Here is a 72,089-nt window from a genome sequence, read left to right as displayed (position 1 = left end):
TTCGAACCCGTTCCCTGAATCTCTAGGCAGGTGCTCTATCAACTGAACTATGTAGCCATCGGCGATTGAACCCGTATGACCGCCACGTTCCTCCTTCCTTAAATGTCTTTAAACCTCGAAGACATCAACCCAGGATCTTCATCTCCTGTCGGGTATTTCTGTTACGGGGTTGCTAACCGGTTCTAATGACCACACAGACCATCCGTGACAGGTTATGAGTTTATTGAAGAAATAAATCTATTTCGGACATGTAAATAGCAGCTCTGAAACATAACAAAAAAATGAGGCTCTTTACCCATAATGCATTTAAATATAATAAATCTTATCATTAATGACATTTATGTAAACTAAATGGTAAAGTACACATCGAACACACACAGAAGAAATTGGCATAATCATGTTATTTGATTCGCAGATCTTTAATATACAGTTTATTCCGTCTACCCCACCATCCCCCACCACCACTCTACAAGGTTGTTTTAATTTATACTTATTTCACCTGTGCCATATGCAAATGTTTGAAAATTTACATATTCCTATAGTAATTTAACGGAATAAACCAAATTTAAAGAGTAAATAACTCTTACACTTTATCGCGAATCAAATAACATGATAATGCCAAGAAATTCTATGACAAATACAAGTTAGACATCACAGAAATACATACAAAACAATGATCTTACCAGATATATGGTACCAGAGCCAAAATATCAAAAATAGGAAGATAACTGATTTTCAAGGAACCTGTATAAAATAATGTAAACTTTTCTGGCCTAGTGATTTCTCAAAAGATTTTTAATGATTTTCTCTATACATTTGTACATGTATGTAAAATTTTGACCCCCTACTGTGGCCCCATCTTACCCCCGGGGACCATGATTTTTACAAACATGAATCTGCACTATGTCAGGAAGTTTTCGTGCAAATGTAAACTTCTTTGGCCCAATGGTTCTTAAGGAGAAGATTTTTAAAAGATTTGTTTCTATTTATTAGTTACGTACAATTTTGATCCCCTATTGTGGCCCTATCCAAGCCCCAGGGGTCATGAGTTTTACAAAATTGAATCTGCATTTGTCAGAAAGCTTTCATGTAAATCTCAGTTTTTCTGGCTCAGTGGTTCTTGGGAAGAAGATTTTTAAAGATTTTCCCTATATATTTGTATGTAAAACTTTGATTCCCTATTATCGCTTATTTTACCCCTGGAAGCCATGATTCTAACAAACTTGAATTTACACTATGTCATGAAGCTTTCATGTAAAATCCCACTTTCCTGGCCCAGTAGTTTTTGAGAAGAAGTTTTTATAAGATTTCCCCTATATATTTGTATGCACTGTCATGATCGTGTGCAGGATTGGACAAAACAAGATGGCAGACGGCACTTTTATCGTGGAAACGACCACAGTCCAATCCTGCACATTAGCAAATGTTCAAGTCAAGATATCTATCTAACCAAGGCAATTTAAGGGACAAATCGCATACACTGGTTTAAGTTTTCATCAAAAGATATGTGCAGAGTCTATTTTACCGAAAGTATCTTTCTTAAAATACATGAAAACATGATTAGAAACATCTTCGCCCGCTTCGAATTCTATCGAGGCAACATCGTGAACTTCGATCAATGAATTTAGAGTTGTACGTGTACATGAGTAAGAATTCCAAAAACCAATCAACTTAATGATGCCTCCCTGGCCAGACAGTGTTTTAAATTCATAAATTCGTCGTCTAATAAGTCGGTAAAATGAAGAGTTTTAAGAGCCTACCTTTGTTTGGAAATACCGTCTGCCATCTTGTTTTGTCCAATCCTGCACACGATCATGACAGTGGTATGTATACCTTTGATCCCCTATTGTGGTCTCATCCTATCCCCAAAGGCCATAATTTGAACAAACTTGAATCTGCATTATGTCAGGACATTTTCATGTAAATATCAGATTTTCTGGCTCAGTGGCTCTGTGAAGATTTTTAAATACCCTCATCCTATTTTTGCATTTTTTTGATTATCCCCCTATGGTCCTTCGTTTGAAGAAACCTGAAAGCCCTTCAACCAAGGATGCTTTTGGCCACGTTTGATTATAATTGGCCCAGTGATTCTGGAGAAGAAGTCGAAAATGTAAAAAGTTTACAGACAGACGGACAGACGAGGGACAACAGGCGATCAGAAAAGCTCACTTGAGCTTCCAGCTCAGGTGAACTAAACACTGGTAATCATATCACTGTATTTCGTTGTTTGTACCTTCTAATACGTTGACGGCACGATGTTACCGTGAGGGCGATCTCAGCTACGTACAATGTAGAGATGAGTGGACTCCAATTTCAATTACATTATTGTAGTCCATAGGCGCTCCCCAGCTTAATTGTTAAATATATATATATATATATATATATATAGTACAAACAAACAATTATAACACCCAACCTTATGTTTACCCCTAGGATCTAAACGATACATGTGAAAATCAATTAATTAATATATAGAGCACTAAATAATCACAACTAGGTACTGAAAATTTTCGACCCAGCCCAGGGTCGAACCAGCGACGTACGGCACCCACCGCCTAGTAAGATTGTCAAACCAGTGCGCAAGTCCACTCGGCCACAACGACTTCCCTAAAAAGGAAGCTTTGTTATGCTCCTAAAGCGCTACTAAAGTACCTAGTTGTGATTATTTAGTGCTTTATATGTATATATATATATATATATATATATACATATATATATATATATATATATATGTACTATACTATAAGCGTTATGTTTATAGTATATATATATATATATATATATATATATATATATATATATCATATATGGAGAAATTCTTACCATTTGGCTAATTTGCATGCCGCCATCTTGGAATTCGAACTATCAGTCATTACGTAAAGCAATTAATAGAGAAAAAATATGTAAAATCACGATTGTAAACTAACCTCTGTATAAACACACGTTTCCAGCATCATACCCCATTCTTCATGTTCGTATCTTTTCAGTGAAACAACTTTCAATGTAACTGATACAAAATTCGGAGTTCCATTTATAGTTAAACTTTTGAATCGAAGAGCCCCATTTGATCCATTATAAGCATTTCAAGAATCTTTGAAAATCACAAAATGTCCACTTTTTCACTTCAAAAAGCAACGGATACAAAATAACGATCACTAATTCCAGCATCGGAAACGATAAATTGACAGGTGTTTTTCCGGAATCTGTTCACAGATTTATTGAATTATTTTTCAAAAAAGTTCGTTTTTGAATCAAAACCACCATTTTCGGCATTTTTAGCATTTCGGCAAAGAGACATCTACGGGGAAAATCAAGTTTAGAAAATGCAGTCATTCCCATATATTCATTTGATGAATAGAAATGTCATGTTTTCTGTCCTTGACACTTGTACTGACCTCATGAGCCCTCTTAAGGGATAGGCCTACCTACAAAATGTTTAAATGATTTCGGAAACCAACATTTATGTAAATATGATGCTTCACTGAAACTTGATTCATTTTTGAAATATAGGAAACATTTATTAGTGAATATGTATTCGTAACTGCAGTTAAAATGAATATTAATACTTGAGATAGAATATTGCTTGGGGGCTATATTATAGACATTGATTTACCGTACAGGATCCTCTTTGTGTAATATGTGGACAAATATGTACGTGCCGGGGAGTATATTTTGTTTTTAAATTCAGCTCGTGTTTGAAATATTGTGTTGTCAAAACTTTTCAATTTTTAAAATTCATTTTTACACCACGAATTGCCATTAAATGTACGCGGTAAAATAACTTCTGATAAAGTTACGCACTTAATGAATATTCATAACCTTAAGATCACCTGATATCAAGCTCATGAATAAAGTGGTTAGAATTTCTCTCTCTCTCTCTCTCTCTCTCTCTCTCTCTCTCTCTCTCTCTCTCTCTCTCTCTCTATATATATATATATATATATATATATATTAACAATTAAGCTGGGGAGCGCCTATGCAATAAATATATAATATTACATTGTGACCATGAAATTGTCCCCCTCCCCTGATGTGCATTCATTTAGAATAAAGAAAGCCAATTAATCATGTGTACATATCAACTTGGCACTGGTGAAAGATGACGATATACTATTAATTAATTCGATCAAGGCATATTCCAACAGGTAACTAGCTGCAGATTCAGGATTTCGATAAGGAAGGTAGGATTTTTTGCCTCATTTAAATACGATTTGGCAGTGAATGTGCGAAATGCCCGATATTTGAGTCGAGATTATGGAAATTGCTTTATAAAGGGGGTGGGAGTCTTAGTGAAAAGTATGTGAATTTAGTTTTTTGTCAGATATTGAACTTTCTGATCTCACCCCAAAGGATATCAAGGATCTAATCTGCTGCTGAGAATAATCTTAAATCAGGGGCGGATCCAGGAATTGCGGTGGGGGGGGGGGGGGCTTAAATCCGCCACTGTCTTAAATTCATGCTGAATCATCTTTAAGTTAATGAGGTTTTAGCGATTCCGGTGAGCATTATGTCTAATGAGTCTCTTTATCTAGTGACAATTTGTTACATCACAGATGTTTATACCAGTACATTATCAATACTATTCAGGTGAGCATTATGTATCATGGGTCTCTTTACCTAGTGACGATTTGTTACATCACATGACCTGTAGCCTATAAAGAACATTAACTCTGAGTCAGAACAAGAACGCGTGTGATACAAGGCTACCTTTGTGTTTATATCTACGGGTAGTTACCCAGGTGTGTGTTTATACAGGTAAATTACCCACCAGGAAGTATAAATAACAAACCGAAAGTACTTCCCAGCCTGGTGAATATCGGGGTGGGGGCCATGGATTTCTTGTTCACATACAGTTGGAGATTAGAAGTATAAAAGGTAAATCATTGTACAACAATTTACTAGAGCTTAGTAAATGATAAGCATAAATTTTCTCCTATCATTATAATGTGACCTGGTTAGTAGGATTTGAGAAAATACACCCCGCCCATTGTTGTGTATGAAAGTTCTCTAAAGGGAAATAACTCGGCTGCATCTCGAACTCACATATTGCTCCCTGTATAAATACAAACTTTTAGCAGATATTAAATAGTAAACCTCACAGTTAATATCTGTAGGAATAGGAGGAGTCAAAACAAGGTCACCCTACAACTTTCCTTTATCACAATTTATAGAGGACCATCCACTCTATATAGTGTAACAGGAAGGGTGAAATTGCAACAGACCAGACCGGGATTCGAACCCAGGCCCCCTGAATCTCTAGTCAGGTGCTCTACCAACTGAGCTATATGGCCACCGGCGATCGGACCCGGTTGACCGCTACATTCCTCCCTCCCTAAATGTCTTCACACCTCAAGACATCAACCCAGGATCTTAATCCCCTGGCAGGCATTTTCACCTGTCAGTTCCAGGGGCTGGTCCCGGCACCAAATGTAACAGGAAGGGAGAAAATGCAACGGACCAGACTGGGATTCGAACCCGGGCCCCTTGAATTCTCTAATCAGGTGCTCTACCAACTGAGCTATCCAGACTGATATCCACGGTCCGTATAGCCCTAATTACTACATTCCTCCCTCCTTAATTTATAATTTTCTTCGCCCTCGAAGACACACACAACCCAGATTATTTTTGCCCCTGGCAGGACAACCTGCAGTGCAGGGGTGGTCAACGGCATCAAATGTAGTATATAGGAGAGAAGAGATAATCTTTGGCTGGACCAGACCGGGATTCGAACTCAGGCCCTCTGAATCTCTAGTCAGGTGCTCTACCAACTGAGCTATCTGGCCACCGGCGATCGAACCCGGCTGATCACAATAGCAAGCTTGTATTTAGAGTCACCATGGTAATCAATGTTTAGTATGCAAGTACGTGATTTCTCCATTAAATCACTGACCTTTCATCTCCTATCTTACCACCAGCAAATTTGTAATCTTAATTATCACTGGTTTACATCGATGACGTGAAGACCACATATATTTCATACATTGTCAGTGGTAGGCAATTAGTGTTCACACTTGGTTAATAGATGAGTTACTTCCCTTCCCATGTTTACTTTGGTTACAATGTGGCAGACTGCTCAGTAACACAGCTGAAAACCCCAGTCGAAGAAATTAATTTCCAATTGTTACAGTAAAACTGAATGAGGGCCATACCTAGAACACAAATACGTAAGCTACGGAGTTTCTCGCGTCACCTGTGTGTGGATGTCATTGTTGTTTCGGGTCACTGTGTATACCACATGTCATTCAATTTTGTTTCTCACACATTTATGAAATCTAAAAAAGGCAGTCAGTAAGATATAGTCACTCAGTAAGATATATTCACTGATGGTTTGTAGTTGACCTACGTTCTTAATATGGTACATGTATATACGTGGTCATTAAAAATGGGGCGAGAGGAAATTTACCGACTCAACAGCCGCCACTCTAAGGAAACTAATACGCAACATTTACAAAGCCACCCAGAGAAGTAGGCTATGGAGGCTTGGCCATGTTGAGCGCACAGTACAGGTGGGATATCACAGGTTTGTACATTCAATGTCACTGGATATCGAACTCCAGGTAGACCAAAGCTGACATGGGACGAATTAGTAAAACAAGACCTAGAATTACAGGACTGGATAGGATCAATCCACTGGAGTGCCAAGTATGGAAACACAAACTTTGAGCACAACAATTGACAAGCAGGCTTAATTTGGCTTGGATAATCAAAATGGATGATGATAATGATGGTATAAACCATATTAGGTCAACTACCAACCATGTAACTACGCAAGTATTTCCGCGCTGCTAATTTTCACTCTATATTCATTACAACTGACATTTTTAAAAACGTCACCACAATATTTGATAATTAATGTTATCATTATGAAATTTTCAGAATATATGTAGAATTCACTCAGGATTCATGACAAATCTGACTTTCAGTGTTTTTCTATATATTGTTTGAGGGTTGATTTAAGAATTACGAGGTAGACTTTTTAAATTGCTAATTGATATGAAATAAAAAATAAAGTTCTTACAACATGTTTATCCAAGTGAATAATAAAATCCGTAACATATATAGAAAAAATAACAATAACAGATCTAAATCTTGATTATGCATGATTTGTGAAATTTTCATAGTACTGTGATACATGTAGCTGTAGTAAAAATAGTTTTATCAGTGCATTCAATGAATTATATAAATGAAAATTAGCTGTGCGGAAATAGTACTTTTGACCCTTGGGTGTAATAATACATTTCAAAATCAACATAAGAAAGAAATACCTATGTTGTTTGTATCATACTGTTATTATCCCACTCTTCCATCATCTATACACAGGAACTCCAATAAGAGAAACAACCTGGACATTCACTCCTTAAATCTGACACCTGCCTGCCTACTGTACAAATTATTTCCTATTTTTTTTATCTACATGATAATTTTGATGCAAAACATAAAATCGGATGCTAAATTTTTAATATTGTAAACTATTTCCAAGGCAACATGCAGAAATTCTAATATGAAATATCTGATTTAATATAAAAGGATTTGTAAATTTTCGGCCACTCCTACAGCTGACAATGAATTCACAATCATGTCTTTATAAATGAAAATTATCCATCTAATTCCAGATTCTATTGGACTATGGCCACGCCCAACCCCCAGGCACAAGAACTCATCACCTGTGACCTTTGTGATAACTCCACCCAGCAGTTCTGTAACAACTGTCAACTCAGTTTGTGTGTGGACTGTGTTAGTAAACATGTGGACAAGCTCAAGTACCAACAACATGACATCGTTCATTTCAAAGACAGAAAGTTGGATTTTCCCGAGTGTGAATTTCACTCCAACCAGAGATGTGAGGCCCACTGCCAGCAATGTGATGTTCCAGTTTGCCTGAAATGCATATTTGGTCCCCATAATGGACATAAAGTCAAGGATATGCCAGGAATTTTTAATGACAAGAAAAAGAAACTTGAAAAGGAAACCAAAGAAATTGAATGCACCATTATTCCACAGTACAAGAAGAAAAATGAAGAAACAGAAAGCAAACTATCCAGTATAATGGCCGAATTTGATGAACTGGACAAAGAAAAAGAAAAGCACAGAAAATCCTGGCACCAAGAAGTAGACACCATTTTCAATAACCTCGGTTCTTTGATGAAGTCAATAAAAGAGAATCTCCTGGCTGCTCTAAACTCTCACCAATCCAAAATGAAAAATCAAATTCCAGACATGACCCAGACAGTTAAAAAAAACAAAAAAATTCTGAAGTCAAACAATGTGTCTGCAGTCACTAACTACAAATCCAAACTCGAGGAATACAGAAACATGCCTACTGATATTGATGTCAAACTGCCATCACTGAAAACCAACACAATCCAAGGGAGAGAACTCAGCCTGGAATTAGGAGAATACAAGGCTAGCTTGACACAGACAACACTGTCCAGTCTGACAGAGGAAGTCTCCTATTTATCTTTACAAAAGCTGTTAGAGCAAGCCAAATCAATTACAACCATTCCTACTGGAGTTAATACTCTATACTATGTTGTCTGTGTGGGAGTGGATGAAGCCTGGGTTAGTGGTGAAGATAAAACCATAAGACGTGTTGACATACACGGGTCTGTACGGGACACTGTTACCACCACGTGTAAATACTGGCCTAATGACATCACAGTGACCAGACAGGGAGAACTGGTATACAGTGATGGTCCCAATAGAACTGTGAACATTGTCAGACACGGGAGAACAGAGACACTGATAACCACACCACAGGGCTGGCATCCAGGCCAACTATGCTGTACTAAGTCGGGGGACATCCTGGTCAGTATGATTACTACTGATTTTAGCCAACATAAAATTGTCCGTTATCAGGGACACACAGTGAATCAGGAAATAGATAGAGATGAAGATGGAGAACCAATCTATAAAGGAGGGAAATACACACTGTGTGTGGTGGAGAACAACAATGGAGACATCGTGGCCTCTGATACTAATGCTGACACCGTGGTCGTGGTGAACAAGTCAGGAAGAGTCCGATTCCGATACGACGGTACACCAGCCAGGAGGAAGAAGTCATTTGATCCTAGACATATAGTGACAGACTCCATGAGTCACATCATTGTGACAGATTGGAACAATGACTGTCTACACATCCTGGATCAGAACGGACAGTTCCTGAGATGTGTGGACAATTGTGGACTAGATAATCCTAAAGGACTGAGTGTGGACAGTGAGGGGAGGTTGTGGGTAGGGTTATGTGATTCAGAAGAAGTGAAAGTGATTCAGTACATGAAATAAACACATTATATCACATACAGACATCAGATAATGACAGAGTTCACACAGTGCTCTTGATACATACATGTTTTAGTGATATTTACACAACAGTTTTCTAAATCTGTTGTATTTATTCAAAGTTTTGTCAAGATCAAACATTTCTATAGAGAACATAAAAGTGAGTCTGTTTTTTATCATCTCCATTACCGAACTCATTTTTCTTTTGATGACAAGATTCTACTGACCAGCAGTCCAGTGAAAAACACACGTAAAACCACAGCAGTGCATGTAACTGTACACAGACACGTAAAACCACAGCAGTGCATGTAACTACACAGACACTATAATGTTTTATTAGTTATCATCAGTCACAAAATATACCTTTTTTAAAACTGAAATTGCACAATTTATATTTTATAAAATACAGAATAATCCCATTTTCTGACCTGTTTTTTCAATAATCCCCAGTCTGATGAGGCATGAGATAAAACATGGACTTCGGCGGATTGTCGAAGTCCTGGAGACTGGACTCACCCATAGTAGCTCTCCTGTTTTCTGTGATCTGTAAATACGAAATACAGTTGAATCCTCTGTGATCTATAAATATAAAGTACAGTTGAATTGCAGCATGAGATTTGTATGACAGTGTGAGATTTGTATGACAGTGTGAAATTTGTATGACAGTGTGAGAGTTGTTTTAAACGACTCTAGTTTCACACTCATAAAATTTTTTTTTTACCGAGATTGGAACTTACAATGGTCAGTGAAAATATTGAAAAACAAAAGGAAATCAAATTAATAATTTGTCGAGTTATGTCAGATATTGTCGCATTAAATATCTGGTGGTATCACAAATATACTCTTATATCCATCTATATCACTATGTATTTGTTAGTTTTTGGATATTTGTATTTTTGTTTCATGCATTCTTCATTTTCATTATTTGAAGTTCGTAAATTTATATAGTTTGAAGTTCTTTTGCGCATCTTGATTGAGTTGATTTTCTATCTTTCATTTCACTGATTAATCTGGAATTTCCCATTAGTTTCAATTCACATTGATCTACCGTCAAAACTATGTAAAAGCTAAAATTAGAGGTTAACATCACAGGGGCTCGGTTGTCAGATATTGAAGTTTTGTATTATTTGTTCCCGAATAATAAATTGAAGTTTTGCATGATTTGTGTCCGAATAATAAATTATATAAATAAAATCCACCACCAAAATCCGCCTTTTTCGAGGTTTTAAAAAAGGTGTATCATGTGTACATTAAAAAAAGTAAACCTCGAAAAAAGCGGATTTTTTCCGAGCCCCTGTGGGCGAAGCCCCCGGAAGCTCCGGGATTTTACAGATTTATAGGGCTTGAAATATGCCCCCTATTCAGTCATTTGTACTCTTTTCTATAATTTTTTATAAGGTGAAATTAATAAAATGTTGCAATTTTAAGGGTTTTTGAAAAAAATTAAGTTTTCCCAATAAAGTAATTCAAGAAATCAAAAGATTTTGTCATTTATTTCTCCGGGAGTGGAAGAAATTATTGCTTCTTTTATCGTTTAGTACATTTTTCTAAACAAGATACCACAATTTATTTACCTTAAATTGAAAATTTTAGGGGGCTACGCCCCCCTCCCCTCCCCTCCCCAGCCTTAAATCCGCCACTGACTATCACAAATATGCATGATTCAGTCGTGCTTGAGCCGATAAAAATCATAAAATTTTACGGAAAACTTGATAATCTTTTACGGAAATGATCAACATAAAGTATGTGGTGATAAAGGACTTGCCAAAAGTTCAATAGATGGATAAAACATTTTAGTGACTGAGGGATTGATTGATTAAATATTGTTTAACGTCCCTCTCAAGAATCTTTCACTCATATGGAGACGTCACCATTGCCGGTGAAGGGCTGCAAAATGGCGCTTACGGCCTTTGGGCAGGGAGGGATCTTTATCGTGGCACACCTGCTGTGACACGGGACCTCGGCTTTTACGGTCTCATCCGAAGGACCGTTTTAGTGAGGGGAGGAAGACAAGGTGATGTTCGTTCTGGGTCGCCCAGTAAACGTTAGTACAGAAAGGATTGTGTCTCAGGTTGAACAGTTTGTAATGAAAGATCAACAAGTCACTATTAAAGAGATAGCTGATGATCTTCACATGTCTTATGGAACCGTTTAAGACATTTTGACCAGTGAGTTTGGAATCCGACGATTTTGTGCAAGGTAATAAGCATGCAGGTAAATGTCTGCCAGTTTTACCTCAACATATACGCAAAAAAAAAAAAATATCTGTTCATGAATAGAATGATAACATGTGACGTAACAACAAAGTTCAGTGTGGAAGCATCCATCCTCTCCATCGCCCTGTCCATCCTCTCCATCGCCCTGTCCATCCTCTCCATCACCCTGTCCATCCTCTCCATCGCCCTGTCCATTCTCTCCATCACCCTGTCCATCCTCTCCATCGCCCTGTCCATCCTCTCCATTGCCCTGTCCATCCTCTCCATCACCCTGTCCATCCTCTCCATTGCCCTGTCCATCCTCTCCATCACCCTGTCCATCCTCTCTATCCTCTCCATTGCCCTGTCCATCCTCTCCATCACCCTGTCCATTCTCTCCATCGCCCTGTCCATCCTCTCCATTGCCCTGTCCATTCTCTCCATCACCCTGTCCATTCTCTCCATCACCCTGTCCATCCTCTCCATCGCCCTCTCCATCCTCTCCATCACCCTGTCCATCCTCTCCATCACCCTGTCCATTCTCTCCATCGCCCTGTCCATCCTCTCCATCACCCTGTCCATCCTCTCCATCACCCTGTCCATCCTCTCCATCGCCCTCTCCATCCTCTCCATCACCCTGTCCATTCTCTCCATCGCCCTGTCCATCCTCTCCATCGCCCTGTCCATTCTCTCCATCACCCTGTCCATCCTCTCCATCGCCCAGTCCATCCTCTCCATCGCCCTGTCCATCCTCTCCATCACCCTGTCCATTCTCTCCATCGCCCTGTCCATCCTCTCCATCGCCCTTAAAAGCACGTGTAACGAAGTCTGCGGGGAAGGTTATGTTCATTGTCTGTGACATCAACGAAAATAGTCTTAATTAATCACATGGTTCCCCCTAAAATTCCAGTTACTGGAACTGTGTATGTTATCAAATCAAATCTGATAAGAACCGAAAAGAGAAATCACCCCATGCAGATTTGATGCAAACTGGATTCATTCTACGCACCTACCAACACAAGTCAGATTAAGATGGACACCATGGAAACACCGGGTATAGAATTCCTAAACCCCCACCCCCATTACAGCCCAGATATGGCAGTTTGTGACTATTGGCTATTTCCAGTTTTGAAAGATAACCTGCGGGGAGAGAAATATGAGACCCGGGAAGATCTTGGTACTGCTGTTTGGTACTGCTGTATATACAGTGCGCTACGGAGCATGTCATGTGATGGCTTCGATCACGTGTCTCAGGCATTGGTTAGATCGGTGACACTAGAAGTACATCTAAGCTGGAGGGGCCTACTTTGAAAAAGAAAAAAACTTAGAAACCCACTTTCGTTTGCATTACATGTATGTATAAGCTATTTTTCTAGTTCATGAACTTTTTATCGCCCCTGGAATTATATTCTTATATGTATGTAATAACCATACCTTTATATAATTAGACACACACACACACACACACACACACACACACACACACACACACACACAGAGAGAGAGAGAGAGAGAGAGGATGAGAGAGGGGACGAGAGAGAGAGAGAGAGGATGAGAGAGAGAGAGAGGATGAGAGAGACAGAGAGAGAGACAGAGAGAGAGACACACAGAAAGAGAGAGAGACAGGGAGAGAGAGAGAGAGAGAGACAGACAGAGAGAGAGACAGACAGAGAGAGAGAGAGGTGGTTCGAGTGTGTCCGTACAGTGGTTTTTCTTTAATCTGTCTGAAAGTTGAAAGATCACTTTGTTACAATTTTTTTTTTTATTTCCAACGTTTTTGCCTTTGAAATCATTACAAATTGTGATTACAGCCATTTCCTCGTGAATGTGCTGCAGTTGTAAACAATGAAAGTAAAAATAACACAATCCGTGTCCATCGGCATGAAGCATCAAAGTTCATACCCATATGTGTTTTCAAAATTGAAATTGATGTTTTATATGTTTTAACAATGGTAATTTATTGTTGAATATAAAACTTAGCATGAAGAATTGTACTATACTTATATAATTGTAATCAGTGCCTTCATATTTACTGTAATAAAAACTTGACATTTCATCTTGTTTCTTACTGCTCAGTAAGGTCAAAATTTATACTGCTTCACATGCAGCTCGTAACACTGGGGAAAAAAATTCTTCATTACGACAAAAAATTACTTCATACAATAAATCAAACCGCAGGAAAGATGTCAACAATAATAATAGTCAATATATAGTCAGACATTTTTTTTCTTTTTATAAAAGAACAATTGTCGTGTTCACTTTTCCACAAGGGGTGGTTCAATTGTCAAGTGAATTCTAATACTGATATCATCGGTGTAGTACTTTTGATACATTCTTTGTGGCCAAACGATGTGTACTGAAAGCGTTTTGGAATCTTGTCTTTTGAGTATAATTATTTCTAATAGAACACAGAATTGTTCGTAATTCTTTTCGACTACAAGATTGGGATAATGCTGTTATGTAAAATATAATGCAAAAGAAGCAATGGCGGTTCGAGGAAGCGGTTTCTCATGTGATGTTGTATTATGTGCGTTTGAAGTAACAAGTCTCAACCGTTAGTCGTAATTTCTCTGTAAAGATTTCTTTTAAGGTAACGTAGCTTACAAAATCATGGGCATACATACATGTACATTACTATTTTAAAATGCATTATCTATGTTAATAATGATATATCCTTCGATTCATTTATACACATTCATATACATCATTAACTGAACAAAATAGAATTTTATTTTAGTGAGAGTGTGTAATATAACAACAGACTGGTTGATAAACCTGTAAATGACAGTCATAAGGAAAATGTAGCTAGATTATCTGCCCGGCTGAAGAATCTAAGGTCGTTATCATACAGTGCAATTAGAATTAACAATTTGAAAATCTAAAATATATTTAATTTTCATATTCCCGATTTCTTAATTCACGGTAACGTAGATTTCATCATCAGTACGTAAATAACTACATATACCAGAAAGAATTTAACTGATGCATTGTACAAGAAATAAGAGATGTTAGGAGTGAAAATCTACTCTGTTCAAGACTGAAAGAGGAAATTAATGCATGTACATATCAACGCATATTATAGTAATCCGAACGCATTAGCCAATGCTTTGTTCAATAGAAACTTATTTCAAAGCTGATTTAACCCTCGTACATGTCTAGAAATAGCGAACAATTTTTTTTTCAAAGGTGAGTATATCATACATCTAAAATCAGACATTTTGTAACAAGAAACATTCAATAACAAAAAATTCAATTGATATATTGCATAGTAACGTGAATTACGTGACAAGAATACTTTGCAAAAAAATTGCAAACTGTAAGAACTTTAGGAAACATCTCTAACAGTCGAATAGCAAATCAATTTTGCAAATATTTAAAGAAATCTTGTGAATTACTGAATGTGGAAGAGTATTGCAATGCTCCTTTTCATTTTCTGATATCTCAAAACTCCTGTCACTGCGACCAACAGCATTCGTAGTCAGTCAGTATATATCGGTAACATTACCCTTGTTCTCGAAGAAAAATGACCCGTTGAAGGTCATTTGAAGAGAATCTGTTTTACTCTAACGGACGGTGTAATATACTAGAAGTATTAATGCATTTTAGTTGAAACTGAAAAAAAACAAACCCGGTAATTACGTAGATTACGTAACGTAGATTACAAACATTGGTATACACGATGGAATCAGCTGTCTGTTCCCTCTTATTGGTCCATGAACCTAATGTCTTTGTGATTATGGTGGTCAATACATTTTATAAAACCATAAGATAGAACACTGAGGGGAACGTATAGATTACATTACGATTAAAAATACTATTACACTGGCTGTGTTTACATAGGAAGTACTCTTCTCGGTTGACGATGGTTTTCTTGGGGGGAAAATTTTCAATGTTACCCTCAACTACAAATGTACATGTATGCAATATTTATATTAATGCCAAACGTTGAATTTTAACATGCCATTGAGCGACACGCTGATTTCAATAATTTTTAGGTGTATTCATCAATGTAAATCCAAAAAGTTTCATTTTTCAATCATCATTTTGTGTGTTTAAGCTGGCGCGATGGTCCTGACCGAAAATTCACTCAATTTCAAAATATTTTTACCTATAGTTGTGCAAATCGCTAGCGACAGCACTCAGACGTAAATAGACGCTTTAGTTAATGGGATAGGCAGAAACATGAAAGGGTACAGTTCACAGGGTATTGCTAAAACGCGGAACAGAATACAGAGTTTTGAATAAATAACAACTGTAATAAGTATGTATGAACAAGACAGTGTTGATCAAAAATACAAGAAGTCACTATCTGCCATTTTCTAAAATAATTCATTGAGTAAATGTTTTTTAACTGCAAATTTATTGTCAATACATTTTATTTGATCAGGGAAAGAATTCCAATCTTTGATGCCGTTAAAATAAAAGGTTTCTGATTCCATTTTCTCGACCCTTGGTAAAAAGCATCTGGATGAACAATTTCTTCTAAAATTATTTTTCAAATAATCTGGACATTTTTCATGAAAAATATTAAAGGCATGATTCACTCAGAGAAGCTTAAAACTCTAGGGGTTATTAAAACAACCAACAGCCCTTGAACTAAGTTATAGAAGGCTCCGAGAAGCCCCCTTCCCCCTCTATTTACATACGTCTTCCGGATATCTACGATATTGTTTCAAGCAGTTATATACAAGCGTCAAATCAACATTGATCAATAAGCGTCCGGCATGGCGGTGGAAATAGAATCTGCAGAGTAAGTCTTTATTTTGTGAACTATTTCAATGTAATATCGTTTTTAAAAGCTTCAAAGTAGAAATTCATGATAGATGAATATATCTTTTTATAAAATCAACCCCTAGATAATTTAAGCATTCGATTTTCTATGCTTTCTTTTAGGTCGTATCTCGGTCATAGGCCATGATCGGGACTTGGAACAAGTTGGGGCACTTCCCCATTTGCGAGATCTTATCCCTAAAACGCGATCACCCTTCTTTAGCGAGAGAGTAAACATTACCATAAACAGGTGGTTTTATTGAAAACACTTGCAAATTCCATGCAATGCTGAATAAGTGTGACACACACTCAACACGACGCGGATTGTCTCTATAAAATTGACAACACATTAAGTTACACAGTCAATAAATTTCATATCAACATTGGTGCGTAAGAGGGAAGGAGGTTAAAATCCAATTAACATCGTTAATGTTTTTGTATAAATTTACAAAAGTATCAGACATTTTAGCACTTTCTTCTTTACACAGTGTTACACATGAAACACGAAGAGATCGATGCATTCTACGGGCGTTTTTCTTGGTTGTACGGGATATATTTACTCTCTCGATAAAGAGGGATAATCGCATTTTCACAAAAAGATTTTGATGTAGGGGAAGTGTTCCCAACCTGCTGAATGAAAAATGATAAACCATTTACTTTATATAATACCCTGGGGTTTTTACTCTTTTTCGGGGTATCTTATCAAGTATTTAGGAATGGATTTATTAATTAGATAGTTTACCATTTCTGGTGTAAGTCCTTATGATCAAGATGGGCTGTGACGATTCAGGGTTGGCTCGATTCGGTTTGGTTTCGATTCAGAATAGCACGATTCTATTATTTTCGATTCGGTTCATGTTAGGTCCAATTTATCTAATAATAGCACCAAAATTAACAATTTTAATGAATAGCATATTTGATTTTATTTTATTCAAGTTACATAACTATATGTCGTCATTTGTAAACATCATATCTATTTATAATGGCATCGTATAACTTGCCAGAAAAAAGAAAACATTGACAGTCTTTTAAAATTTGTTATATTAATGTGCTGCATAAGTTTTGGATTATTAAACAAATCAATAGTGAATCTAAAATGTATATGATATTGTTTTCATAATGATATGCAAAAATTCAACAATTCTATCAATTGAGAGTCTCCTTTTACTTCTCTCATATTAACTGTAAAACCTATGTCATTACCTACGATGTTGATTTCACTCCACCACTGACAGAAATGTTATATATCATGTAAAGATAAACTGCAATGATCGTACGGACCATATTCTGTTGGTATCTGAGTGGTGAAAATGCTAACTCTCAACACAGTAGTGATTTAAATCCCTTTTGCATATAAAACACATGTTCTGCACCAATTGTAACTACTCGGCTATTTCCGTAACCGCAAATGAACCTTGTATGTGGATCGACGCCATCAGAGTTGGTTGCTACGTATACATAAATGTAACTATGACGTCACAGTCGTACGTTACAGGCATCTAAGATATTATACACATCTAAGGTATTGTACCACTATCAATTTCCACTTATATGTTTATGTATTAGAGTGAATAAGACGTTAATGATACCAAAACTGAATCTGTAGTGAAAATATAAATAACACATTATTCAGGGACTCGGTTTTGGCCTTTTAACCTCATCTGCGGTCGTGCTTCCAGCAAAAAAATGCATCGATTTGATGCAATTCTTGCGCTGATCCACGTCCAGGTCTTCTTACCAGTTACGGAAAAGGACGAGCGCGTGATCCGATTGGTTCTGCACATCACTCGGATGCCATATTTGTTGTTTTGGTGTATGTAAAATCTAAACCGAACCGAAATCCGGAATTTGTAATCGGTGCATTGAATTGAATGGTATGAATCGCAGTGCACCAAAATTTTCGGTGCACCGCACATCCCTAATCTTGATATAAATCAATCAAAGTTTGTGGGAAATTTTAGGGGGCACATGTTTTCTCACACTGCTGTACCCATAGTGGGGAAGAGTCGGCAATATCTCCTACTTGTAGCCCAAGGGCTAATAGCAGTAACAAAGTAATAATCTAAGATGGCCAGTTACTAGCCTATGAACTACTGACAGTAAATGAAATTATAACAAATGGAGTTGAAATACAATGTACAAACTATGATGAGTTTCATATCTTTTGAAATTGTTTGGTAGCTTCTGGTCTTATGGTGAATGATTCATCTTAATTACAATTATCTGGCTTTTCATACTTCCTACACATAATGTATTTAAGAAAATTATGTTTGCCCTGGAGCATTAGATTTCACAATATTTGGATGCATTTTATAGTACTTGTAATTCATGAGACTTTTCTCTTTACGAGTGTACCACAACAGTCATGTGCGACTACTGTTGTCCAGTAAATATTCTCTATATTCGTAAAATATGATCAGTCTCGTAAACCTATAGATAAGAGAAAACTGAGAGTAGGATAAACATGGATCCATAAAAACACCAGGTGCTTCTCGTGTTTGTCTTGATTTTAAAAATGAAACTTGTAATTCTTTATTTAATGCATGTATCAAATGAAATATTGGATGGAAAAGTTTTAAATTTGAATTATAAGTTTTATTTCTTATCATTTAATTATGTTTTTAAAATAGAAAAACAAATAGTTTCTCTCATCAAAAAGCTTGAATTAACATTTTTGAAATGGCATGTAGGAATACCTATACGTACGGTAACAATGAAAACAACAACAAAACTGGCTGTGTTCAGGTCAGGTAGAGTTACTGTGCAGAATTAAACGGATTATATGCCAATTTAAAAGTGCAACGGTTAAAAGCTGAATTAGATGTAAAGGAAGATAACAAGTGGTGACTGGATGTATGCTGCATTCTGTTTGAGGAGAGGTTGAACACTGGTTGTTTCGTAGGAACGGCGGAATGCGACTCGTCTCCATTTCAATATCAAACAAAATGCTCAGCACCTCTTCATCTAATTTGCCTTTGTTGATTGAGCCCCATATAACGCAGTTCATTTTCATTAATATCTCCCAGATCAAAAGTAGCTGCTTGCTCCGTCATGTTATCGAACTCATAAAGTAGAAGATACATACTGGGAACCCGTGTTAACAATCTGTCTACTTCTACCAGTCAGTGTCGTATGTCATCAAGTTCACTATTCTGCCACGTCATCACTAGGCCTATGTGTGTTTCTTTAAATTAATTTGTATTTTAATCATATCTTTGGTTGTGTTTATATTTTGTAGCATCAAACAAATACATTTTGTTTATAATACTTATGAAGTTGTGTGGAAAATCCCGTTCTATAAATAGCGCTAAAATTAGAAGGGGAAGATGCATTCCAGTGAAAAGTAGTCCCGTGTGCTTAGTGCAGATGAACTGCGGACAAAATTTTTTTACTAAGAAATCAAACAAATTTTTCATCCAGTCAGCATCATTGTTAAGTCATCACTTTAAAAGTCATTAAATGATTTGGGAATAAAATTAAATCATGTTTAAACTCAGTCAACATAATATTGGCATCTGTACAACAAATAATGTGTTTACTTTCATATTATATTTACTAGCTCAATGGCCTATTGTAGCTTTGATTTTTTGCTGGCTAATTTTTAGAATCGGTAGCCCCAGGCATCTGGTGACGATACTTGCACATCTCTGACTTTGGTCATAAAAATTAAAACTACAAGATAAAGACTTTAATAGGTTTTACTTTTTATATACTTGGTGGATTGGATTAGCAATTTGGTTGATAAAGTAAATGATTTGAATGTGGTCACGTTGTTGGACATAGTGTTTCATTCAACGCTTCTTTTTCAATATTTACATAGATGAAAATTTTATTTCATTTATTACAAATCTTCAATTTCAGTGTGGTTAGGCTGATAGAACAGTACCTGAAGGAGAATAACTTGCTGAGAACTCTGTCGATACTACAGGAAGAGACAGGAATCTCTTTGAACACTGTGGACTCTGTCGAAGGCTTTATCAGTGACATTAACAGCGGACACTGGGACACAGTCCTGCAGGCCATACAAACCCTGAAACTCCCAGACAATAAACTCATTGACTTGTATGAACAGGTATAGTCTTTTTACTAGGACACAGTCCTGCAGGCCATACAAACCCTGAAACTCCCAGACAATAAACTCATTGACTTGTATGAACAGGTATAGTCTTTTTACTGGGACACAGTCCTGCAGGCCATACAAACCCTGAAACTCCCAGACAATAAACTCATTGACTTGTATGAACGGGTATATTTTGTGGAATATAAATGTATTTACATTGTATTCTTTACATGATTAATAGATTTATTGTATTTACATTGTATTCTTTACATGATTAATAGATCTATTGTATACAAGCACTGGATATTCCAGGCCATAAAAGATTTGCTGATCAGTCAACAATGCCAGAAATTTATAGTTTTACTGAACATGGGTACTTAGTTTAATATGAAATTATGGTTGAAAGGTGTCAGAAATCATTAGTTTCATCCTGACATTATAATTGGTAGTATACATGGTATACAATGTGGCTTTTGAAAAATTCATCCAGTCTTCTGATTTTTTATTTTTTGTCAAAAAGGCAATCATTCTTATATAAATAATTATGACGTAATTCGCAAATGGCCATGTCTGAGGAATCATTGCGATTTATTATATCCACACCAAGGGGACACAAGGTCTACAATATAGGATTGATTGATTGATTTATTGATTGATTATTGTTTAACATCCCTCTCGAGGATATTTCACTCATATGGAGACGTCACCACTGTCGGTGAAGGGCTGCAAAATTTAGGCCTATGCTCGGCGCTTATGGCCAATGAGCAGGGAGGGATCTTTATCGTGCCACACCTGCTGTGACACGGGACCTCGGTTTTTGCTGCCACAATTAAGAAGTAAAATTTACTGTAAGATGTTATATTGCGAATATGTGCCACAATTCATTTTAATTATTTATGTTGTTCCCATTCCAGTGATTTGTTAAGACCCATTTCAGGTCCGAATATCGGCCCTTTCCCCTCCTTAAAATTACTAATTTTTTCCCAATTTAACCTGCACTTTTCCCAATAATAAAATCTGCCAAAAAATGTATTTGTTAAAAAGTAAGTTTAATGTGAATAGTTTATGTACGACATGACAAAGACGCATCAATTCTAGATGATTTAGAGAGAATAGTAGAAAATCTTAAGAGCTTAAAGAAAAGAAAGTTAAATACCTAAAATAAAAGAAGAATGACATCAATTTGTGTTTGATTTCTTGTTTGATATGATATATTTAGCACATTTACAACAATGACTAGGTTTTCCAAACTTGATCAAAATGTTGACAAGTTTTCCCAATTCGAAAGCCACAGGACCCTTTTGAAAAATGTTGAAAAATCACTGCATTCTCAAACACTTTATATTTGTTACCATGGTTACAGTACAAGTACACACTTACATAATGAATCTCTTTTTTGTATACACAGTTGATTGACCAAGAGATCTCCACAGATTAACTCATTTTAGATATAGTTTTATTTTGTGTGTTAATTCTGTTTACACCGATATTACAGATAGTGTTGGAGCTGATCGAGTTGCGTGAATTAGGAGCCGCCAGGTCACTTCTCAGACAGACTGATCCAATGATCATGTTAAAACACAACCAAAATGACAGATTCCTTCATTTAGAGAACATGTTAGCAAGATCCTACTTTGACCCAAGGGAGGTATGTGTAAATCTTTCGGCTTATCTTCTATTATGCATGATAGTAATGTACAAAAAAGACTACTCGTCAGTGAGTGCCAGGCATACATGTGTATTGTATATTCTCACCGATGATTTGGGGAAAATTCAGTGTGGATGTACTTTGTTGCCAACCTACTGCATGAATTGAGCCGGGATTTTAATATGATTTGATGTAATCACATACCTACTATATAATAGAATGTTATGATACATTTACATTTGACCAATTATACCAAATTTTGTACAGGCCTACCCTGAGGGTCAGACTAAGGAGAAGCGGAGAAACGCTATCGCTCAAGCCCTGGCTGGAGAAGTCAATGTTGTCCCACCCTCTCGTCTCCTGGCTCTGCTGGGGCAGTCCCTGAAGTGGCAGCAACACCAAGGACTCTTACCTCCAGGTCAGAGGTCAAATGATATTTTATAGTGATGCTTAGGTCAAGGAAGTGTATTTTTAAAAATATGGAATAATGCATCGGAAGGATGCATCACAGCTCTTTGTGAAAGTTTGTCTTCTTCCCACAAGACATTCAAAGAACTACGAATAGTTAATCATTCAACATTCAGATATATATTTACATGCTGCTTATGTGTGATGTTACATATCCTTGTAATGGTGCTTGTCATACTCTTTAACATTAATGTAGATTCCTTATTTTACATAAGTACATTATATCGGGAAATCGCTTGTAGACGGAAAATTGCGAGAACAATATTTCATAAAGTGAACTGTTGATCAATTACATTTATTACGGTGATATGAGAATGAAATTGAGCAATATTATTTCACAAGGGGTGCTTCTTTCTAAATTGCACAAAAATAAATTCCTCACGTATATTTAGGAATCTGCAGTATGTAAAAAACAGCTTTATTTGAATACGATTAGTTACTTTGACAACGTGATGTCGTGTTCATAGTCGTATGACTGCCTTTAGAATCTTGTTTTTCTGAAGAAATTCATTATGGGATGTGAATTTCAAGCACTGGTTGAAATAATTTAATGTTGATGTAAGTAATGAAAATCTTTTTCAGTAACAAGAAAAGAATTTACTTATGTCTCTCTCTCTCTCTCTCTCTCTCTCTCTCTCTCTCTCTCTCTCTCTCTCTCTCATAGGGTGTTTATGAAATATTGATAAATATCTCACATATATATTTTGTTGTCAAATGAATTAATTCTAATTATTATTTTGTGATTATTTAGTGTCTTCACTTTCACATAGGTACGACTATTGATGTGTTCAGAGGTAAAGCTGCTGTCAAAGAACAAGAGGAGGAAAAATATCCTACACAGCTTAGTAAAACAATCAAGGTAGATATTCAATATCTCACACAGTAAAACAATCAAGGTAGATATTCAATACCTCACACAGTAAAACAATCAAGGTACATACACTAACAGTAAACAGGCACTTGTTACTTGTATTGTGTAATCAAACTTAAATTTATATACAAAGTGTATGAACACATTGATAGTAATTTATACACCCGTTTCCTTTGATTAAACATTTGAACCTTCTTAAATCTTATTAATGATGCCATACATGAATACAAATTCATTAATTCACTACAAGTCTGTGTATTATATGCAGATACTGTACAGCCACTTGTACATATAATTACCGTGAAATGCCTAGATATTGTGTACTGCCACTTGTACATATAATTACCGTGAAATGTCTAGATATTGTGTACAGGCACTTGTACATATAATTACCGTGAAATGTCTAGATATTGTGTACAGCCACTTGTACATATAATTACCGTGAAATACCTAGATATTGTGTACAGGCACTTGTACATATAATTACCGTGAAATGTCTAGATATTGTGTACAGGCACTTGTACATATAATTACCGTGAAATGTCTAGATATTGTGTACAGGCACTTGTACATATAATTACCGTGAAATGCCTAGATATTGTGTACAGGCACTTGTACGTATAATTACCGTGAAATGTCTAGATATTGTGTACAGCCACTTGTACGTATAATTACCGTGAAATGCCTAGATATTGTGTACAGCCACTTGTACGTATAATTACCGTGAAATGTCTAGATATTGTGTACAGGCACTTGTACATATAATTACCGTGAAATGCCTAGATATTGTGTACAGCCACTTGTACAAATAATTACCGTGAGATTGTACTTATAATTACCGTGGAATGCCTAGATATTGTGTACAGCCACTTGTACAAATAATTACCGTGAAATGCCTAGATATTGTGTACAGCCACTTGTACATACAATTACCGTGAAATGCCTAGATATTGTGTGCAGCCACTTGTACAAATAATTACCGTGAGATTGTACTTATAATTACTGTGAAATGCCTAGATATTGTGTACAGTCACTTGTACATATAATTACCGTGAAATGCCTAGATATTGTGTACAGCCACTTGTACATACAATTACCATGAAATGCCTAGATATTGTGTACAGCCACTTGTACGTATAATTACCGTGAAATTGTACATATAATTACTGTGAAATGTCTAGATATTGTGTACAGCCACTTGTACGTATAATTACCGTGAAATTGTACATATAATTACCGTGAAATGCCTAGATATTGTGTACAGCCACTTGTACATATAATTACCGTGAAATGCCTAGATACTGATTGTTTATTGTCTATTTCAGTTTGGACAGAAAGCCCACATTGAATGTGCCCGTTTTTCACCAGATGGTCAGTTTCTGGTCACTGGTTCAGTGGACGGGTTTGTAGAAGTCTGGAATTTTACCACTGGAAAAATCAGAAAAGATCTGCGGTATCAAGCACAGGTAAACTATCTTTAAAAATAAATCATATGAAGTTCATGCGTATTAGTTTAATCTTTTTACGTAATGATAGGAGGGGGTATTTGATAATAGAAGGGGCTATGTATTTTAACAGTCTTTCTGGTCCCCTGTAAACTCAATATTTGAAAGATTTGAAGGAATACTAATTTTTATTTCCTAAAGAAGATCATGCCTTGACCAGTTTCACATGAATTGTCTCTGATATTTACTCTCATTTGGTTTACATAGCATATTATCAAATTTAATGCACAATTTTGTGAACATTTTTCTTTCATAAAGCTTTGGACAAACAAAATTTTTCTATCATATTTGTATACTTGAAAGTTAAATGTTTGAATAAAAAGTTTGTCCAAGCTTGTGCTTGATGTTTTATAAAAGAAATACTGCATGAAAAATAGCTATTCCCAAATATCAAAAATAGTTACAAAATGTGGTGTTTGTGATGTCAAAATTCTGTTGGTAAGTCATTTTAATAAAAATTAAGAATAACCAAGGAGATGTATTGTGATTCTTGCACATAATACAGATGTCGATTTTAGTGGCCAAATAGAGTCCTTATCGTAGATAGTCCTTTGTTCATAGATACAGTACATGTAGTTGCAGTGTATATGTACTGTATTTGGCAGTTGTTAAAAATATTCTAAAAGGAGTAAAACTAATGTTTTAGAACTTGTGTCTTAATCATTTGATATTTTGTATTTTTGTTCATTTCGATAGTCGTGATTACTGCAATCTCTCCTTTTTCAGGACAACTTCATGATGATGGATGATGCTGTTTTGTGTATGTGCTTCAGTAAGGATTCAGAAATGTTGGCTACAGGAGCACAGGATGGCAAAATCAAAGTAAACATTCAGCCTTAGTAATACCCGGATAATGATTTTTAGATATAAACAAAGTTCATTTGTATCACTGAGTGACAGTTTGAATAAATTACATGTACCCAACTTCTGAACTGAGGTTTTTAAAGCGATAATTTCAAATAACCTGAAAATTATTTATTTTATTCTCTGTAGGTTTGGAAAATTCTAACAGGCCAGTGTTTGAGGAAGTTTGACAAAGCTCATAACAAAGGAATCACGTGTGTCAATTTCTCCAAAGACAACAGCCAGCTGCTCAGTGCATCCTTCGACCAAACAATTCGGTATGTGCTACTCTGTATCATGGCATGCCTTATCTTAATGTATAGTAGATATAGCTATACATATTTAATGTGTGTTGAGATAGATTGTTCAGATCTTTGAATTTATCATAATAGAATGCATGGATTGAAATCCGGGAAAACGCTGAAGGAATTTCGAGGCCATACATCTTTTGTCAATGATGCAGTTTTCACACAAGACGGACATCACATATTAAGGTTCGATGTGATTTGATATCTTATTTTGTTTGGTTAGTATTTGCGTGCCATGTCATTTGATAAAATTTTCTGTTTAGTTAATGTAAATTACCTTCAACAAGGAGAAAACCCCATGGACTAGAAAATGAAATGGTGTGAAATATGACAAATAGAAACAATGATCTAAAAGCATAATAATTACACATTACTACATATTTAGAATACGAGAGCAACTATAAACAGCAACATCCATAGTCAGTACTTATTATATGACAACAAACAGCAACATCCATAGTCAGTGCTTATTATATGACAACAAACAGCAACATCCATAGTCAGTGCTTATTATATGACAAGTTCTTCATATAAAAAAGGGTTTAACAACCCGAGTAGCATTTATTGTTACATGTGTATTCATCTTTTATACTTACAAAGTGCTCAGAATACTGACAACTTGCTCCTGGAATACTGACATCAGTCAGAAGGGGTAAACGGGTCTGTAATTAATATAACCTCCAACAATAACAAAATATTTCTGTTGCTTACAGTGCCAGTTCAGACGGAACTGTTAAGGTGTGGAACTTGAAGACGACGGAATGTCAGAACACGTTTAAATCTCTGGGAGGTACATCCGGCATCGACATCACTGTCCACAGTGTCCACCCCCTGCCCCGGCAGACCGAGCAGTTCATCGTGTGTAACAGGTCCAACACCATTGTCATCATGAACATGCAGGGTCAGGTAAGCTGTCTAAAGCTATGTGTGTGTCTATGCTGGAGATCGTCACAATCGAAGATAGGGGGAATATTGTTTCATCTTGGTCGTAACTTATGATGTATTCATGTTGAACCAAGAGTACAAGGAAAGTACTACACAAGGTCATGTATTCAAATTAAATTTGTATAGTTGAACTTGGCCTTGGTGGTGGTGGTGGTGGTGGTGGTGGTGGTACCACGGTGGTGGGGGGGGGGGGGTAATACAAACACAGCTATATTACAGGAATGAATATCTTGATTGTTTGTATTATGCAGAATGACCCCATAAATCCATATCCTTCATAATACTAATGACCTGTTTATTTATTCCTTATATTCATATCCTTCATAATACTAATGACCTATTTATTTATTCCTTATATTCATATCCTTCATAATACTAATGACCTATTTATTTATTTATATATTCATATCCTTCATAATACTAATGACCTATTTATTTATTCCTTATATTCATATTTTGAAATCTATCTAAACCTTTGTAAATATAAGGTGATATGACTGATTTTCAGCATGTACATTATTTCTATAAAAAAGGCCTTTATATTGCTTGTTTTGCTATTCAATTTGATATCTGTCTCACATATTTTGTACATGGCATTTTATCATGAGGTAGTATTTGTTAAGAGTGTTTAGGCAGGGGACCAGAAAGCACATTGGGTTTAAGCCGAGGTGTGCATATGCTATTTTTACATACACAGGTGAGTAAACAAGCGTAGTATACTGGTCAACTTATATGTACATGTACCTGATTTTTGTTAGCTATCTTTATCCAGAGACACAAACCAATAAAAATGTTTAAAGCTTTAATCATATCATTTTCACCAAACTACTGAGAAACTTTGAGTGGGGACTCAATTGTTTTCAATCAGATTTACGATGTACATGTACTACAATGTGAGTCACACACCATATAAAGATGTATAATGATGTTGTGATTGTGAGGAGTTTTACAGATGTAACTATGATGTTGTAGATTGTGAGGAGTTTCTCCAGTGGTAAGAGAGAGGGTGGAGACTTTGTGTGTGCCGTTCTGTCCCCGCGGGGGGAGTGGATCTACTGCGTGGGAGAGGATCTGGTGCTGTACTGTTTCAGTGTCACCACCGGCAAACTAGAAAGAACCCTCACGGTAAAAAAATACGTATTATCTATTAATTTGATATTTTAAGTGCTTGGCATAGTGAAAACTGCCTATTTGGACACCTGTGCAATCCGTTTTATTGAACCTTTTGACCCTTATTTTTATTCTCAATATCATATTTTCATTGTTGTTTTTACACTGTTTATTCCAACACATTGTGTATTCCAAAAAAATAATTGTCTCCCAGTGCTTGTCGGATTAGACAGATTTTACTGTATTTATTTTATTATTCATTGTGTAACAATATTGTGAATGATACTGTGCGTTTTAGGTTCATGAGAAAGATGTGATAGGAATCACTCATCACCCTCATCAGAACTTGATATCCACCTACTCAGAGGACGGATTGCTCAGGATCTGGAAACCCTAATTCAACGACACACTCGGATTAATACAGACTTCATGCCGTTAGTGATTACGTCAAACTCATGCAATCAAGTTGCAAGCCAGTCTTGTGGGCGTGTTCCTTTATTCTGTCAGATTGGGACAGCTGGTCTACAGAAATGAAAATCATGGCATCAGTAGACTTCAATTTGCAATTTTTTTCTATAAAAACGTTTGATTATATTGTCAAATTAGATTTGATGTTTGATGTACATTAAATAAAGTCTTACCTGTCTTTGTGATAGGAACACTGAACAGTTTATGAGATAGTTTGCTGCAATGCAGAGGTCACCATCGTGTGAAGGGGGTGTGTCTGTCTTAAAAGGGTGTGACTGTCGCAAGAGGGTGTATCTATCTTTAAAGGGTGTGACTGTCACAAGGGGGTGTGTCTGTCACCTGAGTCAGGGGCATTTTTCTATTATTTTTTTTCTTTATCTTCAAAATTACTATACCAGTTTTTCAATCAAACCAGGCTCATAGAATCCATGGATGAACATTATTAAATTGTCCAGTGACCTTCAACTTGTTTTGCATTATATGCACAAGGTCATCACTAGGAAATACTAGTAAACAAAATAGAATGGGGTCATGTACATGTACAATAGTATTCACACCAGACAAAGAGGCAGGAATGACAAAACCTGTACTAGTATACAACTGTATAAAGCACCCTTATATCATGCAGATTCGTGTTCACATGAGAGTCTTTTGGCCAAGAGAAGCGTTGTCATGATGTTGTCAGTATACAATTGATATTGATGGTCACTATACAAACTGGTTTATTGATATCAACACACAATGTGTCGCTTTTCTGTTATTTGCACATAAAGTGATATTTTCCAAAGGGTTGACAACAACTTTACCCATTCCTGCTGTTTATACATGTATATTCTATCGCCAAATGGAATCAAATGCTATCGGTTTTATGTGGAGCAAATGGTGTCATTATTGATTCTGTATAAGAATTCATTGTACACATGAATGCGCCATGTATCAGCTGGTCTCGATTATTTACATGTATATTGATTCCATGTTGACATCCACTGCACATCACTAACAAATCAATATTACTGCACATCACTAACAAATCAATATCACTGCACATCACTAACAAATCAATATTACTGCACATCACTAACAAATCAATATTACTGCACATCACTAACAAATCAATATCACTGCACATCACTAACAAATCAATATTACTGCACATTCGCCATGTATCATCTGGTCTCGATTATTTACATGTATATTGACATCCACTGCACATCACTAACAAATCAATATCGCCCTGACTCAATCCTAACTGAAAACACAGAAGAGAAAAAAACCATTACAAATATAAAAATAATCTACATATATTATTCACTTGCACAGAGGGGGTATGTTTTGAGATAACTTTATACCACCCATGATTGCCTTGCTGATGACTAGTGCAATACATTCACTGAAAGTAGTTTTAGATGTGTTGCTAAGGCCACAACTCCAACCCTACAGTTTATGAATAAGTCCCTCATCCATGGATTATCACAACATTTCAGTGTCTGCTAAGATGCTGTTGCTATCCATCAGGTGTTTTTGCTAGTCTCCCACAAGCCTTGTAAAATAAAAAATAATTCATAGGGGCATCTCCAGTATGCAACATGTACTAGTATCTCATGGCTTCTGTCTGATGGGTGTTCACTTCATTGTCACTTATCGTGTTATACCCTTGCAGCTTTATACACACAGACACCTCGTGATTGCAATCAGGAAGACTACTAAGGGTCCCAATTTCTGAATGATTGTAGATTTCTTTAATAGGTGTACTCCTTACAGGGACACCTTAGAATCTAACCCAAGGCATCCTACTAACCCTAACCCTGACTTACACCTTACAGGGACACCTTAGAATCTAACCCAAGGCATCCTACAAACCCTAACCCTGACTTACACCTTACAGGGACACCTTAGAATCTAACCCAAGGTGTCCTACTGACCCTAACCCTGACTTACACCTTACAGGGACACCTTAGAATCTAACCCAAGGTGTCCTACTAACCCTAACCCTGACTTGCACCTTACTGGTGCATCTTAAAATTTAACCCAAGGAATATAATTCTTAATCAACTAATCTTACTCCCGACTTGCACCTTACTAGGACCAACTAATTCAGACCCTATCTTTAACCTCGAGTCCTACCAAAACATTTTAGAACATAACTCAAGACATAAGTCTAAACTTAATCCAAACATTAACCCTAGCCTTTATGGCTTACTCTAGAATATACCCCAAGAGAAAAATCTCGACATTTAGATATATCAACCACGTTTTCATTCATATGTCGATTTGATATATCCCAGTGAACTTTAAATAAAAAACACCAGAGACTCTTCCACATCTGCTTCATACTTAAATATTTTATTGACCATAGATGTCGACGGCAAACGAACAACACAGCTTTATGACAAATAAGATGACTTCAGCTTCTCTATCGTCATCTTATTTGTGTATCGGTTTATAATGATCTAGTTTGCAAATACGTGTACAGGGAACCACTGGGTTGAATGCTGTCTGACGTGTTCATACCGATTGTTAGGCCGTTCTTTACATCCTGATTTTGACTACTGGTTACACTGTTTACCTGATCAAGATAAAGGGGTCATGGCGGGTGTGACCGGTCATCAGGGAATGCTTACTTCTCCTAGGCACCTGGTCCCGCCTCTGTCTGTCTGTGACCGGTCATCAGGGAATGCTTACTTCTCCTAGGCACCTGATCCCACTTCTGGTATGTCCAGGGGTCCATATTTGCCTTTATCAATTTTGTGCTTTTAAGAGATTAATCGCTGTTTGTTGTCTTCACTTGTTCTAAACAAATTCTGACACTGGCCTTACGTCTTAACGGGATACACAAGAATCTAAATCAAGATAAATCTAAGCTTAAACCAAGCATTAACTCTCACCTAAGACCTTTATGGGGAACCTTCTTCGATAGTTTCACAAAAAGGACAGTTTTTCAGCATGATCGCAACTGCTCTGATGTCCAGATCTTTATCAGCATCTTTGTCAGTAGCTCTGGCGTGAGGTATTCTTTTGCCATTAGTAGCTCTGCATTAACAACTATTTACAAACAAGTTGATGTTGCAGGGGTTTTAACAGTCTCCTTTAAATTCTACGGTCGCTATAACGATGTAGTTCGCCATTACAACCTATCATTGGGTCAAATGCTGTATGACGTGTTTCATACGGATTGTTAGGCCGTTCTTAGCGCACTGATTTTGACTACGGATAACTCTGTTTACCTGATCGGGATATAGGGCTCACAGCGGGTGTGACCGGTCGACAGGGGATGGTTACTCCTCCTAGGCACCTGATCCCGCCTCTGGTGTGTCCAGGGATCCGTGTTTGCCCAACTCTCTATTTGTATTGCTTATGCGTAGATGGTATGAGATTGATCACTTCGTTATCTTCACCTTTCATTAATCTGATCCATTACAGGTGTGAGCCATTCTTCTGCTTTTAGTAGCTCTGCATTAATCTTACCCATTACAGGTGCTTTTCCAGTTTAAGACTTGTGATTTTTTGTTATACTTCATTCGGTGTTGGTGGTTCATAACTAATTAGTAAGGTGTTTTCTGCTGCTGCAATGACTGCCCTATACAAAGGATCATCCATGTTAAGAACTCCTTCAAAGGGCTTCCTTTATTTATAGACAATTGGTTCCCTTACTTGTCTTTGACTAGATGATCAGATGCTTGGATGTTTGTTTCCAGCTTTTGTAACTCGGTATAAGGTCTTCATATCTCGTCTTCAATCTGCTCTTTCTGTGTCATCTGCTAGATTTTCTGAATTCTTTTTCTTGTCTGATCGTGCACCTCTTTTGACTTCTCTGCCTACCTGTCTGTATTTTCCTTTGAGTTTTTCGCGAAGTCTCAGTTTCCGTCATGTATTTTCTGATATTCGTCCCTCCCTTTTCCTTTTCCAGTGTCCAAGTAACTGCTGCCTGTCCCTAGGAGGACTATTAATCACTCTTTTTGTACTTCATCATTTTCCACAAGCAAATCTGATTCTGGTCTCTGTGGATTTTAAGCCCCTTCAATATATCTAAAGGAGCAGAATTTGGGTTTTTCTTCTTTTCCTTGTGACGTTTGAGTTTTACTTTAGAGAACACTAGAGAGTGATCACCTCCTATGTATGTTCCATGTTTTGCATCAACATCCATGAGACTGCCTCTCCATCTCTTGTCGATAATTATATGGCCAATTTGATTTTTGATGTGATCATCAGGAGCGCTCCACGTAGCTTGTGTATATTTATGTGTATGAATATGGTGCCACTAATCACAAGACTGTTTTCTTGGCAAAGCGTAATAATGTCTTTCCCTATTTATTTATTCTCCTAGCCCGTGTTAACCCTTTCCTTGCCTACATTGGTTGATCCGTTTTTGGTCATCCATAATGAGTAAAGCAGATGTCTTGGAGTTACATCAACTGTCTTTTGCTGTTTGTCATAAAACGGGTCACCTCTGCATCCTCTGTTGTGGCATAGCAAACAATGATGGTAAGTTTGGTATACACCGAGTGGTATCTTGTCTTGATTAATCTTTCGTTTATGAGTTTCCATTCCAATAAAGTAGAGTACTAGATAATTTTCTTTATGTTAAAATGACAACTCCCATTCTATGATGGTCAATTGATCTTCCTGAATTCCTGAATAGAGGATGCTATGCGGGCCCAGATGATAAATGCACGGTACCACTACCTGCCCATTTAGTCTCACTGACTCCAAGGAAGCTCCGTGTTATGGTACTCCATTTCGCAAACCACTTCTGTCATTTTCTAGTCTGGTAGAGGGTCCGCACATTCCAGCAGCCCACTCTGCATATTGATTTAGGATGGAGGATGTCCGCTATCGAGTTGTTAGTCTCCCGATAGGTTTGACTGTCAACCGTTATTCTTCCAGTTTCCTGGTATGCAGATATCCTTCCTCCAACATCTGATTAAGGTTTTAAATAACAGGAGTGTTGGCGCCCTTCGCACAACCCCTTGGATTCTAAGGACCAGTGGGTTTTTCCCTAGTCACGCCTCGGCTTTTATATTTCAGAACAACATATCTCGACCCTCGTAGGTTATCCGTTGCACGAAAACGCGAACTTTCCTACACAGAATTTCGTTTTTGTTGCATTTGCCCTGCATTTATGGTCAGTAATACGCCAAAGGCGATTTAGGTGGAATAATCTAACTGCATCTCTGAACAGGACCTCGCCACACTTACCTGGTAGAATGGCTCCCATATACATGTTCCCACAATGTCGCAGAAACACCCAAAACGATTTTGATATCACTAAAGAATGAAGGCGTAAATTTAAAGTTAAATTTGAATACGTACATACAACTAACCACATAGACAGTTCACAAACCCTTAGCATATAAAAAATCATGAAATATTACTTGTACTCCAAATGCCCTTTCAAATCCTGAAATTCTACAAAATCATGCTTCAGATTTAAACATTTAATACCCCAGTCAAAGGGACGAATGGATGTGAGTTACCGTACCTATACTGAACTTCACAAAAACCTTTACAGACATAGATACATTACTGGATCCAGTAAATGTTCTACCAAGCCCCTATTTTTGCTCCTCACAAAAAGAAGAAACTTCAAACGTCTTGTGCCACAACATATATACCAGAAGTGGTGTTAATCAAATGTGGATTCTAAACAATTCCAAAGAACTTTCAGTAAATTTGAAATCACAAAACTTTTCTCAAATCAACAATATAAAAACGTATGACTCTTCAACACTTTACAAGACCATTCCTCACAATAAATTAAAGACTAGACTTTTTGACATCATAGACTGTTACTTCTTCAACAAAAACGGGAAAAGGATATGTACATTTTTACTAATCATTCAGTCAATATTACTTTGTGAAAACCATTCTGATTCTACGCACAAGTACATGTGGAGTTCATATTTAAAAAAAAAAAAAAAGACGCTGGAGCTCCTCATTGACAATATCTTCGGAGTCTTTGGTATGCCTTCCAACACTCTGTTTGAATTCCCATGGGCACGAATTGTACTCCTTTATCATATGACCTGTTTTTATATTCTTATGAGGCAGAATTTATCCAAAAAACTTCTACATGAGAAGAAAAAAAAAATCTCTTGCTGTGGCCTTCAGCTCGAGATTTAGATATATTGACATTTTATCTATTTACAATAATCATTTTCCTTCATACGTCGATTCGATATATCACCGTTAGACACCACGGAGTCTTCCACATCTGTTTCGTACTTGTATAGTACTGAACATAGGTGTTAACGGCAAACTCAACTTAATGACAAACGGGATGACTTCAGCTAGTTCATCGTCAACTTCCCATATTTATGGGGCTCACGGCAGGTGTGGTCGTTGGACAGGGGATGCATATTCCGCCTAGCCACCTGATCCCACCTCTATTTGATTATTTATTTGATAATGGGGATGCTTACTCCTTCTAGGCACCTGACCCCACCTCTGGTGTGTGCTGGGGTCCGTGTTTGCCCAACTCTTCCTTCTAGGGAGTTATGAGATTGATCACTGTTCGTTATATTCACTTTTCCATGTAGTTATCACTGTGATTCCTAGCATATAGATGAATACAAATAACAAATTAAGACACGTGGTCAGTTGCTGAAGAAATTCAGATTAAACCCTTCATGGTTGAGCGAGATGTCTGTAGCTGAAAGGGAAGGTGGATGGTTCCAGGTGAAAGGTATTGTAGATTTGTAAGAAAGGCAGACATAGTTTTTGATTGTGCGCAGTGTCTAAATCCCCTCGCAAGGTATTCTGATGGAATTTAGGTGGTGCGGATTTAGCTCAAATGAGAGAAAAGCAAAGCAAGAAAAGGGTACCTGCTCAGAACATGTTTTAATTGTGCATTAGCACCAGTATTTATGGATTACATTTAATTTCATGATTTATTAACTACACCAATTTTAAATACAAATAAAGGAAATATGATTTTTCATTAGACTGTCATGTGACCTGACTTTGGTATATATACCTCCTTCCCGCGTGCTTCAGGGGCGCGTTTTACAAAAGAACTTGCGAATTATGACCAATTAACTTTCCGTGCTTATTGTAAGATTATTCACTCCAATGTAAAAATAGTTATAAAAAACACCCAAACAAACATAAGGATTAAACATCAGAAAAAAGTTTTAATTCATCTATAGTTATTACTGGTCAATGTTTCAAGTAACCACGAACATATTGTATTGACGAAAGCCGACCTTCTTTTGCAGTCGGAAATTGGAGAGATACCCAGTAATGTGTCGGTTATTCTAAATAGAGGTGAGTCACATTTTATTATCATTTCTATAACAGCATTACACTCTTCTCGATCGAGCGTGCAAATGTCCCATAGGTTTCAATGAAACTGGTTTTATTTTTGTTTTCAATGCCAGTGACCAATCACATTTAACGAATGGCATAGCGTGGTCATCGAAATATGACCATACAGCCAACGAGTGAGTGAAATTTGCACGCTCGATGAAGTGAAGTTACACCTATTGCGAGAATTTCTCGACTTGACGGAAAAGGCCGAGCGATATATTCCGATCGCATCGACCTCGTCTGCCTATTGATAACCTAACTGTACAGGAAATGATAATTATACACGATGAACGAAGAAATCTACATACGAACGGCTACACAAGATGATTCAGACATTCTTTATAACTTACTCAAGGTACGGTTATCTAGTTTAACGAGATGTACAGTGTTTAAATCTCTAGGGTGCATACCTTTTCATGCATACACTACAATATATAATGTCAGCCTGACCTACTCGTTTGTACCATTAACTAGGTTAATAGGAAATGTAGGGGTGGATCCAGCGATTAACAACACTACGTATGTAATATTCATACAGTATTGAGAGTTAGTACCAAATGCCAGGATATCTAAAACAGAGGCTGTTAACCCAACATAAAGAAAAGGTACAAATGTCTAGGTATTACGTGATTTGACAAAATCGAAAATGAAAGTATTTCGAATTGAAAGAAATGTTATGATATGTGTTATGAATTCGAATTAATTGTCGGAATGAGAAATTATGGTGCAGGGGACAGTTTTTTTGGTTCTGAAATATGTGGGTAGAGGGTGTACATCAAAGTCAGATTATGACACACTAATGAAAAATCATATTTCCCTTTTATGTCAATACTAGTATTTCATATTGGTGTAGTTAATAAATTATGACCCTAAATTACATGAAATCTATACATACTGGTGCTGGTGTACAAAACATGCTCTGAGCAGATGCCCCTTTCTCGCCTTGATTTTCTCAAGTTTCATTTGGGCTAATTCACACCATCCACACACCATCACAACCCGTGCGAAGAGATTTAGACACTGCGCACAATCAAGAACTTTATCTGCTCTTCTTTCATATGGGGGTCATCCACCTTCCGTCTCAACTACAGACCTTTTGCTGGACCATCTATATTTCCATCTGGATTTCTTCAGCAATTGACCAACTGTCTTAGTTTCGTATTTGCACCCATCTTTTTATGCTACATGTAGGAATAATGGTGACACCTACATGTTGCATATCAACTTTTTTTTTATTAAGCGTCAATTACACTTGACATGTACCCTAAAATTATTCCATCCATTTTTACACATGAAAAATCACTTCAAATATGATCAGGTATTTCCATTTTTTAAGAAAGTTGACCGGACCCTTCGGGCTTTTATTGTGAAACTGTGCCTTGTTACCGATTGGATAAAAACTCGAGAAATAGCAGAGGAAATTATTGTGACAGCAGCGGATCGTTGTATCTTATAAACCTTTACTGTAAAAGCAATGATCCTACATATTTTTGTGGTTTAAAAAAATAATCTGCGCATGTGCGAGGTTAGGGATCAAATTTCAAAAACAAAAGGCAGCTAATAAGAGCGATATTTTAATCCTTTTTTTTTTTATTAATCAGCACTTGGAATGAACTTTTAGATATCGATGAATATTAATCTCTGATTACTGAACTAAAATATTCATAGGAATACTACAAAGTCTGTGGGAACTGATGGGAGCGGTGCCATTTTCCAAAAGCTGAGTTCGTAAGCTCGCATAATAACCCCTCCCCCATTCTCCGAATTTCGGTATCTAGCTGAGTTCGTAAGCTCGCATAATAACCCCTCCCCATTCTCCGGATTTCAGTATTTATTTTTTTCTGAAAGTAGATCAGAACTTCCCGTAAATTAAAATTACATGTAAATGGTGTGTATGCAGGTTGTGAGATGGGACAGATTGAAGTAACTCGACATCCTCAGAATTTACTGGAACTTGTTTACGGGTATCAAGGGCATTAGCATGCTAATTCATTTGGATCAACTGTGTAGCTCCTAGTTATCAAAGAAGTCACTCTTATCTAATCCAAAGTTCTTCTTTTAGAGTTATTTCCCTTGGTATTCTCCTTTTAATAGTTTCTTCTTTTACAGTTCATCCCCTTGACAAGCACCTGTTAAAACGTGCTCAACAGTTTCTTCTTTTAGATACTTACTGGGAAGTATTTTCTTCTTTTATAGGTATCCCACTTGACAAACTCACGTTAATACCTTCAATAAAAGTTAACAGTTTCTTCTTTAGAGTTACTCCCCTTGACAAACATCTATTATATTATTTACATACTAGAGTTACTCCCCTTGACAAACATCTATTATATTATTTACATACTAGAGTTACTCCCCTTGACAAACATCTATTATATTATTTACTAGTGACCCAATATTAGTAACTGATCCACTACTCGATTTCGTAAGTAAAATCCTAAGCACAAATAAAATAACAGGAAATAAAACTGCTATAACATGTATATATGAAAACTCCTATGTATTAAATGAAGAGTCTCTCGAGATGACTTACTTTGTCAATGACGTAAACTCTTCCTTCAACAGGAAATGCGAGATGGGGAGGGGCGTCTGGACGCGTTTGTTGTTACTCCTGAAGGTAAGAGTTGTTACTCCTGAAGGTAAGAGTTGTTACTCCTGAAGGTAAGAGTTGTTACTCCTGAAGGTAAGAGCTGTTACTTCTGAAGGTAAGCATTGTTACTTCTGAAGGTAAGCCTTGTTACTCCTGAAGGTAAGCATTGTTACTTCTGAAGGTAAGCATTGTTACTTCTGAAGGTAAGAGTTGTTACTCCTGAAGGTAAGAGTTGTTACTTCTGAAGGTAAGAGTTGTTACTCCTGGGGGTAAGAGTTGTTACTCCTGAAGGTAAGCATTGTTACTTCTGAAGGTAAGAGTTGTTACTTCTGAAGGTAAGAGTTGTTACTTTTGAAGGTAAGCATTGTTACTCCTGAAGGTAAGCATTGTTACTTCTGAAGGTAAGCATTGTTACTTCTGAAGGTAAGCATTGTTACTCCTGAAGGTAAGAGTTGTTACTCCTGAAGGTAAAAGTTGTTACTCCTGAAGGTAAGAGTTGTTACTCCTGAAGGTAAGCATTGTTACTCCTGAAGGTAAGAGTTGTTACTCCTGGGGGTAAGAGTTGTTACTCTTGAAGGTAAGCATTGTTACTTCTGAAGGTAAGAGTTGTTACTTCTGAAGGTAAGCATTGTTACTTCTGAAGGTAAGAGTTGTTACTTCTGAAGGTAAGAGTTGTTACTCCTGAAGGTAAGAGTTGTTACTCCTGAAGGTAAGAGTTGTTACTCCTGAAGGTAAGCATTGTTACTTCTGAAGGTAAGAGTTGTTACTTCTGAAGGTAAGCATTGTTACTTCTGAAGGTAAGAGTTGTTACTCCTGAAGGTAAGAGTTGTTACTCCTGAAGGTAAGAGTTGTTACTCCTGAAGGTAAGCATTGTTACTCCTGAAGGTAAGAGTTGTTACTCCTGAAGGTAAGAGTTGTTACTCCTGAAGGTAAGAGCTGTTACTCCTGAAGGTAAGAGTTGTTACTCCTGAAGGTAAGCATTGTTACTTCTGAAGGTAAGAGTTGTTAGTTCTGAAGGTAAGAGTTGTTACTCCTGAAGGTAAGAGTTGTTACTCCTGAAGGTAAGAGTTGTTACTCCTGAGGGTAAGAGTTGTTACTTCTGAAGGTAAGAGTTGTTAGTTCTGAAGGTAAGAGTTGTTACTTCTGAAGGTAAGAGTTGTTACTCCTGAAGGTAAGAGTTGTTACTCCTGAAGGTAAGCATTGTTACTTCTGAAGGTAAGCATTGTTACTTCTGAAGGTAAGCATTGTTACTTCTGAAGGTAAGAGTTGTTACTCCTGAAGGTAAGAGTTGTTACTCCTGAAGGTAAGCATTGTTACTTCTGAAGGTAAGCATTGTTACTCCTGAAGGTAAGAGTTGTTACTCCTGGGGGTAAGAGTTGTTACTCCTGAAGGTAAGAGTTGTTACTCCTGAAGGTAAGAGTTGTTACTTCTGAAGGTAAGAGTTGTTACTTCTGAAGGTAAGAGTTGTTACTTCTGAAGGTAAGCATTGTTACTTCTGAAGGTAAGCATTGTTACTCCTGAAGGTAAGAGTTGTTACTTCTGAAGGTAAGAGTTGTTACTCCTGAAGGTAAGAGTTGTTACTTCTGAAGGTAAGAGTTGTTACTCCTGAAGGTAAGCATTGTTACTTCTGAAGGTAAGCGTTGTTACTTTTGAAGGTAAGAGTTGTTACTCCTGGGGGTAAGAGTTGTTACTCCTGAAGGTAAGAGTTGTTACTCCTGAAGGTAAGAGTTGTTACTTCTGAAGGTAAGAGTTGTTACTTCTGAAGGTAAGAGTTGTTACTTCTGAAGGTAAGCATTGTTACTTCTGAAGGTAAGCATTGTTAGTCCTGAAGGTAAGAGTTGTTACTTCTGAAGGTAAGAGTTGTTACTCCTGAAGGTAAGAGTTGTTACTTCTGAAGGTAAGAGTTGTTACTCCTGAAGGTAAGCATTGTTACTTCTGAAGGTAAGAGTTGTTACTTCTGAAGGTAAGCATTGTTACTCCTGAAGGTAAGAGTTGTTACTTCTGAAGGTAAGAGTTGTTACTCCTGAAGGTAAGAGTTGTTACTTCTGAAGGTAAGAGTTGTTACTTCTGAAGGTAAGCATTGTTACTTCTGAAGGTAAGCATTGTTACTTCTGAAGGTAAGAGTTGTTACTCCTGAAGGTAAGAGTTGTTACTTCTGAAGGTAAGAGTTGTTACTTCTGAAGGTAAGCATTGTTACTCCTGAAGGTAAGAGCTGTTACTTCTGAAGGTAAGCATTGTTACTCCTGAAGGTAAGAGCTGTTACTTCTGAAGGTAAGAGTTGTTAGTTCTGAAGGTAAGCATTGTTACTTCTGAAGGTAAGCATTGTTACTTCTGAAGGTAAGAGTTGTTACTTCTGAAGGTAAGCATTGTTACTTCTGAAGGTAAGAGTTGTTACTCCTGAAGGTAAGAGTTGTTACTCTTGAAGGTAAGAGTTGTTAGTTCTGAAGGTAAGAGTTGTTACTTCTGAAGGTAAGAGTTGTTACTTCTGAAGGTAAGCATTGTTACTTCTGAAGGTAAGAGTTGTTACTTCTGAGGGTAAGCATTGTTACTTCTGAAGGTAAGCATTGTTACTTCTGAAGGTAAGAGTTGTTACTCCTGAAGGTAAGAGCTGTTACTTCTGAAGGTAAGAGTTGTTAGTTCTGAAGGTAAGAGTTGTTACTTCTGAAGGTAATCATTGTTACTCCTGAAGGTAAGAGTTGTTACTTTTGAAGGTAAGAGTTGTTACTTTTGAAGGTAAGAGTTGTTACTTCTGAGGGTAAGCATTGTTACTTCTGAAGGTAAGCATTGTTACTTCTGAAGGTAAGCATTGTTACTCCTGAAGGTAAGAGTTGTTACTTCTGAAGGTAAGAGTTGTTACTCCTGAAGGTAAGAGTTGTTACTTCTGAAGGTAAGAGTTGTTACTCCTGAAGGTAAGCATTGTTACTTCTGAAGGTAAGCGTTGTTACTTTTGAAGGTAAGAGTTGTTACTCCTGGGGGTAAGAGTTGTTACTCCTGAAGGTAAGAGTTGTTACTCCTGAAGGTAAGAGTTGTTACTTCTGAAGGTAAGAGTTGTTACTTCTGAAGGTAAGAGTTGTTACTTCTGAAGGTAAGCATTGTTACTTCTGAAGGTAAGCATTGTTAGTCCTGAAGGTAAGAGTTGTTACTTCTGAAGGTAAGAGTTGTTACTCCTGAAGGTAAGAGTTGTTACTTCTGAAGGTAAGAGTTGTTACTCCTGAAGGTAAGCATTGTTACTTCTGAAGGTAAGAGTTGTTACTTCTGAAGGTAAGCATTGTTACTCCTGAAGGTAAGAGTTGTTACTTCTGAAGGTAAGAGTTGTTACTCCTGAAGGTAAGAGTTGTTACTTCTGAAGGTAAGAGTTGTTACTTCTGAAGGTAAGCATTGTTACTTCTGAAGGTAAGCATTGTTACTTCTGAAGGTAAGAGTTGTTACTCCTGAAGGTAAGAGTTGTTACTTCTGAAGGTAAGAGTTGTTACTTCTGAAGGTAAGCATTGTTACTCCTGAAGGTAAGAGCTGTTACTTCTGAAGGTAAGAGTTGTTAGTTCTGAAGGTAAGCATTGTTACTTCTGAAGGTAAGCATTGTTACTTCTGAAGGTAAGAGTTGTTACTTCTGAAGGTAAGCATTGTTACTTCTGAAGGTAAGAGTTGTTACTCCTGAAGGTAAGAGTTGTTACTCTTGAAGGTAAGAGTTGTTAGTTCTGAAGGTAAGAGTTGTTACTTCTGAAGGTAAGAGTTGTTACTTCTGAAGGTAAGCATTGTTACTTCTGAAGGTAAGAGTTGTTACTTCTGAGGGTAAGCATTGTTACTTCTGAAGGTAAGCATTGTTACTTCTGAAGGTAAGAGTTGTTACTCCTGAAGGTAAGAGCTGTTACTTCTGAAGGTAAGAGTTGTTAGTTCTGAAGGTAAGAGTTGTTACTTCTGAAGGTAATCATTGTTACTCCTGAATGTAAGAGTTGTTACTCTCGAAGGTAAGAGTTGTTACTCCTGAAGGTAAGAGCATGATAAAGAATGAAAAATCAGATGATATTCTTGTAAAACATCAACATCGTAGTTGAATTATTATTTATTTTTTGTAATTTCAGAATTCAAAAGGGATGGATTTGGAGAAAATAGATGTTTTGAGGCTTGTGTAGTGGAGCATAAAGACAGTTAAGTATATAGGATTGAACAGTTCAAATTTCTCTGAAACGTTTCCACCATGACAAAATAAAGATACAAAGATCATTGATCTTTTCCCAAACAGATCACAAAAATTTGATCCCACAAAACTGCAGTGTTTAGTACAAGTTCAATTAAGAAAAAACAGTAAAATCATAAAATGAGTTGTTGGTTGTAAGCTTGAAACATTTCCAAGATTCAGAGATTCGTAAAGTTCATAGACTACAAAAACGTTTTTGATTTGCAGATAAGGAGGTGATCGGATTTGCCACTTATTTCTTCGGTTACAACGGTGACTGTGGTAAAATTTTATACCTGGAAGACATTTTCATCAAACCAGTATTTAGATCTAAAGGATACGGAACGGCAGTTTTCAAGTATATGGCAAAGGTATAATATCCCCCCACCACAAAAAAAACCCCCAAACAAAATGTAGACTGTACGTTATATTAGTAATCTGTACATTATATTAGTAATCTGTACGTTATATTAGTAAGCTGTAGATTGTACGTTATATTAGTAAGCTGTAGATTGTACATTATATTAGTAATCTGTACATTATATTAGTAAGCTGTATATTGTACATTATATTAGTAACCTGTAGATTGTACGTTATATTAGTAAGCTGTATATTGTACATTATATTAGTAAGCTGTAGATTGTATGTTATATTAGTAAGCTGTAGATTGAATGTTATATTAGTAAGCTGTAGATTGTACATTATATTAGTAAGCTGTAGATTGTACGTTATATTAGTAAGCTGTATATTGTACAATATTAGTAATCTGTACATTATATTAGTAAGCTGTAGATTGTACGTTATATTAGTAAGCTGTAGATCGTACATTATATTAGTAATCTGTACGTTATATTAGTAAGCTGTAGATTGTACGCTATATTAGTAAGCTGTAGATTGTACATTATATTAGTAAGCTGTACGTTATATTAGTAAGCTGTAGATTGTACATTATATTAGTAAGCTGTAGATTGTATGTTATATTAGTAAGCTGTAGATTGTACATTATATTAGTAAGCTGTAGATTGTACGTTATATTGGTAAGCTGTAGATTGTATTGATTAATTGTTGTTTAACGTCCCTTTCGAGAATATTTCACTGATATGGAGACATCACCACTGCTGGTGAAGGGCTGCAAAATTTATGCCTATGCTCAGCGCTTATGGCCATGCATTGAGCAGGGAGGGATCTTTATCGTGCCACACCTGCTGTGACACGGGGCCTCGGTTTTTGCGGTCTCATCCGAAGGACCGCCCCATTTAGTCGCCTCTTACGACAAGTGGACTTTTGCGAGAAGGGCTGACTTTTACAATCAACGGCTGACTTTGACATGAGCAAAATGTACGGAAACCTTTTCGTGACATATCTGTATACATGAATACGTGATGAACCGATGCAATATACAAAAATGTTCAAGTTTTCTATTCATGATAGAGGTGTAACTACGACACTGATGCATAATGTACACACGAACTACAAGCGGAAATGCATGGTGTGACTTCAAATCCTTAACATTTATTCATAGAATCAAGTTGATTGTTTTAGAATTTGTTATATTTTCACAAGACACGTTACATATATAATGTACGTTATATTAGTAAACTGTACGTTATATTAGTAAACTGTACGTTATATTAGCAAACTGTACATTATAGCAAACTGTACGTTATATTAGTAAACTGTACGTTATATTAGTAAACTGTAAACTGTACGTTATATTAGTAAACTGTAAACTGTACGTTATATTAGTCAACTGTAAACTGTACGTTATATTAGTAAGCTGTAAACTGTACGTTATATTAGTCAACTGTAAACTGTATGATATATTAGTAAGCTGTAAACTGTACGTTATATTAGTAAACTGTAAACTGTACGTTATATTAGTCAGCTGTAAACTGTACGTTATATTAGTCAACTGTAAACTGTACGTTATATTAGTCAACTGTAAACTGTACGTTATATTAGTCAACTGTAAACTGTACGTTATATTAGTCAACTGTAAACTGTACGTTATATTAGTAAGCTGTAAACTGTACGTTATATTAGTAAGCTGTAAACTGTACGTTATATTAGTAAACTGTAAACTGTACGTTATATTAGTAAGCTGTAAACTGTACGTTATATTAGTAAGCTGTAAACTGTACGTTATATTAGTAAACTGTAAACTGTACGTTATATTAGTAAACTGTACGTTATATTAGTAAACTGTAAACTGTACGTTATATTAGTAAACTGTAAACTGTACGTTATATTAGTAAACTGTAAACTGTACGTTATATTAGTAAACTGTAAACTGTACGTTAGAACGTTATGCAAGATTTCATTCCTTTGTAGATTACGTTGGGGCGTGGAGCTCGCCGTATGGAATGGTGTGTTATGAACGATCCATCGTGGAACGCCAAGACGATAGAGTTTTACAAAAAATTTAACAGTATCGACGACAACTTAAAGCAACTGTATCTTCATGGTGACGTTTTACAGAAATGTGCAGAGTAAATGTAGGATCACATACAGCATGATGAATAAATCTATCTCAGAAAATTCATTGGCATTGTAGCATATTCGTTGATAATATATGGAATTGTCAAGGTGACGAATTCGACCTGGCAATATGCATTCATTTTGAAATATTTATATTTCTGATGTTTTTTTTTTTTTTTTGCTTTTGATATTTCTACAAATTTGTAATGATAGCCGGTCCTCATGAATGCGTTGCAGATGGGAACAATGGACGCGTATGAATAGGGCATCTACTTTAACGGCTAGGAATTTCGACAGGGAAATGTAAACATACAAAATAAAATTCCTGATTGAAAGTACACGAGAGTATGAACCGCGACGCTTCACGCCGGCATTATTCATGGATCACTCCGCGCTCGATGACAATAATGAATTACAATTGGTAGAGATATCGAAGACATCATAAAATCCCTATATTCATACAACAATAGATCGCATATGATGTTCGTCTCTCACTGATGAAAGGTGAAGATAACAAACAGTGATCAATCTCATAACTCTTATAAGGAATACAAAATAGAGAGTTGGGCAAACACGGACCCCTGGACACACCAGAGGTGGGATCAGGTGCCTAATAGGAGTAAGCATCCCCTGTCGATCGGTCACACCCGCCGTGAACCCTATATCATTATAAGTAAAAAATGACAAATATTCGACATTCAAAGGATCATGAAAAAATTCATGTCTGAAAGCCCAAAGATCAACCTTTAAAGACTTAACATTTGCAGTAAAAGCAAGGAGCATTGGCCTCTCGGTATGTCAAAGTTTAGCCCTCGTGCGACACACTACAACTTGGTGCGATTTTGTTCGAGTTACATGTGAAATGTGAGAAATGAAAGACAAAGATAACGAACAGTGATCAGTCTCATAACTCCTATAAGCAATACAAAACAGAAAGTTGGGCAAACACGGACCCCTGGATATACGAGAGGTGGGGTCAGGTGCCTAGGTGGAGTAAGCATCCCCTGTCGACCTGTAACACCCGCCTTAAGCCCTACATCTAGCCCTATATAAATAGGACGATGTAATCACCAAGAATCGTGTTATCGAGATATAGATACTTTCTAAGGAACAAATCAAGTAGGCAAATATATGACTGAGAAAGAATGGGTTGAAATCATCAATTTCAATGTTGTAAACCTACTCGTGAAACGCGAACGAAGTGTTCGAGGTAAGTGCAGGTTTCTGAAATTCGGTGATAAATTTGATTGATCAAGATATAACAACACTATACAATACTCTTTGCAATATGATGTTTGCAGAAATGATGTGTATTTTTGAGAAAATTGATTTTATATTCACCGATACTGCGCTTGCTCCGCTTTGGAGCAAAACCCTCGTGATCCACAATGACGACACTGTATACGGGGGTGCTACGGGGAAACCTGATCGGATCACGCTCGTTCTTCTCCGGAACCGGAAATAATACTCGGACGTGGATCGATGCCAAAATTACCTCAACTTGATACATTAATTCGCCGGAAGCGCGCATGTAGATGGCATTAAATAGCTAGAACCAGATCCCTGTAAAATGTGTTATTTAGAAGTATCATCAGCATAATGACTATATTTTCTTTGCATTTTCCTGATCAGAATTGTGTCGTGTTCTTAGGAGCATTATTTATTTTACTACAGCTGTTGTGCAGTTTTTAATGGGGAACATTATTTATCTCTTACTACAGCTGGTGTGTACAGTTTTGAGAACACCATGATCAGGGTTCTAGTGCTCTGTATGCAAGCTTATAGATGCTCTCTTTATTATGATTATATGACATATGAAGAAATAATCAATAAAATACGCTGGTAGGATTATTTTTCATGCGACCTACGGCAAATAGGACACCTTAGAGTTTATAGCATAGGGACATGAAAGCGACGATGATTTTATTTTTTCTTATAGATGCACTGTTGTAGAGAAGAAAAGTTTTGATAATTAGTCAATATTTGCCCCACCACTAAGGCCGTGGTGGTACAAGAATTTTGACATTTTCAATCCATGTCCCTCTTAATTGTCCCAAAGATGCTTCATTACAAATTTGAAAAGATTTGGAATGATAGTTATCAAGAAGTAGTTACAAATGCTCAATTATTAACGCATGATGGACACAGACCATATGCAATATGTCACTTGAATGACTCGGGTGACCTACAAATGAAAAAATGTCCAACATTGTCTCATAATTTCAAAGTAGCAATTCATGTTCTGAAGTTCAATCTCTCCAAAAGATTGCTTTATCCCGTGGGGATCCGGGTTAGAATAGGTTCTCGGTACCCCCTTGCTTGTCGTAAGAGGCGACTAAATGGGGTAGTTCTTTGGATGAGACCGCAAAACTGAGGTCCCGTGTCGCAGCAGGTGTGACACGATAAAGATCCCTCCCTGCTCAATGGCCATAAGCGCCGAGCACAGGCCTAAATTTTGCAGCCCTTCAGCAGCAGTGGTGACGTCTCCATACGAGTGAAATGTTCTCGAGAGAGACGTGAAACAATATTCAATCAATCAATCAAGCAGTCAAATCACAAAATCATATCAAATGAAAATATAATTCATTCAGCAATAGGCGATACACACATGTATCTAAACCATTGGAGGGTGTGTGCAGGTAACTGCTAGCCCTATAAAAAACCGGACGTATTTGATATTATGCAATCTGACCCCTTTCCAAATAAATTGAAGAATAAAAGCAAAATGTATTCATTTTATTATAAAGCTAATCGATTTTTTTTTTTTAGAAAAGCTGTGTAATATCAGCCTAACGTGATAGAAAGACTGTGCTATACATACGTATTCTGAATCTTCTATAACACGTCACAAGGTATGGTTGCAGATGTAACTGTTTTCTAATAAAGTCATTTTTTTAAAAGCTTCAAGTACTTTATAAGAGTGATGTAAATGAAAATGTGTGATTTTTTTCTTTTATATCAAAGATAACAAAACTTGTGCAGATGATGTATTTTTTTTGCAAACGACCTACCATATTAACATCACATAGGACTCCTGACATGGACGCAATAAACATAAGGAAAGCGACGGTAGAGGACTACGATACAGTCTACGGTTTGATTAAGGTAATTTGTCACATTTTGCTTACAATACATACTGTATACTGATATTTTACATTAGTCTGATTTCTTCAGATTAAGATATATCCAGTAAATATGAAGAACCACTTGTATTATATTTATATTTTAAAGAATTCAGCGATGCATAAACTCTTTATATATTACTATAATTCCAAATCGTTTAATGTATTTGCTCATCGGGGGCTTCTTTATTATATTCTGTTTCATAGAGCGTAAACTATGTTATTTAATGGAAAATGATCTCAATCTTTTTGGGGACCACAATGTAGGTCACAACCACAATAGTATACATCTATATTTATGCTTTTCTTCATTTTAGCATTTAATAAACGCATACAATGTTTACCGGAGAACCCCTTATTGTATCTCTTATAGACTCGCTTACCTCAAAATGCTGACATCGATCAGCAAATTAGATGCTTCATTGCCAGGGGTGTCGGCAAGTATTTGACATTGGGGAGGCGAACTGGATGGAAGGGGGGTCTAACCAACATATTTTGACTTAAATTTAGATTTCCATCTGAATCTTGATATTCTTTTTCGATTTGTCAATGCCTCAAAGACACCACCTGATAATACTTAAAGAAGCCAGGCCTCAGTATCATGTAACAAACTCAGACTTGGTCAAAATTCCAATTACCTGTAAGATGTTTATTACTTTTGGACTGAAACTCTTAATTTGTGGACACTAGAAATTTGGTGAAGCAATATTGAATAACAATTTCATTCTTGAATCATTGACTTTTCAATCATGTCATCGAAATATTCAGATTTAAAAAAGAATATTTTCCAAATATCGTGTTTAGTGTAATTAATATTTGAACCGATGATTTCAGTATATGTAATAGATAAGAATTGTTTCCTTTTAATGAAATATCCTAGAGTAGATAAAATGTAATATTTTGATACTTCATCATCATGTAACCATACGTATGGAACGTTTAAACCAAGAGGGGTTGAAAGAACGCAATTCTGGATTCTTCTTGCCGAAACAACACTTAGGAAATTAAGATAAACAGGTTTCTTAATATTTTTTTCAATCCCTCCAGTTTTTAAAATTGAAATGCAGGAATATATGTGACAAAGGTATAATACATATCTCAACAAGTCGTTTTAGACGTTGATTTTAACTAATTTTCAACATTTTCCTTTAATTTATATGCTCATAAATTCTAATATTTTTCGATAATTTTTAATGACTTAAAAATCACTAAAGCTTCCAAAATTCGATTGAAAAAATCATTAGACAATGAAAAATTTGTAGCAAATCCGCGCTTACAGCAAGGAAGCCCCTTTCTTTGTATACACCCGCCAGGTACAGGTATACAGACATACACATACATCCCATTTTGCGTCGGTGTAGACAATACCTTTCACACTTGTCGCTCCATTGACCACAGATCGCCATTATACTCGCCGCTCCAATGAGTAGATATCGCCGTTAGAAATCTTCCAATTTTGTATTTATTCTTAATTAATTGATTTTTTTGGCAAAATTATTGGGGCGGCGCCGCCCCTTTGCCAACTCCCCTGATTGCCCATATTCAAAGATTTAATCCAGGGCCTAACAACTCAAAACTTCCGGTTTGGCGACGGCAATATGTTACACGCGCTCTCATTGGCTATTGGTATTCTCGGGAGTCTTTTTTATTGAGAGAATGATACCATTTTCCATTCCGAAGGTTTCAACAACAGAGGTCCGTGTTTACCCAACTGTCTATTTTGTATTGCTTATAGGAGTTATAAGATTGATCACTATTCGTTATCTTCACCTTTCCTTTCACACTGTATGTGCATTCACGATTTTTTTTGATTTTTTTTTTTATAGTTTATTTATTTAGGAATAGGCACATATACAATATAAATACAAGACAATGTGACAGAGGAACACATAGTTAAAACAAAAGTTGTTGTTAAATACATATGATAAAAAGGTAAATTTAACAGCTATTTGATTTTAAGAGCATAGTGAGTAAATTAATGTATATGCCTATGCCAAGGATAACCCATGAAAGCCATATAGCTTATTTCCAATGGGGTCCTTCTGATCTTATAATATGACATACACAATGTATTATCATTATTAGCATAATAAAACAATACAAACAAAAAGATATTGAAAGACATTAATTTGAAGTACATAAGAATACTTTTGATATCTTACATTTCAACAGTGCTTAATATTGAAAATTGTTGGAATAAATAACAACTGTAATAACTATGTATGAACAAGACAATGTGGATCAATAATACAAGAAGTCACTATCTGCCATTTTCTTCATTTCATTGAGTAAATGTTTTTTAACTGCAGATTTGAATGAAAATCTATTGTTTATACATTTTATTTGATCAGAGAAAGAGTTCCAGTCTTTGATGACGTTAAAATAAAAAGTTTCTGATTCCATTTTCTCAACCTTTGGTAAAAAGAAATTAAGCTTACTTGATCTAGTTGATCTGGATGAACAATTTCTTCTAAAATTATTTTTTTAAAATAATCTGGACATTTTTCATGAAAAATATTAAAAACGTGATTCAGTCGAAGCTGTTTTACTCTATTGCTAATGTTCAAATACTCCAGCTTTTCAAATATTTCGGAGTTGATACTACTTCTAGGGGATAAATCTAAGATAAGTCTAATAACTTTGTTTTGAATAATCTGTAGTTTCTTAAGCTTAACAGTCAAACCTTCGTACTACGATGTACATGCATAGTCAATATGACACTGAATTAAAGCATTACAAAGATATTTCCTGGACAGTAGAGATAGACATGATTTATGTCTGTATAAGAATTTCAGGCGTTGATTTGCTTTTTTAATAATACCATCAACGATTTGTTCTCCACACAATACATTATCCAAAATAACTCCTAAGTATTTTACACATGATTTACAATCTATTTTAATACCCTTACATTCTATGGAAAAAGAACTACTATCGATGGATTTAAGCTTGCGTTGTGGTCCAAACAAAATACTTTCAGTTTTTCCCAGATGAAGTGAGAGTTTGTTGTCTACCAACCAGTCATGGCATTTATCTAACATTAATGATAATATCTTATCTATAATGTTTGTATTAGAATGAGAGAATAAAATGGCTGTGTCATCTGCATATAATAAAACCTTACAATCAGGATCAATATTTGCACTAAGATCATTGACATCTACTAGAAATAAAAGATATGTATCAATGATCAGCAGTTTTATAGTTAAGGTATAATGTACAGACCCTGAGGCGTGCTCCTACACCTCCAAAGCGTTTCGTTTTGTTCTGTACAAACCGTTCACCGTTCCGTGCAGACCGTTCAGCGTTTCGTGCAAATCGTTCACCATTCCGTGCAAACCGTTCACCGTTCCATGCAGACCGTTCAGCGTTTCGTGTAGACCGTGCACCGTTCCGTGCAAATCGTTTCGTTCAAGAATTGTTCCGTGCAGGATCAAGCCACGCCCATAGAAACGTACTGATCGTACAAACCTCGCCCTTAGAAACGTACAGACCGTGCAAGTCATTTCGGCATGGGATGTAGGACAATTAATCGTTGTTGGGAATTTTAACAATTATTTCAAAATGTCTCTAAGACGGGCTTTCAACAGTGAAAATCTGCAAATAATCGAAAGAAAAGATTCATTATAAAACCACCAGGCAGAGCAAAATCCCATACCATTTTCTCAACATTGGTAGTTTCTAGCAAGTGCAGAGACATGTATATCTCTGCCCTCGTTATCGTTTTATTTATTTTTATATATAGGAATAATTCATTTGTCTTGTTACATTTGTATGATCAAGTTTCTCTTTTTAAATAAAAACTATTTTCATCAAAATCGTTTATCGGATCGGACCTGTCTGCATAAGGCAAAGACCGACCTGTGTATAACTTGTGTATTCTACGCAAATTCCAAGGTTCCTTTTTTTTTTTTTACCACAATAGAGGTAAAAATTGGCGAAGCAATTGAAATATGAAAAAAGAGGTGTTTATATCTTTTGTCTCTCAAAAATGAATGCAGTTTTCTATAAGTTTAAAACTGAGATAAATGCAACTATCTAATTAAAATTGGATATTAGATCCGCTCGCGTATCTGATGATCATTACTGTAGTTAGTCATTATTTGTTTTATTTATATGATTTATTTCTCAGTCCTATTTTGATTGTTTCCTTTTTGTTTTGTATTTTCCCTTCTTAACCAAGGTGACAGGTTCTTATCGACTGGCTAATTTTATGTCTAGATGCACTCCCTCCCGCCTGAGGACATGTTCCAGTCTTACGATAATTTTTAAAATCATTTTATCTGTTGTCATACACGTATGTAAAAATGTATAGGTTTATTCAAAATCTGTCTTTGAGAAAAGGCCTGGAAATACAAATTGCACACATGTTTTAACGGCACTCAGATTGAATGTACAAAATAGCGATGCAGACGCGACTTTTTCAATGAATTTAATAGAGCAATGAATAAATAAAGTTGAATAATAAATATTGTATATGACGATGGAATTTATGCATCCTTTTCCTTTATTTCCGAAAAATATTCATTTCCTTTTATTCCAACGTGTTCGTAAGTCATTAAACTATTCCTTGTTTAAACTAACCCCAGGATGAAACAAATCATGCCGAAAAACAATCAAAGCGTGCAGGTCATGCCTAGCGTTTCGTGCAGACTGTTCACAACCCTCTCCCCGCCCCAAAAATATTTTAATCTTTCCGGACGAGAAATTTCTTTAAATCATTTTATCTTGCTTTCATTCACGTACACATGCATATAAAATGTATAGGTTTATTCAACATCTGTCTTTGGGAAGAGGCCTGGAATATACAAATTGCAAATGTATTTTAACGACACTCAGAACGAATGTACAAAAGTAGCGAAATAGACGCGACCATTTCATATTCAGTTTCAATGAATCTAATAGAGCAATGAATCAATAAAATTTGATTAATCCGTGACGATATAATTGTTCTTTTATTTCCGAAATAAAAAAAAAAAGAATTCATTTGTTTTCATTCCAACGTGTTCATAATTCATTGATCTGATAAGCAAAAATGAAATTTACCGCGTTGTACAGGAGCAATCATTTTAAAATGAATCATTATCATTTCTTTCTCAACCTTTTTTTAATATGCAGAATATTGCAATTATGTTGAAACTATTTAAACCAAATAATACCGGGGAAAAATCAAAACGTGCAGGCCACGCCTACCGTTTCGTGCAGACCGTTCATAAAGCCTGCAAGCCACGCCTACAAAGTTGTCAGCGTTTCGTGCAAACCGTTCACCGTTCCGTGCAGACCGTACAGCGTTTCGTGCAAACCGTTCACCGTTCCGTTCAGATCGTTCAGCGTTTCGTGCAAACCGTTCACCGTTCCGTGCAAGAATCGTTTCGTACCGTTCCGTGCAAGTGGTGTAGTAGTACGCTTCAGGGTCTGTAGTACTATATCTTTCAGTTTGAATACCTTTAATTTTTTTCCAGAATAAATAACCAGTTAAAATTAAAATCTATACATCTGTATATGCCATTCTTTAGGTTAAATGGATCCACTGGAAATAAGTGGCTTTCATATTTGTTTTAAAAATATCATGTTTTAAATGTATGGCTGTGGTATTTTTGTTTGTTTGCCTATTATTGAATAAATGCGAATCCTCCCTTAAAAGTGTATCTTAACTCCATGCAGCGCATTAAAAGGGCAATGGAAAAAGTTTGTAGGTCAATCTTTATAGACATGTATGTGTTTTGTTTTATTCATTGACAGGAAATGCGAGAATTTGAGGGGCGCCTGGACGCGTGTGTTTTGACACCTCAAGGTATCGTATACAAGTACTTAAAGGGCACATCTCATGTTTTCAAAGAAAACAAAATTACATGCATTTTGTCTTCCTTATGCTTATAGTAATTAATTCTAATAGTTCGTTCGCCAAAATATTGGCCCAATTAACCACAATACAGACTTAAAATCTAAGCCCTGATTTCAAAAAGTCTAGTTAATATGTTAGGTAGTGGCGTGATTTGGTTTTTGGTTTTAGGAGTCTAATTTAATTACCCCGGACAACATTTAAATCGATGTTGACAATTTTCCCGAGTTTTGCATGTTTTCGCCAATACCCAAATATAGCGAGGACAGCGAACACAATATTGCGAGTAAATAGTGTTTATGTGGACCGTTGTCTACAAACTATTTGGTAATGAAAGCTGAAAATAACGAACAGTGATCTATCTCATAACTTCTACAAGCAATACAAAATAGACAGTTGGGCAAACACGGACCCCTGGACACACCAGAGGTGGGATCAGATAAACACTGACCCCTGGACACACCAGAGGTGGGATCAGATAAACACGGACCCCTGGACACACCAGAGGTGAGATCGGGTAACTAGGAGGAGTAAGCATCCCCCGTAATGTTATTCCGTTTTACGTCTGTAATTGGCGCTGTTTTTCTAAAATAAACAGCTGTGCAAATTATTATTTATGTTTGGATTAGACAAATTATGATACGTTACATTGTTGACAACTAAACCTAACTACTGTCGCGGATGCATTTCGGAAAGAAAGGCAAACAACCTTACACACAAATCAATAAAAATAATCAAATCTAAAGTGGAAATCACAATATTTTATTTCAAAATAGCAATCTTAGTATTAATTTTGAATTGTGATCTGCACGTCCTTAGGAAGTGGGAACACGGCGTTATACAGACGCACTCAAGATGTTACGAGTTCAATGAGGAAATAATTTCATAATTCAATTTAAAGTAAGGAAATACAATATTCTATTATTTTGCATCTTTAATTTTTTTTTGTAAATCTGCCAGATGGTAGAATTATATGTTGTTACAAGGTGAAAGTCAGTTGATCCGAGTGTGTATTGAATTGAGGACCAGAACAGAATTAGGTATATGCTGTAGGCCTAGCAGTGCTTAGCTTCGATATATCCATTTTCTCGCAGTTTATCTGGGTCTTTGTCCAAGCGGTTTTTGAAAAGGTGACTGGGTGTTCTTTTTAAAGGTAAATTTCTTGCTCAAACAAACAATTATCCACGTCTTCTTTCTCATACCTTCTTCGAAAAATTGAAAAATACTCAGTCTAAATCCTTTCTACCGACAACTAGTACACCCGAGCACGGCAAAAAACATCTTAATGCAGTGTTATTTACAAGCCGTTAACGTAATAATTGTTTTTTTGTCGATTAAATCTAACGTGTTTATGAAATGGTTGCTTACGGCGGGTGTTACAGGGGATGTTTACTCCTCCTAGGCACCTGATCCCACCTCTCGTGTTTGCCCAACTCTCTATTTTGTATTGCTTATAGGAGTTATGAGATTGATCACTGTTCGTTATCTTCACCTTTCAAATCCGAGGGCGCATATATGACGTCACACATAGCGCGTAACATAGCGAAAGTAAATGTGCATGTCGCAAGATTTGAATTTCATCACTTTCAAACTCGAAAACTACGCAAAACATTTCATTAAAAGCACATTTAAAGTAGTTTTAGGCATGAAAAGAATGAATTTGTCTGAAAAATGAAAAAGTTTAGAAACATGCGATGTGTTCTTTAAAAACACTACGTAGGATGAAAAATGCAAATGAATGTGAAAATATTTTTGACAGAGATAGACAATCCTAAAATACACCATTTTTGTACAATAATAATGTGGCGGTCAGACGGGTTCGATTGCCGAAGCATGGTTTCCCTTCCTGTTACAAATGAGATTGAAATTGACAAAGTATTAAAATACTTAGTTGTTTTCTCAGTAACGGTTTCATTGCATAACATCAAAAAATAGATTTAGCAAAGACCAACCAAAGTTCTTAATGCTAATACCAAACAAATTCATCTAACAATGGTCAACTTGATATGTTAGATGAAATGGTTATAACAATACTTTTTTATTGTGAATTATGGGGTTTAAAACTTCAGACATCTACGGGAGAATGCATCTAGATTTATAAACTTATATTGAATCTAAAGACATCTACCCTAATTTATATATGATTCATGAAGAACTGTCACACTTTCATTTTCAGACTATATCTCTGAAAGTCTATAAGCTTTTGCAATGAGATTTCATACAATATTTTCCTTTGAAGTGAAGAATATTCCTATTTATTTTAAGGTAAAAAGGTCGAAAACCAATGTCAGAAATATATATTACATGAAATAATTCCAGATCATAACTTTAATTTTTTCCAACTTTGTGCAATGACGCTAAATATAATGATTCTCTAAAGTTTGAGAAAGACCTGCATTGATTTGAGAATGAAAAGTGAAAGGTCAAGGTCACAACTATATAAAGTATTAAATAGTTTTATATTGTGAAACTAGTTCCCCTACCTTCTTTAAACCGGTGACAAAGTTTTTACTTTTAAGAGCAATGCTTTTTGTTTCATGCCCCGTGATAAGGTATTCGGGGATACATAGTTTTGTTTCATGCCCCGTGATAAGGTATTCGGGGATACATAGTTTTGTTTCATGCCCCGTGATAAGGTATTCGGGGATACATAGTTTTTGTTTCGTGCCCCGTGATAAGGTATTCGGGGATACATAGTTTTTGGTCTTTCCATGTCTGTCTGATTGTCAGCCAAAACTTTACCCTTGGTATTAACTTTAGCATGGAGGGTGATAGGGCTTTCATATTTCACGTATATTCCTTGTAACAAGAACTTTACTTTAGTACCAAAATGGTTATCCTTGTGGCCATTACGTTGAGTCTTGACCTTGCTTAAATTTTTTTTGAACTTTGACCATGACTTTTGAATATTTAATGATAGGGCTTTAATATTTCACATCTGTATTTCTTGTGACAAGATCTTTTCATACCATAACGTCTGATCTCACGACATAAACCTTAGCGTTGAGGCTTAGAGTTACGAGGCATCAGTGTTTTATAAACATATCTTGGTAAAGTATAATGACGAATTTTAAACATGAACTTAAAAGTTTCAACAAGCCAAATGGGATTTGGAAATCAAATTGATAAAGTAGTTATTGAAAGCTACAAAAGCTACAAACCCGAAAGTCTTCTTTATGAAATTGAGGAAAACAAAATCCCAACAAATGGGAAATAGCTTTTTTTTCAAGTTGTAAATGATTGACACTTGCTAAAAACATTTTGTTTTAAAAAAATGATGAAAACGAAATCTAAAATTATAATTTTATAAGTAAAATGAATACTATCTACCGTGTGGATAGTTATTCATTCCTTGGATTTTTTAATCAAGCCCAAAAGAATAATTTATGTAGAGTTATATAGGGAGAGTAATATATTTCATCTTTTGATGTTTTTTTCTTCTTCACTATTTTCATTTTTGGAGATAGGTCTACTTATATGTAAAACTTATACGGTACGAATTTTGATGCACCAGATGCGCATTTCGACAAATAATGTCTCTTCAGTGATGCTCAACCGAAATGTTTGAAATCCGAAATAACTATGAAGTTTTAGAGCTAAATATAGCCAAAAACAGCGTGCCAAAAAAGTGGAGCCAAATTCGTCCAAGGATAAGAGCTATGTATGAGGGAGATAATCCTTAATTTTGAAATGAATTTCTAAATTTTATAACAGCAATTAAATATACATCCGTATTTTCAAGCTAGTAACGAAGTACTTAGCTACTGGGCTATATGAATGCAGGCCGGGATCGAATTTGGTTGATTCGTAGATTTTTTTTGTATTTTTGATGCAGTATTTTAATTATTTCAGAATTCAAACGTGACAGATTTGGAGAGAACAAGTGTTTTGAAGCCTTTGTGGTGGAGCATAAAAACAGTTAAGTTTATATATCATTCATAAAGAATCACATATTAAGGAAATTAATGTTTAGTTAGTATGAAATCAATGAAAACATGGGGCAATCAAAGCACAAATCAACACTCACATGCTTCCATGATGTTATAGATCTACAAATTTGACATCAATACCTAATTATAATATTTTGTCATTTAACTAGTTTTTTCTCATTAAGTTTATCATATGCATGAAAGGTGAATTTAACGGAACAGTGATCAATCTCATAACTCTTTTAAGATATTCAAAATAGAGAACACGGACCCCTGGATATACCAGTGGTGGGATTATATGCCCAGGAGGAGTACGTATCCTCTATCGACCGGTCACACCCACCGTGAGCATTATATTTTGATCAGGTAATCGGAGTAATCCGTAGTCAAAATCAGTGTGCAAAGAACGACCTTAGAATCAGTTTGAAACAAATCAGAATGCATTCAACAGGAGATGCTTACTCCTCCTAGGCACCTGATCCCACCTCTGGTGTGTCCAGGGGTCCGTGTTTGCCCAACTATCTATTTTGTATTGCTTGTAGGAGTTATGGGATTGATCACTGTTCGTTATCTTCACCTTGCATTTGACCCAATGATAAGTTTTACTGACAAACTAGATCGCTATAACGACCATAGAATATGCGAAATGCTGATTTTAAACGAGACTGTCGAAACCCCTGTCACATCAATTTGTTTGTCAGTAGCCTGCCTCGATTTAAAAACTGACCATACACAGAACAAGCTCTTCCGTATCGAATCAGTTGAGAGACATAAACACCATATGCAGGTAATAATGGAATATTGCAACATAAATATGGGAAATTGACGATGAAGAATCTGACATCAACCCGTTTGTCATAAAGTTGACCGGTTACACCCGCCGTGAGCCCTATATCTTGATCAGATAAACAGAGTTATCCGTAGTCAAAATCATTGTGTCAAGAACGGCCTAAGAATTGGTATGAAACACGGTAGACAGCATTTGTCCGAATGATAGATTGTAATGGCAAACTAGATAATATAATTTGCGAAATGCGATAGATGGAATCAAAGTTTGATTGAAAATGATTATTGTTCATAGATACGTCATGCATTTATAAACATATGATTATCACAGTTTATATTGAGATTCATAAACATGTGCATATCACAGTTTATATTTAGCTTTATAAACATATGCATATCACAGTTCATTTTGAGATTTATAAACAATGGAAACAGTAAATGTCTATTACTAATAAGAGATCTATCAACTCGATATATTTACACTGAAGGTCGGTAACAAACCATATATTTTGTCAAGGACCATACCACGGCAAACAGATCTCTATTTTGAATAAAAGATCGAACTTCATAAACACGTCCGATCAGTCGGCTATACTACATGTAGCTGTGATATAAACATTCATGTTGTTTCCTAGACACAGTAGTTTAGTATTGAAATAATGTTATTTCTTTTCCACGTGTTACGAACATTTTGTCCTGATGAAGGAAAACTTTGTACCAACAATCTGTTTTTGACAATATGCTTTCCCCGTTAATCTATACACGCAAAGTACGGATTGCTTGTTGATGTCACCCCTCCCCATTTTTGCTAAGTAGTAGTAATAGGTATTGGAAATGTAAGTTTGAAATGGGGAATTGAATCCATCGTTTCTCCTCTCGAAGATATTAACAGATGTGAAGGAGAATTTAAATAGCAAAACTTATCAATTCAACAAAATTAAACCATATGACTTTTCAACACTTTACAAGACCATTCCTCACGATAAATTAAAGACTAGAGTTTTTGAAATCATAGATAGTTGCTTCTTCAACAAAAATGGACAAAGGCAATATTCATATTTAGTGATCAGTCATCCAAAATCATCACATTTTTAAACATTCCATGCACAAGTACTCTGAAGTTGAAATTCAAAATATGCTGGAGTAGTCTTTGTGTGATCAGTCTTCCAACAGTCTGTTGTAATTCCAATGGGCACGAATTTTGCTCCTTTGTTATCTGACCTGTTTTTATATTCTTATGAAGCAGAATCTATTCAAAAGATTTTACATGAGAAGAAAAAAATCTATTGCTGTGACCTTCAACTCGACATTTATAGATATTGACGACGTTTTATCTATTAATGATTGCAATTTTCATTTATATGTCGATTCAATACATCCAACTGATCTTGAAATAAAAGAAACCACAGTCTTCTACATCTGCTTTGTACTTAGATATTTTATTGCAAATAGATGTTAACGACATGACAAACAGGATGTTATTAGCTTCTCCATCGTCAACTTCCCATATTTATGTAGCGATATACCATTATCATCTGCATATGGTGTTTATGTTTCTCAACTGATTCGATACGCAAGAGCTTGTTCTCCATATGAGAAAAGCTTCTGACAATCAAGTTGATGTTATAGGGGTTTCAACAGTCTCATTTTGAACCAATATTTTGCAAATTCTATAATCGTAATATGATCTAGTTTGCTAATACAACCTGTCATTCAGTGAAACGCTTTCTGATATGTTTCACACCAATTGAAGCCGTTCTTTACACACTGATTTGACAGCGGATTGTTCCTTTTGCCAATACAGCCTATCATTGGGTCAAATGCTGTCTGACGTGTTTCATACCGAGTGTTAGACCGTTCTTGGCACACTGATTTTGACTACGGATAACTCCGTTTACCTGAACAAGATATTAGGCTCACGACGGATGTAACCGGTCGACAGGGGATGTATACTCCTCCTAGCATTTGACCCCACCTCTGGTATATCCAGGAATCTGTGTTTGCGCAACTCTTAATTTTGTATTCCTTGTGGAAGTTATGAAATTGATCACTTCGTTATCTTCACCATTTCATAGTAAAGTTTCAGCGCCAGAAAGGGCAAGCACGAGTGGAATTATTCGTCTGAAGTCGGTTGTCCAAAACGTCTAGAATTAAAATGACATTCGTTTTCTCAATGGAATCACTATGGTAATCGTGTTAAGAGATTACGAGCATGCGATTGGTCAGTGTTTATCACTTACTGCCCCGTTCTTTGAATCGTGACGTCATTTTCTGGCCACCCACGCAGAGTGGCACCATAATAAAATCTGGCGTAGAACCTTAGTTTTACCATTACAATAAAATAGTCCATAGGATATAAGCAACACATATATTTTACAAAAAACTGGGATAACACACATTTTGAATTATTGATATGTCTGATACAGAAGATGTAAACTGAATTACCCCTCTTTTGAAGTTGATAGGAATGAGATTATTGTGAAAATATTTTTCATTAGAATGCAAATAGGATAAATTATATGAAAGGTACAAAATGTGTAAATCAAATATTGAGTTTATCAATTTATTGTCAGTATTTTCCCAATTATTTTAAGAGAAATTGAGCATAATAATAGTATGCAGTATGCAAGTGTAATGTTGTGTGATTGAAATACCTGTATATGCAAATGTTAAAAACACCTTTCATGATGTAATATAAGCGTCTTAAAGTTTGTTGTTCCAAGGCTTCAACCCTGGCATCAAACTTACCATGTTCATTCTGGACAATAATAACATTAAGAAATACTTCTCCGACTGCCCCCTCCCTTCCAGTTTGAAGAACATTGTTACATGCCTGAAACAAATAGTAATAATGGCATGCTCAACTATCGTATGCCTGATCAGTTTTTATCCCTTTCGTTTTTCATATAAAATTAAACAGTATCCATTCCTGCATCTTGATTCCACTTAGCCATCATGATTGTATCAAATGCTTCTGTACACAATGATAACATGTGTACCACCACTTGCAGATAAGGAGGTTATCGGATTTGCTTCTGTACATAATGATAACATGTTTACAGATAAGAAGGTTATCGGATTTGCTTCTGTACATAATGATAACATGTTTACAGATAAGAAAGTTATCGGATTTGCTTCTGTACATAATGATAACATGTTTACAGATAAGAAGGTTATCGGATTTGCTTCTGTACATAATGATAACATGTTTACAGATAAGGAGGTTATCGGATTTGCTTCTGTACATAATGATAACATGTTTACAGATAAGGAGGTTATCGGATTTGCTTCTCTACATAATGCTAACATGTTTACAGATAAGGTTATCGGATTTGATTCAGTACATAATGCTAACATGTTTACAGATAAGGAGGTTATCGGATTTGCCACATACTATTTCGGGTACAGCGGAGAGTGTGGAAAAGTTCTTTACCTAGAAGACATTTATTTCAAACCAGCCTATAGATCTAAAGGTTATGGAACGGCGCTTTTTAAATACATAGCAAAGGTAAGTTAAAGCATAGTACAGGTACATACTACAAGTATATGATTAAATTCACTCGATCTATGAACAAGTAAATAAAGTTTTCCACTTTATAATTTAGGTATGATTGGCTCTTGCGGTTAAAATTTCACGTTTTTAGTTTTTACTAGAACAATATATCCGTTACTAGCTTGAACATACGGATGTATATTTAATTGCAGTGATATGATTTAGAAATTAATTTCAAAATTAAAGATTATCTACCTTGTGCAAACCTCTGATCCTTAAATGAATTTGGGTCCAGAGACATTATTTGTCGAAATGCGCATCTGGTGCATCAAAAGTGGTACCGTATAAGTTTTACATTACGACCCCTGGGTCGAGGCCTCTGCTGATGGACTGTTAGTCCCCGAGGGTCTCTACAGCCGAGTAGCTAAGGACTTCGTTACTAGCTTGAAAATACGGATGTATATTTAATTGCGGTGATAAACTTAGAAATTCATTTCAAAATTAAGATTATCTCCCTCATACATATCTCTTATCCTTAGACGAATTTGGCTCCAGTCTATGGTACTGTTTAGCTCTTACAACTTTAATGGTATTTCGGATTTCCAAACTTTTGGCTTGAGCATCACTGAAGAAACATTATTTGTCGAAATGCGCATCTGCTGTATCAAAATTGGTACCGTATAAGTTTTACAATGTGTATAATTTTCTGTTCACAAAAATACAAAATTTATGCTGATATCACGTTATAAATTGAACGTTTTAATGACAATTCTTGGGACATGTATGTGAAAATTATAGCATCGTCAACGTAAATAAATTGTAGCGTCATATGACGTCAAATATCATGCTGAGAATATTGCGTGCCGTGAAAACATTTACTTTCATATATTCATTTAAAACGCAAATATTTCATCTTGTATTGTTAAAAAAACAAACAACATTTTATAGAAATGTTAAGCATTTCCAACAATCTGAACATTGATAAAATTCGCACGAAAATGACACACAATCAATTTTACGATTACAGCTATTGCCGTTGATAAATGCACGAAAATTCAGTATCTGTTAGACGTTTTGTGTTGCCAGGCAGATGAAATCTCAATACGGTCTGACCAAAATGCGCCAGCAAAAGTAAGGAATGACGTAGCGATTTTTATTCTGAACTAATAAAAGAAGAATCATTATTGATACAAAAGAGCGTCGTCCAACACCAAATATTTATAAGTTCTATTTGTAAAATCTCTTTATCAGTTAGTTACGGAGAAGGTAAGGATTATCTGAACACTAGCACAACTATCGCAAATGGACATGACATCCATAAGTAAAACAATTTTTGGGCCGTGGGATGTTCGGTCGCCCAGCGTCCACCAGGCGACATCGAATGGATTCATATTTAAGACAAACTTCCGAATTTTAATGTAAGGAAGGCATAAATTGTTGACAGTTCCACCTTTCTCTCATATTTTGCTCTATGGAAATAGTTACAATGTTTTACAGTAACTCTCACTCATGTAGTAGTAAAAATATGCATGATCAACAAGGGATGCTTACTCCTCCTAGGCACCTGATCCCACCTCTGGTGTGTCCAGGGGTCCGTGTTTGCCCAACTATCTATTTTGTATTGCTTGTAGGAGTTATGAGATTGATCACTGTTCGTTATCTTCACCTTGCATGTAGCGGTTGTGTATGATTATGTGTTGTTCACGTTTCACATATTTATTCAGTTTGTGAGAAAAATGATAAAAGTTTGCATATACATGTATGAAAGGTAAAAATAACGAACAGTGATCAATCTCATAACTCCTATAAGCTATGCAAAATATATAGTTGGGAAAACTTGGACCCTATGTATTGTTTTAAAAAGATTGTTTAAATACTCACTCTTTTTAAAATTTGTAGAACTTTACCAATTCATTATAATCAATCAAGAAAACATTATTTATGAAACTGTACCCCTCACAGACAGAATCGTATCTTGTGAACAATCATCTTTTCGAGAATGTTGGGGGAAAAAAAGTGGGGTTTGCGCTGTATATTTGACATAGGGCACTACAGGGAGTGGCAATCCGTATTCTTCGCTATATCGAAAAATGAATCCTTTGTTGTCATGTGACCTGGAAACTAGGCCGCTGAGTTTCATGTGTGTTACGGAATTCTTCACATGCTTCAAACTGATATCATGCAGAACAAGAACAGCTTCTTTACCTACTACACCTACAATTAAGAGCCCTACGGTCCTAATTGAGAACGTTCATTTGACGTTGTTTTTACAAGTTATTTATTTCTACATGAAATGAAGATCTGTTCAGTGACCCCCAACTTTTCTAGGAGTTTTGACGTTTGGACAAAATAACATAATTGTTAGACAGTGTTTTGGCTTGTCGACAAAAGCAGCCAACTTCTACTCCCCCTCCCCCCCCCCCCCTGCAAAACGACGTTACGTATGTACGTACTTTTCTGTTAAAGGTACGTATTCTAAAATACAGTTGATGAATTTTTTTTATTCTAAGCTGAAATCAAATTATTTGATATTCGTTATGGCAACATGTAATATACCTGTATATACAATTTTTAGTAGGATATTAATTTGTGTTTAGTTATTTAAAGTGCATACAATATTTAGGTCCTAGATATAAAACTTCCACCAAATAATTAGTTATTGTATGAAAGGTGAAGATAACGAACAGTGATCAATCTCATAAGTCCTATAAGCAATGCAAAGTAGAGAGTTGGGCAAACACGGACCCCTGGACACACCAGAGGTGGGATCAGGTGCCATCATCATTATTTGATCTCAAATGTTTGTCTCAAATCAAATTGAAATGTTGTATCATTAGAAATCTAATTATATCATATATCTGGTGTGTCCAGGGGTCCGTGTTTGCCCAACTATCTATTTTGTATTGCTTATAGGAGTTATGAGATTGATCACTGTTCGTTATCTTCACCTTGCATCAGTATATCTGGATAAAAGATCGATTCTGTAAATTAGTTCTTGTATGTATGTACACTACAAGTATACATGACTGTACATATATCTATATATGCTAGATAAATCAAATACATGCATTTCTGTTTACTACTACGTGTCTGGTGGTTACGCTACATTGTAACTATATCCATAGTGCTGAATATGAGAGAAGAGTGGAGCTGTGAACATTTTATGTTTTCCTTACATTAAACTCGCCTTTCTCAGATCTGATGTTTGCGTTAATTGTGAATCTACTCGATGACATGTCAGATCTTAATATTTTTGCTTTGCTGAATATGTCATATTTTTCATGCCTGTTTGGCTCTTGGTAACCCCAAAATGTTAGTACTACTTCATTACATCTTAGTACTACTTCATTACATCTTTTTCTCATTACTTATTGTGGAGAATCGTTTTAATTATATGTGAAGTATGAAAATTCTGACACAAATGAATCTTAAGGAACAAACACTTCTGATTTATGTCGAATTCTTTGTAGATAACAATGGATAGTGGGGCTCGGCGTATGAAATGGTGCATTGTGAACGACCCGTCGTGGAACAGAAAGGCAATCGAGTTTTATAAGAAGTTTGATAGTATCGACGGCAGCTTAAAGCAGTTGTATCTCCAGGACGACCTTTTAAAGAAATGTGCAGAATTTTAATGTATTTGCATGGTCGTTTGCATTGTACATGAACGCTAGTGTGCAATCAACAAAGAAGTGTACAATTAATTAAAATGGCTTCGATGCACACACTTAAAACAATTATTTCTTTTTACTTGTGTTAAAAAAATGCGATAGCCAATACAAACATCTCGGTTAATATGATTCTGATGTCACATGTGGCAAATATTTCCTATTAGACACTGAATACTGTAAGTGGTTTTAATTTCGCTATGCTAAATGTTCGCGGTTTTTTATATATTGGTCTAATTGCGGATATTCTATTTTCACGGAATTCAAATTTTATTTTGATTACTGGTAAATGTTCAAAACGTATTGTGTCACACTTGCAAAATGATTGCGGTTTATTTTAATTTCGCAGAAAAAAATCCCCGACGCGAACATAGCCATATTAAAACCACTGCAATAATTTCCACATTTACAGTAATGGAACCCCGCAAATTTACGACCTCTTAATTCTTCCTACAATTCAAAATATGCATGAGATTAATCACTGTTCGTTATCTTCACCTTTCATACATAAGGTGTTCAGTTTGATTCCTTTTGCAAAACGCGTATTTTCCCTTGCAACACACCAATAGCGGAAACAGAAAAGAGGATATAATTGGTCTTAAAATTGATATAAAACTGGTTTGTATTACTTCCTATCCATCTTATATTGTGCTAAAGTGATTGACAGATGGTTAACAAATTGGTCGATGTTCTTTGCCACATGTACACACCTAGCATTGCCCTCAGCCTGTGATACAGAGTTGCTGCAAATGTGCAGAACATTTGCGGCAAGTTTGCTCCAACTAGTTGCGGCACATTTGCTGTAAGTACATTTTGCGCATGGATTATTTTCTGGCACACAGTTTGCTGCAAAGTTGAGGTACACACTTATGGCACACAGTCTGACGCAACGTTGCCGCAAACACTAGCTGCACACATCTGATAGAATCTACTGGAACTTTAGAGATTCTAACATAAACTAAAATTATAAAAACACAATATTGATCAATTCAATTCATGAACACTGGCAGGGCAAGTAATCTGTTTTAAACATATCTAAAAATACATATCAAAATAGAATGTAAAATATGATAATTTAAAAAAAAAGATACAAAATGTAATTGTTAAAGTAGAACAAGAAGAGTAAAAGAAACTTCATAAGGCTTCTTGTCCACATTTTAAGTTACGATGTGCAATGTTAAAAAGTTCTCAGTGAAGTCCCACCTTGACCATGAGTGTACATTTTATTTGGAAGATGCTGCATACAGAACAATGAAAGCTGAAGATAACGAGGTAAACAGAGTAATGCGTAGTCACAATCAGCGTGCCAAGAATGGTCTAACAATCCGTATGAAAGAAAGGATATAACCCAATGACGGAAAGGTCTAACAATCCGTATGAAAGACAGGATACAACCCAATGACGGGTCGTATTGGCAAACTAGATCGTTATAACGACCAAAGCATCAACATTAAGCCAATGAATTCATATATTCATTTATTTACGCAAAGATTCTGGTTCATCATGCAGAGACTAGGACGTGTTATGAAAGATGCCTTAACCTTCAACCCCTCTAATCAGCACTGGACTGATCCATGTGATGCTTGTTTGAAAATATGGAATAAAAGCCTCTGTGAATATCTTTTCCTATCATTTTGTAATACGAAAACGTCTTTAGATATAGTTCTCATAATTTGACATAATGCACTCTCAATATCAGTAAGAAATTCTCAAAGGGACGTTAACTAATGAAATATTTCGTAACAAATGGAAATAAACAATCCCTCGGATACAATAAAAATGAAAATATTTACAATCTGAATAGAAAATATACAATACAAATGAAAAATTATACAATACAAATGGAAAAATATAGGATACAAATGAAAAATTATACAATACAAATGGAAAAATATAGGATACAAATGAGAATATATACAATACAAAAGGAATATAATACTATACAAATGAAAAAGATCAAATATTGCAACGTTTGACATGCCATAGTTGACAGAACGTGCACAGATGATATAATTTTGTTGCAACCGACCTGCCATATGCATGTACATGTAGGACGCCAGACATGGACGCAATAAGCATAAGGAAAGCGACGCTAGAAGATTGCGACACAGTCTACAGTTTAATGGAGGTATTGTCCCCTTTTGCTTATAATACATACTGTATACTGATATTGTACAAACATAAATTATTTATGTTAATTATACGTGAAAAGAGGGACCATATTGGTTTGCACCTGTCGATTGGTAGGTAGACCAAGTATTTTTTCGATCAATATCTTGAGACCCTTTGCTTAGCAAATGTTCCTAAAACATTTCTAGTTTTCCATTTTGCTGTCCTTTTTTTTTTTTTTTTTTTTGGTTATGTAGGATGATTGAATCATAAGCTATGCTTGTTCACTGCGTTTTTGTATGTAATATAAAATTAACTATTTTCTTCTTAATGAACTCATGCAAATGTTTGTTACTCTGGTTTCATTTTAATGGTTTTTAATCTAAATCCTTGTTGGAAATATTTAATAATGAGTTAAAATGATCATTGAACTTGTTGTGGAAATCTTCATTGTATACCGGTATAAAGCGACAACAGCACTCTAAAATAAAACTACCCAACGCAAGTTTACAATATGATAAGCCCTGTTTACTTACTACTTACCAGATAACACGAAGATAGCTCTAGAATCTCCACTAAGTAGAAAAAAGCCATTTAAGTTTATTGATGAATAGGTTGAATTTGTCTGTAATCAATGTTAATGCATGATATAAATATATCTAATTTATGTTAAAACCGCACCATTAATCCAAAGCAACATTGCAACTCTGTTTATTTCTGTGTAAATTATACCAGAAAAAAATGTTAAAGTGTAAAAGCTTGGCATTTATTTAAAATGGCGAAAAATTGTGAGTCCTATAAATGAATACTGAAATAATTTGGATGGGAGACATACCTGCATCTTGACTAGAAATGCGAGATGTCAAAGTATTACACAACGGTGTTCTCCCAACCACAATCATTACTTTTAAAAACACAAATGGGATAATGCAATAAAATACCATATGAATCTTTACTGGAAACAAATGTAACGAAGTTGGGGATATTCTGGCTAAACGTGTGTTATTAAGAAAGAAAACCAATCTCATTTAAGAACCCCTCCCATTCAAACTAATCTTTTATCCATGCAATGAATTGAATTACCAAGGAAAAGCGTGTATTTCATTATCTATATGCTTTGTGTTATTCATTGGCAGGAAATGCGAGAATATGAGGGACGCCAGGACGTGTTTATTCTAACTCTTGAAGGTACCGTATGCACTCATATAATTATGATCAGTATCTTTTTATCTAAAGCTGACAATTATATTAATCATACTCAGTGTCTATTTATCTAAAGCTGACAATTATATTAATCAAAACCAGTATCTATTTATCTAAAGCTGACAATTATATTAATCATACTCAGTATCTATCTATCTAAAGCTGACAATTATATTAATCATACTCAATATCTATCTATCTAAAGCTGATATTTATATTAATCATACTCAGTACCTAGTTATCTAAAGCTGACAATTATATTAGTCATACTCAGTATCTAGTTATCTAAAGCTGACAATTATATTATTCAAAACCAGTATCTAGTTATCTAAAGCTGACAATTATATTAATCATACCCAGTATCTAGTTATCTAAAGCTGGCAATTATATTAATCATAGCCAGTATTTAGTTATCTAAAGCTGACAATTATATTAATCATACTCAGTATCAAGTTATCTAAAGCTGACAATTATATTAATCATAGCCAGTATCTAGTTATCTAAAGCTGACAATTATATTAATCATAGCCAGTATCTAGTTATCTAAAGCTGACAATTATATTAATCATAACCAGTGTCTATTTATCTAAAGCTGACAATTATATTAATCATATTCAGTATCTAGTTATCTAAAGCTAACAATTATATTAATCATAGCCAGTGTCTAGTTATCTAAAGCTGACAATTATATTAATCATAGCCAGTATCTAATTCTCTAAAGCTGACAATTATATTAATCAAAACCAGTATCTAATTATCCAAAGCTGACAATTATATTAATCATACTCAGTGTCTAATTATCTAAAGCTGACAATTATATTAATCAAAACCAGTATCTAATTATCTAAAGCTGACAATTATATTAATCATACTCAGTGTCTAATTATCTAAAGCTGACAATTATATTAATCATATTCAGTGTAAGGTGAAGATAACGAACAGTGATCAATCTCATAACTCCTACAAGCAATACAAATTACAATATTAATCAAAACCAGTATCTATCTATTTAAAGCTAGTTATAATACAACAAATTTTGTTTTATACTGGCTAATAAGCCGAAGTATTGTCAAAGGGAAAATTTGTATTGCTGTTTTGTAGACTATCGGATGGCCTTTGATGAAATTGACAAAACATGTTTTCTTAGATCAGCAAAAAGTGGCGTTAATTGCCAGATGTTGAATATAATAAAATTCATGTATGCTAATATAAAATCCTGTGCAAGACGTAAAAATGAGATTTTTTTAGTTGCCAAGAGGGCTTGATGCAGGACGAATATTTATATCTTTTTTTTTTTTCTCTGCATGTAAATGATTTTGAAATGAAATTCATTGGAAATATGTGTATACCTGTAGAAATTAGAGGCGATGCTGTACTTTTTTAGAGACAGAACAAGGTTTACAAGATATGCTTCATTGTTTACAGAATTACACATCCAAGAGGAAATAAAGGTTAATGTAGATAAAACTAAAATTGTTGTATTTCGAAAGGGTGGCAGATTACAAAAGAATTATTGTTGAAAGTATAACATTGCAAGGAGAAGATAACGAACAGTGATCAATCTCATAACTCCTACAAGCAAAACAAAATAGATAGTTGGGCAAACAAGGACCCCTGGACAAACCAGAGGTGGGTCAATGCGATGATTGATATTTTGATTACCTCGGAATCCTCATAAAAACAAAGTGTACTGGAACACAGAGTAGAAGTTTAAGTTGTTTAATAACAAAACTTAAGTCATTGTATTTGAATGTAAGTACAAAATTGTCATTGTTTGACCCATGTATATGTCCCGCCACGGTAGTCTAGAGGTTAGAGTGTTCGCCTCGCATACGAAACTGTTGGAACCCCTGCACCATTAACTTGTTTGTCAATAGCCTGCAGACAATACGCAGAAAAACTCTTGCGTATCGAATCAGTTGAAAGATATAAACACCATAGTCAGGTGATAATGGTATATTGCTACATAAATATGGGAAGTTGACGAGAGAGAAGCTGAAATCATCCCGTTTGTCATAAAGTTGAGGTGTTAGTTTGCCGTGAATATCTTTCATCAATAGAAATTGTATTAAAGTTACTATGTTACTATTCCATATTCATCATGTCATACTTAATATGTTGATCATATTGTTGTACACCTTATTTTATGTGTGTACGCTAAAACCAGTGAACTGTATGGCTCTTGGTAATTAACAAAACAATCTGTAGACCTCAGGTTGTACGCTTGTCACTGCTAAACTCACATTCGAAAACTATCCTATTGAAAGGTATATTTCTGAATGGAAAAAAAATAATTTCCAACTGATTTTGACCAAAATCAAGTGAAATAAAAAGAAATTTTTTGAGAATTTTAAAAATGCCATCAACATATTAACCTTTGGGGATGGGAGTCATAAGGGAAATGGCATTTCACAATGTCTTAGAAATTGTCGTTTTAAAGTAAAGATTTTTCTATTCTATTTCTAAATGCAAATAAGAAATAAAAATGTCAACGTGAAAATGTGAATCACGAAAGATTGCAATTCTATGGGAAATCAAAGAAATGTTTTAAAAATTAAAATCCCAAGAGAGCATTTCATGTGTCATCTTAAACAGAGGTTGCTTTTTCACCGTTGGTGAAGTTCTAACTTTATGGTATACATTTATATGAATGTAGGCCGGTACGGACAAAGGATCTGAGTTTTGGCTAATTCATCCAAAAATTATTGAATTTTTGTACGTTTGGTGCAGTATTCTAATTATTCCAGAGTTCAAACGTGACGGATTTGGAGAGAAAACGTCTTTCGAAGCCTGTGTGGTGGAGCATAAAGACAGTTAAGTTCATATAACTCTCAAAAAGAATCACACTTAAAGGAAATAAAGGTTTAGTGTGTTTTGTATCATGGTGATATAACATTGATATCAATGAAAATTTTGGATA

At 35.7% G+C, this 72,089-nt stretch overlaps 6 protein-coding genes across 10 annotated transcripts in view; all 6 read left to right on the top strand.

Moving 5' to 3' along the window:
* The first annotated feature begins 4,625 nt into the window (after nucleotides 1-4,625).
* LOC125654186 (E3 ubiquitin-protein ligase TRIM71-like) lies at nucleotides 4,626-10,759 on the top strand. The gene is made up of 2 exons (XM_056143230.1): nucleotides 4,626-4,875; nucleotides 7,614-10,759. The coding sequence occupies exon 2, from the start codon at nucleotides 7,627-7,629 to the stop codon at nucleotides 9,280-9,282; it is 1,656 nt and encodes a 551-aa protein (XP_055999205.1). The 5' UTR covers nucleotides 4,626-4,875; nucleotides 7,614-7,626; the 3' UTR covers nucleotides 9,283-10,759.
* A 728-nt stretch (nucleotides 10,760-11,487) lies between these two features.
* On the top strand, nucleotides 11,488-12,284 carry LOC130047600 (uncharacterized histidine-rich protein DDB_G0274557-like). The gene is made up of 2 exons (XM_056142936.1): nucleotides 11,488-11,493; nucleotides 11,592-12,284. The coding sequence occupies exons 1-2, from the start codon at nucleotides 11,488-11,490 to the stop codon at nucleotides 12,282-12,284; spliced, it is 699 nt and encodes a 232-aa protein (XP_055998911.1).
* Nucleotides 12,285-16,161: 3,877 nt separating this feature from the next.
* LOC125654187 (WD40 repeat-containing protein SMU1) lies at nucleotides 16,162-28,668 on the top strand. The gene is made up of 12 exons (XM_048884009.2): nucleotides 16,162-16,224; nucleotides 20,106-20,316; nucleotides 21,800-21,952; nucleotides 22,220-22,370; nucleotides 23,191-23,279; nucleotides 24,617-24,757; nucleotides 25,523-25,618; nucleotides 25,790-25,917; nucleotides 26,032-26,133; nucleotides 26,661-26,853; nucleotides 27,865-28,017; nucleotides 28,301-28,668. The coding sequence occupies exons 1-12, from the start codon at nucleotides 16,199-16,201 to the stop codon at nucleotides 28,397-28,399; spliced, it is 1,542 nt and encodes a 513-aa protein (XP_048739966.1). The 5' UTR covers nucleotides 16,162-16,198; the 3' UTR covers nucleotides 28,400-28,668.
* Nucleotides 28,669-35,993: 7,325 nt separating this feature from the next.
* On the top strand, nucleotides 35,994-45,081 carry LOC125655169 (thialysine N-epsilon-acetyltransferase-like). The gene is made up of 5 exons (XM_056143229.1): nucleotides 35,994-36,130; nucleotides 38,341-38,392; nucleotides 42,445-42,510; nucleotides 42,768-42,910; nucleotides 44,871-45,081. Exons 1-5 carry the CDS (start codon nucleotides 36,062-36,064, stop codon nucleotides 45,030-45,032), a joined length of 492 nt encoding a protein of 163 aa, XP_055999204.1. The 5' UTR covers nucleotides 35,994-36,061; the 3' UTR covers nucleotides 45,033-45,081.
* A 2,703-nt stretch (nucleotides 45,082-47,784) lies between these two features.
* Nucleotides 47,785-65,941, top strand: LOC125655168 (thialysine N-epsilon-acetyltransferase-like). 5 transcript variants are annotated; one of them, XR_008796605.1, is made up of 8 exons: nucleotides 47,785-47,869; nucleotides 47,982-48,122; nucleotides 53,882-53,933; nucleotides 57,834-57,899; nucleotides 62,062-62,204; nucleotides 62,729-62,862; nucleotides 63,217-63,320; nucleotides 65,660-65,798. XR_008796605.1 is itself a non-coding variant. In XM_056143227.1 (6 exons), the coding sequence occupies exons 2-6, from the start codon at nucleotides 48,000-48,002 to the stop codon at nucleotides 65,822-65,824; spliced, it is 549 nt and encodes a 182-aa protein (XP_055999202.1). In that variant the 5' UTR covers nucleotides 47,785-47,869; nucleotides 47,982-47,999; the 3' UTR covers nucleotides 65,825-65,941. The 5 variants fall into 5 exon arrangements, 3 of the variants coding, with proteins under 3 accessions (XP_055999202.1, XP_055999203.1, XP_048741298.2); XR_008796604.1 differs by lacking the exon at nucleotides 62,729-62,862; XM_056143227.1 differs by lacking the exons at nucleotides 62,729-62,862; nucleotides 63,217-63,320 and having other exon boundaries at nucleotides 65,660-65,941.
* A 1,956-nt stretch (nucleotides 65,942-67,897) lies between these two features.
* LOC125655170 (diamine acetyltransferase 1-like) overlaps nucleotides 67,898-72,089 on the top strand; it is a 7,888-nt gene continuing 3,696 nt past the window's right edge. The window contains exons 1-3 of the mRNA XM_048885345.2: nucleotides 67,898-67,985; nucleotides 69,103-69,154; nucleotides 71,917-71,982. Of these exons, the coding sequence (XP_048741302.2) occupies nucleotides 67,920-67,985; nucleotides 69,103-69,154; nucleotides 71,917-71,982 (184 nt within the window). The 5' untranslated portion in view covers nucleotides 67,898-67,919. The remainder of the gene's footprint in view (nucleotides 67,986-69,102; nucleotides 69,155-71,916; nucleotides 71,983-72,089) is intronic.

This window comes from Ostrea edulis, chromosome 7, assembly GCF_947568905.1.
Source record: "Ostrea edulis chromosome 7, xbOstEdul1.1, whole genome shotgun sequence".
NCBI lineage: Eukaryota > Metazoa > Mollusca > Bivalvia > Ostreida > Ostreidae > Ostrea > Ostrea edulis.
The sequence above is the reverse complement of the archived record's forward strand: the minus strand, read 5'-3'. Positions and strand labels throughout refer to the sequence as shown.

Excerpts from the sequence above, each read along its gene's own strand:
- LOC125654186 (XM_056143230.1), top strand. The coding sequence starts at position 7,627 with ATGGCCACGCCCAACCCCCAGGCACAAGAACTCATCACCTGTGACCTT.
- LOC125654187 (XM_048884009.2), top strand. The coding sequence starts at position 16,199 with ATGGCGGTGGAAATAGAATCTGCAGA. Across the intron at positions 25,619-25,789 it reads CACAGGATGGCAAAATCAAA|GTTTGGAAAATTCTAACAGG; the intron begins GTAAACATTCAG and ends TATTCTCTGTAG. Across the intron at positions 26,854-27,864 it reads TCATGAACATGCAGGGTCAG|ATTGTGAGGAGTTTCTCCAG; the intron begins GTAAGCTGTCTA and ends ATGATGTTGTAG.
- LOC125655169 (XM_056143229.1), top strand. The coding sequence starts at position 36,062 with ATGAACGAAGAAATCTACATACGAACGGCTACACAAGATGATTCAGAC. Across the intron at positions 36,131-38,340 it reads TTCTTTATAACTTACTCAAG|GAAATGCGAGATGGGGAGGG; the intron begins GTACGGTTATCT and ends TTCCTTCAACAG. Across the intron at positions 42,911-44,870 it reads TTTTCAAGTATATGGCAAAG|ATTACGTTGGGGCGTGGAGC; the intron begins GTATAATATCCC and ends ATTCCTTTGTAG.
- LOC125655168 (XM_056143227.1), top strand. The coding sequence starts at position 48,000 with ATGATGTATTTTTTTTGCAAACGACCTACCATATTAACATCACATAGG. Across the intron at positions 48,123-53,881 it reads CAGTCTACGGTTTGATTAAG|GAAATGCGAGAATTTGAGGG; the intron begins GTAATTTGTCAC and ends ATTCATTGACAG. Across the intron at positions 53,934-57,833 it reads GTGTGTTTTGACACCTCAAG|AATTCAAACGTGACAGATTT; the intron begins GTATCGTATACA and ends TAATTATTTCAG.